At 48.5% G+C, this 71,830-nt stretch overlaps 1 protein-coding gene across 1 annotated transcript; it reads right to left on the minus strand.

The window, feature by feature from the left end:
* Positions 1–3,032: 3,032 nt before the first annotated feature.
* SNX19 (sorting nexin 19) lies at positions 3,033–54,935 on the minus strand. The gene is made up of 11 exons (XM_054005445.1): positions 52,617–54,935; positions 51,248–51,386; positions 49,861–49,961; positions 49,188–49,307; positions 46,499–46,629; positions 41,951–42,047; positions 40,782–40,932; positions 36,692–36,821; positions 9,305–9,489; positions 7,915–8,002; positions 3,033–6,843 (listed from the first exon to the last, which is right to left on the minus strand). The coding sequence occupies exons 1-11, from the start codon at positions 54,267–54,269 to the stop codon at positions 6,708–6,710; spliced, it is 2,931 nt and encodes a 976-aa protein (XP_053861420.1). The 5' UTR covers positions 54,270–54,935; the 3' UTR covers positions 3,033–6,707.
* Positions 54,936–71,830: the final 16,895 nt, after the last annotated feature.

Below are 71,830 nucleotides of genomic sequence, written 5' to 3' on the forward strand. Positions count from 1 at the left end.
TGTTCCCCCATGTACCACCTATACATTCAGGTTCAGGGTTTTGGGTTGGTTCTCGGTAAAGAGACAGCCATTTACCAAGTTTGCTCCAGCTCTGGGTTCAGTTTCCAAACACACCAGAGGCTGGCTCCCAGGGTTTTGCTTTGGATCAATCTAATTCCCATCACTTTTCTCCTTCCCCTTTTTACTTGTTAATTTCCATCTGGGTCTTAATTTTCCTCACCCTGAGACCTGCACAGATTGGCCTCTGCCTACGTGTGATCACACATTATAGTCCTTTCCTCTTCAGGGAAAGGTCAGCCATGGCGTTTTAGTGTTCCGAGAAGAAAGGCAGGAGCAGAAAGACAGAGAGTGCTCACAAGGTTCTGGCTGTGAGCCTCTCTGAGAAAATGTCAGGTTGGGGAGGCTATAATAGCCTTAATCTGCAGTACAAGGGGATTAAAAAGCCCATTCTCACAGGAGCAGAAAGAAAAGAAAGGAGCAGAAGCGGAAGAGGAGGGGGAGGTAAGGGGCAGGTTAAAAACCCAGAAATAAAGAGCATCAGGATTTAAGGAGCTCTGTCCCCTGGCATAATAAATGTGAAGTGGCCTGCACGGAAAAGGGGCCTTAGCAAATGGCTTTGCTTTTGGTTTTCACACTAAGCACACGCACTTCAGCTGTCTTCAATCAAGACAGCCTGTTTTGTTTGGCTCTGTTGATTTCCAACGGCAAAGGAGTGGGAGGGGGAAACAGATCGTTAATGAGTTTCTGCCAGACTCAGCACTCGAGAGAATTGGTGGGTATTATTTTTAAAGATTGATTTATGGTCTTTGATCCTCACCACTTTTGTCCCTCCTCGGGAATGGCAGTCAAATGCGCCCCACACTTGAGGACATTAGGGGAAGAAAGGGGTCTGGGAACAGGAAGGGAATGTGCTGCATTCTGGGAGGATTCGGTCAAGGGATGCTTGAGCAGCCTTTTGAGCGGCTCGACGAGGTGAAGCGAGTGGAATGAAAAGGTTAAAGGAAGGAAGAAGACTTTAACTACATTTGAAAAAAACAGTTCCTTGATGAAGATGTAAAGGCCTGAGACGCAGGGCAGCACGGACCACAAAGACTGTAAGCAAGCTGCATCTAAAAGGGAGCATGGGTGCTCAGAGCTGGCCACAAAACTTACCTTATTATTTGTACTCCAGTTTACTGACCTGTATTCCTACGAGGGAGACCCCTTTGTGCTAGGGGCTGGATGCTCATAGTAAGGGACAGTGCTTGCTGCCAAAGGCACACAGTCTACTCCTGATCTTGCAAAGGCTTATTGTAGGCACTGTCAGTCGTCCCATTAAAGGCACGGGGACTATTCACACTGCATCAAGTGAAGCATGCACTTAAGTCTTCAAAGGGGAAATGGAGGCACAGCAAGGTGAAGTGACAGCACACAGCAGGTCAGAGGTGGAAAGAGACTCCCCGTGTATTGCCCCATCCACTAGACAACACTACCTCTCAGCAAGCAGCTTTCCTATGCCCTTCCGCCGATTGTAGAAGCAGAAGTGAGTTAATACAAGATAGTATAAATCAGATTCTGTTTAAAGAGCTAATCACAGTGCACAGTTATGGCCGACATTTGTTTTCTGCCCGGCTTTGAATGAGACAACTTCCTTATCTATAGCCTGCTGCCATCCCCATCCCTAGAGCTATGATCTCATCAACTTTCCTTAGTTAAGCAGGGTTGATAATTGCAGGAGACTCCTAAAGAAATTCCAGGGGGCTGCAGAAAGTGATGTAGACAGTTCGGTAGGCAGAGGTTTCTGTATGATCCAATACCGCAGAATGGTGTAAGTAGGTGCTGGAGGTGGTAGAGAGGCTGGAGAAGTTGTACTAAAATGTAACAGTATGGGCAAAGTTCAGACATGAACTAACATATCCAGCTGAGATTGGAAGATGGCGTGGCATTAAGGTAAGAAGAATTTAATTACCTGAGTTGGATTTTGTCCAGGATAACAGTATTATTAAATAAGATAAATAAATAAATACACTATTAAATCTTTCCCGGCCAGAAGTGGTAAAGGCCTGGGTTTCACATCTCACCCCACAGATGGCAAATCAATACTCGCACCCACGAGCACCATCATTCCAGTACTCAGGTGGAGGGAAAGACCTCCTAATAAGTCATCATCATCCCCATGTCTTGCAGCCCTAGGTGATGACTGCAGTGCTCTGACACTATCCCAGCACAAAGTGGTGCAGCTGCTGGTTATTCACCCTAGCAGGCAGGTACATCACTTGTCTATTCCAGCAAGGCCATGCCTGCACATCTGGTGCAGTGAGAAACCTCGCCCCACTGTGCATAGTCCTTCGGGTGCGTTAGATTAACATTCAGCCAGGGATATAGTTCCAAGCAGGTTCTGTGGAGTGTAGCCCCCAGTTGGATCTGGTATTAATTATCCAGTGTTCTGCAGAGAGATAAGTACTTAATCCTCGAGCTGTTGACACTGGAAATGGACCAATCTACCCTGGGGTGGATATTATGGAAGGGAACTTGGCTCCAGCAGCTCTCCCTGCCACATGTGCTGTGCAAATGTTCTCTTACTCATAGGTAATGGGATTTCATAGAGCATATGGGATCTTTCTGTGGCAAAGCTAATCTGCAATAATATATGACCCAAGCGCTTAGTTGTATACAATTTCTCCCCTTTTTTCAACCAAATATTTTAATTCTTAGTTGGAATTTTTCTTTTCTAGCGCTCTCCTCCTTTTTGCTTTTAATTATCAATCACCATCACATAAAGGCATGTGAGCTGGTGAAAACGGCAGCATTCTTCTCTCTAGTCAAACTGGCCAATGTTTGCACAGCAAAAGCTGGTGGTTCTTTACAATTCCAAACTTCTGCTCTCTCTTCTATGCAAGAATTTGCCTCCTACATTCTGGGACACGCTATTAACCCACTCTCCCATCTCTCCTCAGCCTTTGCTTGTCATCCTCTCTGCTTTATTCTCTTCTTTCTTCATAGTGTGTGGTTTATAGGGATATTTCCCAATAAATACACATTTTAAATCCACAAGCAGGTATGCATTTTTAGGTAGGGTAGTATTATATACAGATTACAATAAGAGCACAGGTCACATGGTACAATATTTGTCTACATTGATATATACAGGTTCTTGGGACAGTACTGATATACACAAGTATGCGTTGCAATATTATCATACACTAGTAAGTCCACATATAGTTGGTGGTCAGTTTTTGTACCCAGGTGAAGACATGGGGATTTGGTGCAGAATTACAATTCTTGGTTAAGTATGCCGCTGTTATTTTTGCTGTATATAAATGAGAGGTTGTTACCTTCCTAGGTATAATAGTTATTTATATTATGGTACAGTCTAGAAGCCCCAACGAAGATTAGGGCCCTGTTGTGCTAGGTACTGTACATACACATAGTGAGAGACAGTCCCTGCCCCAAAGGCAAATGGTAGGTGTGGAAAGAGGCTCGGAGATCCGCGGACAAAGGGGTAGCACGGCACAAGCACAAAGCATTACAACTGCAACTCATTGACATGTGTCTCCCACCAAAGTTCCCCGTCTCTGGCAGGGATGTCCTTAACAGTCTGCAAGAGGAACTCACCCCATATGCCCCATATGGTGAATGGTAACAGATATAGCAACAGATTTTTGGGGAGGGATAGCTCAGTGGCTTGAGCGTAGGCCTCCTAAACCCCAGGGTTGTGAGTTCAATCCTTGAAGGGGCCATTTAGGGATCTGGGGAGTGGTCCTGCTTTGAGCAGGGGTTGGACAAGATAAGGTCCCTTCCAACCCTGATATTCTCTATATTCATGAAAAGCTGCCCTCAAGTGAGTTCAAGACAGGATATTCAAACCCTCTTGACAGGAGAGAACCCTAGGCTCACTGTCTCTACTGCCCAATCCTATATTCCATGGCTTTAAGAATTGCAAATTTCCTCCCCTCTGACACTGCAGGATCTGATTTATAGGTGAGGGACTTTCCCACCAACCAGTCTTTTATTTTGTCCTCTCTGGTTTACATTGGGTATGACCTGAGACATCCAAAACTTGAGGTTATGGCCATGCAGCAGACCAAAAAAAAACCCCAAACAAACAAACAGGGAAGCCCCTAGCCAGACCTGCAACAGGGCTCAATAATGTTATATCAGATTGTGGCTGATGGCCTCTTCTCTTAGGGCCTCTTCTAGACTCCTTTAGGTCAAGGCAGGTCAGGATATGCTGTAAACCAAAATTATGGGACAGAGGAGCAAAATAGCAAGCCAAGGAGTGAGGAGGAAGAAGTGAAATGGGATGCTGAAGGGCAATCTGTGGCCTAAGAATAACAAAGAGAAATTGGAGATGGAAAAACCTATTGGGTCCCACCTTCTATTCCACACTTTCTGCCATCGTGGGATGGATTGTCCCCTATGGTATGTTCTCCAATTCTTTACCCAAATTCAGTCTTAAATGACTCAAACAAGGACTTTCTTCCTTTCCACTTGCGAGGCTATTCCTTCCCCTAAGAGATCATGGCATTGTTAGGAAGTTTTCGCTCATAGGCAGCCTAACATTTCCTTTTGCTCAATTTCATCTGAGTCCTCCTTATCTTTTGGGCTCCCTCAGACCATCCTAAATGACCCCCCTCCCTTAGTGTCTCCCTATGGAAAGAGCAGGGTCTGTGTCTTCAAGGCTACCTGCACTAGTGCTACTCATCCCTCCGGCTAAATGTCCTCTACAGTGAAAATGATGCACACCCAAATCCAGCACAATGATTGGGGACTAGTGGGCTCGTGTGATAGGCTAATGCTCTTCCCTTTCAGTTCGTGGGTAATTGAGTATAACCCTTGTAAGGGAGGACAAGCACATTGGGATGTAGTGTAGAATGGAAATGATCGCCATGACTTTGCAGGCCTCTCTCATGCCAGCTCTCCCCCATTATCCATTTTAAACTGTTGAGAATCACAGGAGGCAGGGTCCTCTTGGATGAAAAAGTCCAATGCCAGCCAGACAGTGGCTCGGGACCTGGTGAAATGTGGCCCATGTGCTGGAGAAAATGCAAATACTTTTGTTGATGCTCATGCGCCCTGTTGACCTGCTTTAACATTAATTCAACAGAGGGGCACCATTAGCCCATGATGCCACTTGAAGCCTTTGGTATGCTGTAGAGATTGTGACCCAGGGGCATCGTACAGTGATGGGCAATAGATATAGAATACCACCATGTGCTGCTTCTACAACATACCTGGTCTCTAAAGCACTGTGCAAACAACAGGTCAACCCTAACAACACCCCTCCCGATTTTACACCTAGGGAAACTGAGGCACAACAAGGTTAAAGTGACATGCTCATGGTCACACAGTAAGCCAGGGCAGAGCTGGGGATGGAACCCTGGAGTCCGGACACCCACTGCCTGCTTTAACCATCCTCCCACTTAGCTACCAATGAGAGCTGTATGATAAACTCCTTTGAGCACCAGTGCGGTGATGGACCTCCAAGAACTTGCTGCAAGAGGCAGTCTATGGTTATAGAAACTATTTTATTGCCCATGTGCCTCATATGAGTCAGTTCCTTTCCTCCACAGAGTAGCCCGGCCACGAATCAATGGTAGAGATCCTCCGGTGAAGCTGAGATCAGGGACAGTCTCACATTCCAAACAGCACCCGGCCTTCACGCTAAAGAAGCTGCTGCTCGACTGTGGTGCGGTGCCTGCATCATAACCCCGGGACCCTTAACAATCCCCACTTACAAGACAACATGGGGTGGGAGAGCCATTGCCCCATAATCTTCAATTTTCCCTGCACAGGCAGATGACTTGGGGATGGATGTGGTGCCCTCCAGTTCTGTTTCACCCCAGATCCCTCTCCTCAGCCTGGACAATGAGGGATCTTGAAACAAGATGATCTTGGAGTTGCAATGGTGTGAGGCACCTTCCCCTGCCCCTAAGGCAAGGCAGGAGCTTTCCGCTAGTTACCCATCACTCCGGAGTTCCGACACATTTGGATGGACAGCACCAAAGGCAGGAACTCCCCCTGGGGATGTCTTCTTGTCTCCATCTCATCTTTTCGGGGAGGAACAAGGGTGGGATGAGGATTTCTCCACGCACAGACATCTGCCCTGAACGGGAGAAGGTCAGGCAGGAATCTCAGCACTGTCAGCCTTCATTCAATGAGGAGCTAAGTGGTGAATTCATTTACTAGGGATAAGAGCTAATCCTTCTTCTCTTTGCCTTATATGGCATGCGAGTCAATGGGAGTTCAGATGATGGGACGTCCTGGGGTCATGTCTCTGCACATCAGTGCCAGGGCCCGAAGGCCTCGAACCAACCCTGATGTGCCACCGACCATTCTGGGTCAGGACTACTCAGATTCAAGAGACATGCAGGGCATGAAATTACATCCAAGTAGGATTTGTGCCTGGCCTGGCCTCACTTAGCAGCCTGCTTGCCCCAAGAGAGATCAGGTGCTTTCCCGCCATGAGCTCCTTGCTCTCCATCACGTGAGCTATGGAATGGACACTAATGTTACACACAAACATCTCCATCTGCTCACATTGGGCATAGTCAGTCACCCCGCCAACAAGGAGAAGCCTGAAAGAAGCCTCATGTCGGACCGGCTGGGGTAGTTAATTAAGAAACTTCCAGCCCTGTCCAGCAAACACTGAACGCCAGTCACCTGATGCCTATGAATTCTTTTCTCTGCTGCTCATTCTTCTTTGCTGCTGGCAACAGCAGCCCTGGTTAATGTGGGGAAATTCTTGCTGTCTCGAGGCTGTTAGAGACAGATGAAGTTACAGTTGTTGTTTTGGGATCATCACTGGGGTTATTAAGTATCAAAAACTCCAGCAGAACGTCCGAGAGGCGGTAAACCAAGTGCCTGAAAGAGACAGAGGAGAAAACATAGGCTTGTCAGTGCAAAGAGACAGAAGTCTGACATGTCTGCTAATGGTGGGAAGTCTGCACTCACTCAAGCAGGGTGTGCACCTGTGTACAAGGCAGCCATTAGAGGAGAAATTCACTGCCGAGCCCCAGGTTGGGGTGCGGGAGAGGCGGGAAATCCCACACATTAGAAGAGGAGGAAATGCTTCAATGGGTGGGTGATTTTTTTCCCCGAACATTGGTTGCCTGATGTTGCTGAGACGTTTGGAAGGTTAGAATCAGTCCCAGGAAGAAGGATTACTACGCAGAATGCAACGGAGGGGTTCAGAGATGCATAATATATTTTTACATAATGCTCAGTGGCGTGCCATCTGTGTATGCAACACATCCACTGCATGCCCACAAAAGCCCTGAATATGACTTCCTGACCGGCTCTGCCCAGGGGAACGATTTTGATTCTGATCAAGCTATAAAGTATAAAGAGCAGTGTAGCTGTGGCAACATAGCCAGCGGTAGCAGACGTATTCTGAGCCATCCAGAGCGCAAACCTGACAGAAACTGGTGGGTATGTACCTGGCACAGTTCAGCCGTGCCTCCGCTACTATGACCCGTGCTACTGCGGCCACACGATTGTTTATATTCACGTTAGCTTGATGAGAGCTAGTGTAAGCATGTGTACACAAGCAGGGGAAAATCACACCTGTAGTGTAGACACAGCCAAACTTAAAGCCTTTCCAAACAATGGGACAACCCCGGATTGGATCTGCCTTCATCTCCTGCCGCACTATTTGTATCAATGAAATCAGCAGATCGGCTGAGATAATTCATAGCATGTTTAGGTTGATATTTTCTAATCGTCACCTCATGTCAAAGCCTCAGGAGATGAATTTTTGCAGTGAGCCCCCTTGGTCTGAAAAAGTCTACTCATTCCACTGAGATTTTTCATCATTGGAAATTTTCTAACCAGTGGGGTTTTTCAAGGGAGTCCAGTGTGCGATGCACTACTTGGTTATTGCATAGCAATGACCGTGGCTTATGGAGGCTAAGAAGGCCCTGTTATCAAGGCTACCTGTTTATGATGGGTTGCCGTAGTGACTCAAGGACCAGGTTCCAGCTCAGTCGACATCTGCTTGTCCCAAGGATTTCCAGAATTAAGTCTGTTAACATCAGAGAGACACTTTGTCTTTAAAAACCCACGTCTACATTACAATACAGGGCACATTGCACTTGTTCAGGAACTCAGTGGATGTTAAAGGGCTCTTCTATCTGATTAGATGTCCCAAAAAGTAATGCTCCCCTTCCCCCCACTTGGAGAAATACCAGGAAAACACACATCTTAAAGCCCAATCTTAATACCAGACATAACGTACAGCTCTAGAACCAAATGTAGAAGAGAGCTTCCGGACCAAAGAGACAATCTCCGGCTAATTATAATAAACAGCAGATGGAAAAGAATCTTAACATGCTTTACAAATTATCCACAGATGGATTACTTCACCCACTTCTGAAATGCAGCCACCTCTGGGGTGGACCACACAGCAGCTGTTTTAAAACAGAGGGAAATGTAAATGAACACCATCTGGCCAGCATATCAGGGCTAATGATTGTAGTCGTGTGGAAAAGCGCCCCAATTTTTTTTAAATGATAGCAGAAAGAATTCTGTTTTATACCTCCTCTGAAAGATAGCACTTTCAGCGGAACAGCACCTTCTTGCTGTGCTGGAGCGCTGGCTCCCTAGCGAGTGGCTCTGAAGGAAAAGCATCACCTACTGAGTGACCAGTGCTAAAGGCGGGAGATGAGGCGGCCTGTATTTAGAAGTCACCAAATGGCAGGCCCTCTCTCCCTCAGAGCCCTGGACTTTGCTGAGACAACTGTGTGAATTATCTCAAGTAACTCTGGGGCAGCATGGTGGCTGTTCACTTGGAAGCAGTGGGAGCCTTATTGATGGGTCATTAACTCCTGAGGTGATGTGAATTTGCCAGGTCTTGGATCTTGCCGCGGCTGAAAATGGGGTCAAAACTGCACAGAGTTTAGAGAGCGAGAATTGCTATTTTCCAAAGTGTTTCACACTAAACACAACAAAGGGGGGCAAAGAAGGGACGGCTTCAAGTCCATGCCTCCGATATCACGTGTGGGTAAACACAAGCAGGCTCTCTCATGCTCTGAAACCAGATCTCTAGAGGTGACAATGCAATGCGTTCACTTGTGGGGCTCCCCAGCTCTCTGCCTTACCCTGTTCTCAGGGGTGGCCAATGAGCCTATGACAAACTCCCGTTCGTTTGCAGTGCTCGCAGCCCATGGTGCTCAGCACCTGAGGCACATTAAGCACTGGTTCCAGGTGTCACTATCGCACGTGCGCGGTGAAATGGATTTCAGAGCCTGATCCCTAAAGAGCCAAGGCCCGTTAGCCGGATACCACAGCTAGAGGCCGTTGGGTGTTTATCGCATGGCAAACTCACCAGGAAGGAGTCCCATCAGGCTCTGCAAGGCCTGCTGTGCCGTCGCCTCCTTCTGCTCCTGCGTCCTGAAAGGTTTAGGCACCGCTGGTAAGACTCCCCCGGGCCATATGGATTCCTGCAGCAATCGGAGGTACTGGACCCAGCGCTGAGTGCAGGTCAGGTTAGTCACCTGCACTTCCAGCCATCTGCAGACAGACAGGGGGAGAGAGAGAGAGAAAGGTGAGACGGCTACAGTGGGAATTAGCTCGTGAGCCTCCCACTGATCTGGGTCTCCTGGAGAAGGGCTGATGGGCTTTATAAAATGCTACCCCCTTCACAGCAATGGCCCACAGGGTATTGCAGCCACTTCACAGCCATTAATTAGCTGCTCCTCCTCACTCACCTGTGAGGCAGGTAGAGATGGATACCCCCATTCTACAGATGGGAAAACGCAGGCACAGAGCCCAAGGGCCAGATTAGGGACGCTCTTGCTTCCACTGCGGAGGAGTTACTCACATGATGTCAATAGAGCTACTCATGGAACTGGCCCCCGATGGGACCCTGGCCTGTGCTGTACAGGTCAGACTAGCCCTTGAAGCCTGTGGATTGCTCTAGCTCTTAACGAATGGCTTGAGGGCAGATTACGGCACAGATGAGAGTAGAGCCCAGGGCTCTTTGCTCCACGTCTGGTGCCTTATCGCCAAGAGCATCTTTAACGCTTTTGGTTTCAGAATCAACCCAGCTCAGAGACCCCCCCCTCAGCCAAAGCCAAAAACAGGCATTCTTGATGCTTCACTGTAAAGAGAAGACAGCTCCCTGGGGATTTGGAAGCCCCCAAGCAGCAGCATCCCCTAAGCTGTGGTAGCAGAGGGGAGTATGTTGTATTACCAGTTTTCCTCCCCTCCCTGATCCCATTGCCAGCACAGCCTGGCGAGGGAATCTGGTCTGGTGTTGAGTGCCTTCCTCGTCCCACTGCTAGTAGAGAAAGTCAACACAGGACCCCATGTGGTGCTTTGCCATTGCTTGTGCCAAAAGCCAGCCCCCATTTGGGTTGGGGGAGAGTTAGTAAAGGCTAAGTGGAGATGCTTGGGAATAGAAGGGGCTGGAGGACTCTAAGGAGACAACTGAAGGTCTTTTGTAATGCTAGTTCTTAAGACCAAAGCTATAACTTCCTAGGGCAGGGAGGTGAAACTGTCCTTGTGTTTTGTACTCCTCTCCTTTACTGGCTTTCCCTCCCCTCCTCTTCAGTTCTGCTCCTCTCCATCACTGGAGGGCAGTGAAATCATTGCAACTTGCATCCAAAAATCTATATCGTACATCTATTAAAAGGAAAGTTATGTACCCTCCAAAAAAACTTCGCACTGGACCTCCTGCTGGGACAGGACTGTGCCCTTTATATGGTAACAACCTGCAAATCCTGAGGCTACAGCCACGGGAATGTCATTCCGGATAGGAGCCGGGAGGCATGTGCAGCCAGTGCAGGAAAGGTTCATTGACACCACCCATGCTAGCCAGAAAATGTTACTAAATCAAGTTTGGATCCCCAGACTCCAAGACATTACAGCATTCTCCCAAGTACCAGAAAAATGCCTCTGCAGTCAGTCAGCCATCAGCTTCGGAGCTCTCCCTGCCCGCAAAAATCAGCCATGCAGAGTGGAACTCTTTAGGCCTCCTGGGAAGCATGATCTTAATCCTGATGCTGCTCATGTCAATGCTATGACTCCCACTGACTTCAGCAGAACCAGGACACAGCTCCAAGGCACTGAAAAGACCAGTGCAATACTGCCGGCTGTGGGAAACTTGCAGCCCCTCTCTCCTCAGTCTGTGCCAGCAGAGGGCTCTACAGGAAACAGTGGAGTGTTGACTATGGGGAAAGCTTGCAATTTCTCCAGGCCTTCAGTTTCCTACCTCCTATGGTTCTAGAGTCTGGGATTCAGCCCGAGCCTGGAAGTCTACACAGCAATGAAACAGCCCAGCAGCCCAAGCCTTGCAAGCCCGAGTTGACTGGCATGGGAAGCTGTGGGTGTCTAGTTGCTGTGTAGACGTACCCACAGAGTCCCAGCAGATAGCAGCCCATGAGCAGCGTCGGGAGACCTGTCCCATTTGGCAGTCTGTGCTGGTGTTCGTAATTCCATCATCACTATGCTCCAGTGGCTTGTAGTACATCCAAGAGCTGGGCCCTGCCAAGACAAACTTTATTTAACCTGCGCTCTGCCAGACTGTCTGCATTCTTCTCAGCCTGGACATGCTGGCCAAGGGCTTCTTTCCCGGCTTCCAAATGCAAGTGGACAGAACAAGAGCGGCACTAAGAATAGAAACACCCGAAGGTAACTGAGGGAGAAAACTCTGGGTAGTACCAATGGTTGTCAAGGGGCAGGGCTACAGTGATATCATTCCTCATGTGCCCCTGCCTTATGCCCTAAGAAATACATCTCTCTACCAACCGGCTTCCAGGCACCCATGCGCACACGTATACATATGTGCATGTGCGCGCCAGTTAATAACTACGAATAAAAGTAAAGAAGACAAGAAAATAAAACCAGTCATGGTTCCACAGAGCTGTAAGGTCTTTGTAATCCCACTCAAAACAGCCCTGTTCCTGGCACTCCTCTGGGGCAGCTGGATGGTTATCCCAGAGACTTGGGGCAGCTGGGGAAAAGATACCATCAGCAGTGCTTCTGTGCGTATTGCCACAGTACCCCGTGATTTCAACCGGGATCAGAGCCTTCTTATGCTATCCGAGCATGCCCTTGGGATCAATAGGCTAGTTTGTGCCAGCCTGAGAGAGCAAGGTAACAAGAGCATCGTCTAGGGCAACAGCACCATTTGAAAGTGCGTTGGCTTAAACCCAACTTTGCCCCCAGTATCAGCACACTTTAACATCTTTAAAACCTTGCTAGCCATGCTTAGTTGGTAATGGTACACTGTAGGGTCAACCACAACCAACACACACGGTTTTCAAGGCGTGGAACTGCGCCTACTTTAGGGGCAATGCCATGCTTAAAATCAAGTTAATTAATAGATTTCCAGTGTCTGAGAGGGTCGCAGAACTTCAGGGATGTCGGGTTAAAGCTCAGGATTCAGGCCAAGGATCTTTCCGGGGATGTTAGATCAAATTTTTCATTGGATTAATCTCCACTACATTCAATAACCTTTATGTGCTTGCTTCCTACACAGAGCAAACATGTTTCCTGGCTGGAACATCATCGAAAGGAAAATTTTAAAGCAAATGTTGCAGAAAGTTATTTTTGAATGTGGGATCGTCAGTATCAGCAGCATAAGCCTGACTCTGAAGACTTACTCTCATCCAGTTAGGGGACAGGATGTACAAATGGTTACAGGCCATAGATCTTGTGATATAAAGCCCAGGATGGGGAGGGGGTTATTTTGTACACACTTTGATTTTCTCTTTTCAGTCTAGCTCCGTGCTTCCCAAATTGGGGACTGGGTGCAGGAACAGAGGAGAGGGCTGATCCAGATTCGCTCCCCGTGTGCTGCTGCTGCAGTGGGCAAAGCAGCAAATAGCTCTTCAAAAGGTGCCCAAGTTTCCACCCTGCTCCTAAGGCAGCCCCTAATGCAGCCAGTTTCAGGAGCAGCTCATATGGGTAGGGATGCAGCCTGCTGTCCCAGTCATGCTCAGCGGCAAGAGCACACATGTCTTGGCTCCTTTTGATCCTCAATTGTTCCAAACAATCTGTCGGCTCCGGTGGGCTGGGGACCAGAAAGATGGGGAAGCCCCACAGAGAGAGAACTGAAAAGAATCAACATTAGAAAGCGAGATGAGAAAAAGAAAGAAAGGAGACACACAAGTTGAGGAGAAAAAGAAAATGAAGGGACAATTGTGGCACAGCCAATGGGGGCTCCCTTATACCATCCCATTCAAGGGTGGATCTATCAAAAAAAGGCTGGGAAGGTAGGAATTGCTAGACAAAATTGGACATGGGTTCCATCTAACCCAGCGCATTCCTTCCCTGAGAGTGGCTGTCATGGGATAAGAGGGAAGGGGCTCTCATGGATCAGTAACTGGTTAAAAGATAGGAAACAAAGGGAAGGAATAAATGGTCAGTTTTTAGATTGCAGAGAGGTAAATAGTGGAGTCCCCCAGGGGTCTGTACTGGGACCAGTCCTGTTCAACATATTCATAAATGATCTGGAAAAAGGGGTAAACAGTGAGGTGGCAAAATTTGCAGATGATACAAAACTACTCAAGATAGTTAAGTCCCAAGCAGACTGCAAAGAGCTATAAAAGGATCTCACAAAACTAGGTGACTGATCGACAAAATGGCAGATGAAATTCAATGTTGATAAATGCAAAATAATGCACATTGGAAAACATAATCCCAATTATACATATAAAATGATGGGGTCTAAATTAGCTGTTACCAGTCAAGAAAGAGATCTTGGAGTCCTTGTGGATAGTTCTCTGAAAACATCCACTCAATTTGCAGTGGCAGTCAAAAAAGCAAACAGAATGTTGGGAATCATTAGGAAAGGGATAGATAATAAGACAGAAAATATCATATTGCCTCTATATAAATCCATGGTACGCTCACATCTTGAACACTGTGTGCAGATCTGGTTGCCTCATCTCAAAAAAGATATATTGGAATTGGAAAAGGTACAGAAAAGGGCAACAAAAATGATTAGTGGGATGGAACAGCTTCTGTATGAAGAGAGATTAATAATACAGACTTTTTACCTTGGAAAAGACATGACTAAGAGGGTATATGATAGAGGTCTATAAAATCATGACTAGTGTGGAGAAAGTAAATAAGGAAGTGTTATTTACTCCTTCTCATAATATAAGAACTAGGAGTCACCAAATGATATTAAACAAAAGGAAGTATTTCTTCACACAATGCACAGTCAACCTGTGGAACTCATTGCCAGAGGATATTGTGAAGGCCAAGAGTATAACACGGTTTAAAAAAGAACTAGATAAGTTCATGGAGGATAGGTCTATTAATGGCTATTAGCCAAGATAGGCAGGGATGGTGTCCCTAGCCTCTGTTTGCCAGAAGCTGGGAATGGGCGACAGGCGATGGATCACTTGATGATTATCTGTTCTGTTCATTCCCTCTGAGGCACCTGGCATTGGCCACTGTCGGAAGACAGGATACTGGGCTAGATGGACCTTTGGTCTGACCCAGTATGGCCGTTCTTATGGGCAGATGGGAGCAATATTTTAGATCATTAAAGGATCATGAGCAAAAATGCCTCTGCTTTAGCCATTTTATTTGCTGCATGAGGCAGATTGGATCAATTAATGGAAAAGCCCAGATGACTCAAACCCAAACTGCTGTGGCAAGCTGACATTACCATCAAGCAGACCTATTGCGCTAAAATCCAGTCCGCAGAGATACACCAAGGCCACACACTAATTAAGGGTTAATATTTCTCATGCATGAACTTAAATGTGTAAAGCTGCCAATCTGGCACCTTTCACCAGCGCTAAATTCACAAGTAATTTTTTTGTGCTATTAAAGCACTAATATTTTGAGGTAGACACCCAGACGAGACACACACAGAGGAAATCAGGTAGAAATAAACCCGCTGACAAACACAAATAGAGCTGGCTTTATTTTGGATGGCTGATAAGTTGCTATTTCCAGTCTGGTATTTTACACAGAAATAGGGCCCCAAAAGAAATTAAAACAAACCCATCACTGAACCATCTCCTTGTGTTGCAGAGGAGACCTGAAATAGACAGCAAGTGACCTCTGAGCATCAGACACCAAAAAGCTCTGAAAATGCCCAGTGTCAAGAGACAGAATGCAGAGGCAATGGGTCGTGGCCTCTTGTCTGGAGGCACATAACTTGCCCATGCTGTAAGGATCCTCTGTTTGAAATAGCTTCCGCTGGAGGAATGAAGTGGCTGCTAAAAAAGAGCTGGTTTAATACCAGGGCTTAGGATGGAACTCCAAGGTCAACTGAAGGGGCCCCATCAAGACAGGATAAACATGAAAGCCCCATAGGTGGGGAACATGGGCTTGGGGATGAGCATATACAGTGGCCCTATTCCCAAGCAAAAGGCAATGGGTGCTGCTGAGATGGGAAGGTCTTGTGGTGAAGGCACCGCCCTGGGAGTCAGCAGACGGGGGTAAGTAGCTGTGTGTGGACTGAAATCTTGTTTGACTCTTGAATGCAAGATGGGCTGCCGTGCCTCGGAGGGAGCGTGGCTGACCACCCGCTGGATTCCTTGCAGATGGAAAAGGCTGAGTACGGTGAATCAGACAAGCTTCCCTGCAGGCTCAAAGGGGAGTCACCCAGGCTTTGTCTACACACAGGAGTTGTGCCAGTTTAACTTAAACCTGTTTTTAAAACAATTTAGCTAACGCACTGCAAACCCTTGTGGGGACACACTTATTTTAATTTACAAGTGGCTTAAACCTGTTCCTAATGGAGGTAAACTAAACTGAAGTAAACCTGGTTTAAACCGAAATACAAGTGCCCGTGCCGTTTTTTGCACCAAGTTAGCTAAATCAGTTCAATATCCCTTAAGGTAAACCATTGAAGCCCCTCACCTAGACAAGCCCTGAGGCCACAATCTCCAGCAGGATTCAAACCCATGTTTGCAAAAGGTGAAAGGAGAGTGTATTAATCCCAGAGCAGCATCTTGCCCCCTCCTCCCATGATCAGTGACTGAATAGCTGCTCAGGAACAGAGACTTTAATTCCTTGAGACCAATTAATGCACCTCCCAGGCAACAGGAAGGTAAAAAGCAAGGCACACAAGACCAAGGGCCATTACACAAAGTAAAACTATTTCCCCATGCTTATTTCCCTCCCCCTACAGTTCCTCATATCTCCTTGTCAATTGCTGGAAATGGGCCATTTTCATTACCACTACAAACAGTTCTTTTTCTCTCCTGCTGATAATAGCTCACCTTAACTGATCACTCTCCTTATAGTGTGTATGGTAACACTATGTTACCATACCATGTTCTCTGTGTATATATATATATATATCTTCCTACTGTATTTTGCACTACATGCATCCGATGAAGTGGGCTGTAGCCCACAAAAGCTTATGCTCAAATAAATTTGTTAGTCTCTAAGGTGCCACAAGTACTTCTGTTCTTAAGACCAAGGTAGTACAATATGCCAAAGAGAATGGTGACACATGGAGACGCACGAGGAGAGACGCAAATATATCCATGCCGCCTGGCAAAAGGTTCTGAGAATTCTGTAGGAACAAAAACAGCTCATTTGCAGGGCCAGGATGGAATCCCTGTCCCATGTACAGCATCACTGCAAGAGCCCTTAGGTGTTCAACATTAACACTCTACAACAGCTTGAGACAGGAAGTGAGGGAATACTACCTCCATCTGAAACTCCAGAGGGAAATGAGAGTGCATTGTTACTCCAAACTCAGCATGACAAATGTATTGCCAGGGTTATTTTGACTAGGCAAAAAATTAATTCTTTGCATTGGTTTTCACAGTTGAGGATGTGAGGGAGATTCCCAAACCTGAGCCATTTTTTTAGGTGACAAATCTGAGGAACTGTCCCAGATTGAGGTGTCATTAGAGGAGGTTTTGGAACAAACTGATAAACTAAACAGTAATAAGTCACCAGGACCAGATGGTATTCACCCAAGAGTTCTGAAGGAACTAAAATGGGAAACTGCAGGACTACTAACTGTAGTCTGTAACCTATCATTTAAATCAGCTTCTGTACCAAATGACTGGAGGACAGGTAATGTGATGCCAATTTTTAAAAAGGGCTCCAGAGGTGACCCCAGCAATTACAGACCAGTAAGCCTGACTTCAGTACCTGGCAAACTGGTTGAAACTATAGTAAAGAACGAAATTGTCAGACACATAGATGAACATAATTTGTTGGGGACTAGTCAACATGTTTTTTGTAAAGGGAAATCATACCCCACCAATCTACTAGAATTCTTTGAGGGGGTCAACAAGCATGTGCACAAGGGGGATCCAGTGGATATAGTGTATTTAGATTTCAGAAAGCTTTTGACATGGTCCCTCACCAAAGGCTCTTAAGCAAAGTAAGCAGTCATGGGATAAGAGGGAAGATTCTCTCATGGATTGGTAACTGGTTAAAAGATAGGAAACAAAGGGTAGGAATAAATGGTCAGTTTTCAGAAAGGAGAGAAGTAAATAGTGGTGTCCCCCAGGGGTCTGTATTGGGCCCAGTCCATTTAACATATTCATAAATAATCTGGGAAAAGAGGTAAACAGGGAGGTGGCAAAATTTGCAGATGATACAAAACTACTCAGGATAGTTAAGTCCCAGGAAGACTGCGAAGAGCTACAAAAGGATCTCTCAAAACCGGGTGACTGGACAACAAAATGGCAGATGAAATTCAATGTTGATAAATGCAAAGTAATGCACATTGGAAAACATAATCTCAACCACACCTATAAAATTATGGGATCTAAATTAGCTGTTACCACTCAAGAAAGAGATCTTGGAGTCATTGTGGAAAGTTCTCTGAAAACAACCACTCAATGTGCAGTGGTAGTCAAAAAAGAAAACAGAATGTTGGGAATAATTAAGAAAGGGATAAATAATAAAACAGAAAATATCACATTACTGCTATATAAATCCATGGTACGCCCACATCTTGGATACTGCGTGCAGATGTGGTCGCCCCATCTCAAAAAAGATATATTGGAATTGGAAAAGGTTCAGAAAAGGGCAACAAAGATAATTAGGGGTATGGAATGGCTGCCATATGAGGAGAGATTAATAAGACTGGGACTTTTCAGCTTGGAAAAGAGACGACCAAGTGGGATATGACAGAGGTCTATAAAATCATGACTGGTGTGGAGTAAGTAAATAAGGACGTTTTATTTATTCCTTCTCATAACACAAGAACTAGGGGCCACCAAATGAAATTAATAGGCAGCAGGTTTAAAACAAACAAAAGGAAGTATTTTTTCACACAATGCACAGTCAACCTGTGGAACTCCTTGCCAGAGGATGTTGTGAAGGCCAAGACTATAACAGGATCAAAAAAGAACTAGATAAGTTCATGGAAGATAGGTCCATCAATGGCTATTAGCCAGGATGGGCAGGGATGGTGTCTCTAGCCTCTGTTTGCCAGAAGCTGGGAATGGGCAACAGGGGATGGATCACTTGATGATTACCTGTTCTGTTCATTTCTTCTGGAGTTTATGGCATTGGCCACTGTCAGAAGACAGGATACTGGGCTGGATGGACCTTTGATCTGACCCAGTATGGCTGTTCTTATGGTCTTAGACCTCTCTGTCTCATGTTTTATCTAGCATCCTCTCTTCCTTTGTAGCACTAAGTATGTAGATTCCCTTTTTAAAAATATACACACTCCTCCTCAGTAAGAGAGAGGCGCCTGGACAATTCTATTCTATTTCTTACACCAGTGCACTACCACTGGGTCTCCGTACCTACAACAGTATTCTTCATCTATATGCTCCAGGTTATTTAAATCCAGGTGCACGCCATGACAGCGAGGGACATATGATTGATCACACCTGTGCCTCATGGGTACCCTAACAGCCCTCACTAACCCCCCAAAATCCTGCCTGAGCTTGCCCTAGCTCAAAGAAAAGCCTCAGAAGGCCTCTTTGGAGTAGAGACTTCCTTTGTTGACCCAATTTCCTAGTCAGGAGGGGACACCTGTGTCTACATACTTCACCATAGTATATGTGAGCATCTCACAACCATTAAGACATTTACCCTGACACTTCACCCAAGGCCACAGAAGGCAGCAGTATTGAACTTGTCCATCTAGATAGTATCAGGGGGTAGCCGTGTTAGTCTGTATCTACAAAAACAACAAAGAGTCTGGTGGCACCTTAAAGACTAACAGATTTATTTGGGCATAAGCTTTCGTGAGTAAAAACCTCACTTGTTGTTTTTGTCCATCTAGATAAGCATCTTATGATAGTATTATTGTTCTTTGTATTACCATAGCCCCTAGGATCTGAGCATCTCACAATCTTTAACATGTTAATCCTAACATCAGCCCTGTGAGGCTGGACAGGGCTGTTACTCCCATTTCGCAGGTGGGGAACTGAGACACAGACATGAGAGATTAAGTGACTTGCCCAAGGTCATGCAAGAAGCCTGTGGAGGACAGGAAATTGATGCCAGGTCTCCTAAGTACTAGGCTAGTGTCATAAGCACGGGACAATCCTTCCTCTCTCAATGTCTATCTCCCAAATGCCAGTCCAGTACCTTAAACCACAAGCCCATCCTTAACTCAAGGTATCCAAATGGAACAATGGCCCAAAATGTAAGCACAAAGCTGCAGAACGTTGTAGCATTCATGACTTTGCAGAATTTTTTTAATGAGAATTTTTGGTTTGTGTGTGTTTGGGCAGGGTGGGGGGAGGGGTAATCCTGCCTCGCTGCTCTCTGGGGTGCACCTGATATGCAGCCAGGGGGATTCATTCCTCCAGGGCCTAGATCCTTCCCCAGGAATAAGTTCACTCACAATAAAAATGATTTTTTAAAAAACGACTAAAGTCACCAAAGCCGCAACTGAATCACTCCCAAAGCCACTGGGGGCGGGAGTGGGGGAAAGAAATGAGGATGCATAGCCAAGGAAACAATTGCTTCAGGAACAGTTAGAGGAATGGAAAATAAAGAAGGAAGATATTCCACACACACCCCTCCCGCCAGCCTCCACTTTCAGCACCTGCCGATGCTGCAATCACCAGAATTTATGTGTTTGCTTCTCCCTCATGCTGTCAAAAGAAACGCACGGAGCTCAGCGCTGGAAAACTTGGATCCGACGCCTGCAGAGCAAACCAGCCTTCGTCCAGTTTGCTGAATTGTTTGCAGAGGACAGACAGAAAAAAAAGAGCCCTCCATAAATCAAAGAACATGAAGCACCCTGAGCCCTTTTAAAGAGCTGGCCAAGAATAGAGGAAAAGAAGTAAACCATCTCCTTGAATTACTGGAAACGTTCGTCTCTCGCTGCCCCGTAAAAAGTTTACAGTGGTTTAAACTGCGAACAATGTGTTCCATACCCCCAGCCCGAGGACAATATGATGAAGTGTTTGTTCAGCAGCGCAGCAGCCTCCATCCTTCAGGGCTCAGCGCTTTCCTGTTGAACAGACTGTCTTGCCAATTTCACACCTGCTAAGCCCACAGCGCACACGCCGCTCTCCCTCGTGCCGTGGTGCAAACCTGGAGCAGCTCCGCTGAAGGCGGCAGCGGAGAGCTATGCCCAGAGTGAATCGAGCCTTGTGAGTTTATCCAAATACAGCAGTGTCTTTTACACCAGGTGAGTCAGAATGGTAACGCTTTACACACACTGGTGTAAACCACTCTACACGTTGCAGGGCAATGGGGCATCAGGCCTTTTCTTTCCCCCCTCTGACCCCACCAGGAGCAGCCTTTGATCACAGGTTTGAGACATTGGGGGCAGTGTGTGTATGAGGGGGCAATACTGCCCCGCTGCTCTCTGGGGTGCACCCGATATGCAGCCAGAAGTATTCATTCCTCTAGGGCTCTCAATCTTTCCCCAGGAATAAAAGCACCAAAGCTACAACTGAATCACTCCCCAAGCCACGGGAGGCGGGAGAAGGGGAAAGAAACCCGAGGATAAAAAAAAAAGGCCCAGGCCCTTCATTTTTAATGACGTCAGACAGTTCCCCTGCTTTCGATAAGGTCTTCATCAAGTGTTTATTGAGCCAATGAAGCTCTTAACAGCGCCCCAGGGAGAGGCTGGTCTCTGTGAGCCATGGATTGCTTCATTAGCCCAGTTCAGAAATAAACTACAGAAAAGCACTGTTAACCCTTCGCAAGCCAATGAAGAAAAAAAGAAATGAAATACTCTTTTCCACAAGAGAGAAGCATTGTTCCCCCAAAACCCTTTTCTTCTCTATCTTCCCAAATGATAGCTGATCTCCCACCCCATGCAGAAGGGAGAAATCAGCCCTTACTAAGGTGCTGATTCTTGAAGCGTCAAACCAAGGACAAAGGATATGGTTAAAACAATCCAGTAACTACTATCAAAGCACAGAGTTTGCTTGTTTCTAGCGGCTGAATTTGGAAGAACAGTTTCTGAAGGAAAAGTTGTTTGAGGCAGAGACACAAAGAGTGGATCCAAAATTCCTGGGTTTTGGGAAGGACTGAATTATGTCAATATCCAATGTGATTTCTGTGTTTGTCTCTCTCTCTCTCTCTCTCTCTCTCACACACACACACACACACACATTGTCATACAGAGCTCATCCTGGGAAACAGAAATATGTACCTGGGCCAAATTGAGAGGGAAGATGGTGTAAGGTAGACTCCCTTACACACAGATTCCACCACAAGCCCCCAGTCTGCACAAAAGTCTAAGATCGTGTAATTTACAAGCCATACCAATGTGGCTGTGCCTGTGTTTCCGCCCCTGTGCAGATGCACTGTACCAGTGTGGCTGACCCCAGTTTCAAGCCAGTGCAAGCCCCATATTACATTGGCGCAGCACATCTGCACGGGTATAAGCAATCTAGACTCTTTCCAGCCTTTCTCAGACTCCTCTCTGAATTCAGAATCCTGGACTCATTGGGTTAATGTGCAAGAACAAGAGACTTGAGGCCCAGAACCCAGCCTCCATCCAGTCAGACGCAGGCACTTCTGCACCATTCATGGACAGCAAGTGATTTGACACGAGAGAGGGTTCAGTGATGGAGTTCCGCATCCAAATTCCTTGGAGTTTGGGCAGGAGGGAAAGGTTGGCGGGTTCTCAGTTTAGCTCTTTGTGGAGAGATGGCCACATCACAATGAAAACTCCAGCATCCTGATGATCAGATGGCCTCTGGGCTATTATTGCAGAGCCCTTCCCAGAGGTTAAAGTCAATTGGAAATGAAGCTTGGCACCAGTTGGGTTGAAGGTTCACATGTTGGGACCGCTGCACGGCTTAGTTGCTTTCTCTCCATGTTTTGTGGGACAGGAAGGAAGTGAAACAGTCACATTTCCCATTCACAGCTATTCAAGACCAGCACAAAACCTCTCCCTGCTTCCTCGAATTCAATTTGATGGGATCTCAACACACTTTATGGAGCGAGAGACAAAACTAGGAGACAGGCCTCTGCGGAGCTGTTGTCTGGAGTCCTCCTCAGCACTCTCCCCTCCACGCCACACCGTCCTTCCACAAACAGGCTGCAGTAGCATCGATTGCTTATGTGGGCATGGATAAATGCCTCTAGCTCCTACCCGCTGCTGAACGGCCAGCGGGAGTAATCAAGTCAGATTGTCACACCAGTCAACTGGGCCCTATTTGCATCCCTCCCGGCTGGGGAAGGATGGCGAGGGAGCTGTTTTCATGCTAAGTAGAATCATAGACTATCAGGGTTGGAAGGGACCTCAGGAGGTCATCTAGTCCAATCCCCTGCTCAGAGCAGGACCACTTCCCAACTAAATCAAAAGAGTTATCACTGCTGAACTAGAGGTGAGAGCCTGGAAGTGATAAGCAGCCACTGACTGGGAGCTAGCGTCCTGTTGGGTCCTCCCAAAGCAATTACAGAGCCAGCACTGTCTTAGGGAGATGGTTGCTCTCAGAACAGGGAGGAGCCAATTGAATCTATTCAGGGCACCCAGCGCTGTGGCATCCTGGGCCAAGCACACGAGTTAGGAAGAGCAACATGGGCACAAGTAGTTGTGCAGCTTTTGAAGCAGGGAAGTTCTTGCTTCTTTTGTGGGGAAAGAGTGGCCAGTCGTGCTGCAGGTGTCCTCATTGTGAAAAGAATTGTGCAGTCGCTTGCGTTACATCCTAAAGGCAGCAAGACTCAGGTTCATCCCAGTCTCTGGTGGTGGGAGGAGATGCCATAGCCAGCAGCCTGCTACTGGCACTGCTCAGTGCCTCAGTCCCACCCGTTCCAACCTCGATCCAGGTTTCCCAGTGGCTTTGCTTTGCAGGAATGGCATCAGTCTGAATCAAGGCTTTCACCTGATTAGTTTTCATGGGTTTCAGCCACTAGCAATCAGCAGCCTTCACCTTGCGGGGGTGGGAATTACAGCTTGTTTTCTGACTCATGACAGTGTCTTGTCCCAGGCTGCAGAACAGAAGCAGGAAGAGAACCCAAGAGCCCGTGTTCCCAGTCTCCTCACCAGAAGGGAGGCAATTATAATAGAGGCAATGCCTTCCCCTAGCAGCTCTTGTGTGTGGTGCAAGGGAAGGGGGAAAAAATCACTCGCCCACCATCACACAGGCCTCTCCGCGGTGGGACACGGAAGCTATTCTGTGCCAGCAGAGCAAACATCATTGTTTTTTAGGTCAGGCAGTGACAAACGTCTCCAGTCGCTTCAACAGGGGGAGGAATGTTACTTACCCATTTAGCAATCTGGGCAGGACGCAAGCCAGGACAAAACCCTCTAAAAATGCCACAGGGTCTGAAATGGTCATAAGAGGGAAGCACCTTGGTTTTGTGTCTCATCTGAGGAGGGCAGGCAGGGATCCTTGGGGAGGCCTACACTGCAGTCTCCTCAGCTGGATATTCGCTTCCGCTGTCTTTCCCTGTGTTCCAGATGGCTCTGGCAGACAAGCTGCTGAATCACCTGCCTCAGGCCATCTGTTCCCAGCCTTCAAGGAACTACAAAGTGCAGGTGCTCCAAGAATTTAGGCCCATCCAAAAAGCCTGGCAGTGTGAGCAAGCCAGTTTGCGCCGGGTGTTTGAGAGGGTCAGGCAGTGCTGTGCATCTGTGGTCCTGTATAAAGTCAAGGGGAGCAAGGAGGCTGCCAAGTGTTTTGTTTTCACCAGCTGTGCTGGCAGAAAGAGCTAGCGAGAGAGACTGAAAAACAAAACAAACCCCCAAAGTTATGAGCTCCTTGAATCACACTCATATTTTCAGAGGTGCCCAGGATGGCTAGACTGATATCAACCCATTCCAGCCCCAGTTCCCAAAGCCAAGGGGGCAGGGAGAAGGTATAGCAGCCCCTGTCAGCACACCAAGTCAAGAGAGCCCAAGCGGCTGTCCAAGGGACAGCCAGTCCCTAATCACTGCGGGAGATCATCACAGCTGCATGTCGTGTTCCCCACCGAACGAGGGGAGGACGATCAGCAAAGAGGCTTTGATATCAGAATAAGCGATGGGGTCCTTTCGATTGCAGCGGCTTGAAGTTGAATGGCTCTAGTTCTGCGGGCCACCTCACAGCTCTGGCCACTGGCCTCAACTCTTACCAGTGGTACCCTTTGCTGGTCCAGTCCTGAACCCACTCACAGCTCTGCTGATGCACCTCACTCCTGACCTGCAGCATTCTCCCCTGGGACAAGTTGGGGCTGGGATTTTCATTTCCAGCAGCATGCAGCAATCCTTTCCGGCCCCAAAGGTTTGAGAGATCTCACACCTTAGATCCACCTATGTCCCTAAGCCAGAAGAGCTATTATAATACTGTACTCAGGATGTTATGCAGCCATAGTGATGTCTGAGCTCTCAGTGGGTCATGTAAAAGGAGGCAGCATTTCTAGTGGTTAGAGCAGGACACTGGGAAAGTCCCAAGGTTTTGGCACAAGACCACAGGCTGACCCCAAGTTGGCTCAAAACGAGTCTGGGGTCTGACTGAGAAGCTCAGACATGGCACAGTGAAGCTGAATGGCGCTTTGACTTAGACGGACTGAGGCTGGGTCCTATCCCAGTTGCAGGGAGATGGGTGTGGACAGTCACTGAGCCAACCCAGAACAGCCTGACTTGCTCACAAAAAGCCTTCGCATGGCCTCCGGTGTCAGAAGGCTCAATCGCCAGCCCACACAGGAGAGGAGAAAGCCTCCCACTGAGCCCAGATACTGCAGCACTTCCTCTCCCAGGCTGTGGGTGCTGGACACAGCAGAGACAATCCAGCACTGCTCTCCTCTATCTAGATAGATTACTTACATTACCACCCCCCTCCATCACTACAGTATCTGAGTGCCTCTCCGTCTTTAATGTACCTACCCTCACAACCCCTCAGGGAGACAGCCCAGTGCTATTATCCCCATCCCCGTACAGCTGGGGAGCTGTGGCACAGAGAGGCTAAGTACCTTGCCCAAGGTCATGCAGGAAGTCTTGTTGGGGAGAGCAGGGAATTGAAGTCCCAGGTCAGTGCACTAACTACTGGTCGCCAAGATGAGAAGAGGGAATGGGATGAGGAAGAAGCTCAAAGGAGATGAGATGGAGGATACAGCCCTCTCCTATCCCACCTCCTTTGGCACTCTGTGAAACCCTCCCTTTATTTCAGGGTGCGACTGGCAGATATCTGTCACCCCAACAGCTCTGAGCAAGTTTCTCCCCTCCACCTGGTCCACACAGGGATGGTATCTGCACTAAGTCCTGTCTTCTGAGGGCTTGTCTTCCCTGCAGAGGTACTTGAGTTCCCTGTGCGAATAAAACCCCTTCCCTCCAGCGCGCTGGTGCTTTTCACTCATGTTGGCTGGCCTGAGGAAGGAGACAGGGAACAGTTCGAGTTAGCACAACTCAGCAGCTGCTACGGCCGGTGTTCTGCGCAGCTCTATTTTGCAGCATGGCCGCTCACCCTCGTCAGCAGCCCATCCTGGCACAGGGTTGTTGTCCAGTAACACACACGGGCTGGTTTGCAGTGTCGATGGGCTCCCCTAACTGTGTAACCAGTTTGTCTTCCTCCCAGCTCCGTGAGTAGTGGGACATCCGAGGATGCACTGCCCTCCTGGGGCACTCGCTGTGGCTCTGTGCATGCACCCTTCAGGCTCTATCCCCTGCTGAGGCACTGTGGGATAGCCGTCCAGATTTTCCCAGAATGCACCAGTACAGAGGGAGGTGTGGACATGCACGCTTGACAGGCACCTGGTTATGATGGGAACAAAGCTGCTGTGTGGATACAACTCCCTGGTGCTTTGCCTGGCCTATTTTAGTGGTGCATCCTCTCCTCCCCTCCCACCAGGTTTACCCACTCTCGTGTGAACAGCTGCCTGGCCCCGTTCTCATTCGACCAGTACCGGGGTGCTGGCTTTCCCAATGCAGAGCCCCCGGGGGGAGGGCTAATTAAACCGGCCACCCAGCTGAGCTAAAAACCCAATCTGAGATGAGGCACGGAGGTGAAGTCTGATGGGGTAGACGGGCCAGGGAGGTGATGGCAATTTAATGGTTGTCTTGGCAACCAGGGGCCTCATTGTTCACGGTGACTTTACCTCAGTGGGGAGCGACCTCCATCGTGGTCAGCTCCAAGGCTGATCGGAGGGCCAGGAAGAGAATGGAACAGAGCCTGGGTGGGAATGGACAGCCCCAGGGCAAGGCCTCTGTGCAGGTTGGGGAGGAGGGGGGAATTCCTACTCCCCCCCCCGGCCACATATTCATCCCAGGCTGCAGGTATAATGAGCCCTCGGGCCATCGTTTGAAAGGAGAATAATAAAAGTTGGAATAACCTGGAACCAGGCAGGGTCCCAAGACACTGCAGCTACCACTGGCAGCCCAAAGGAACCCACCTCAGTTAGGAGGAAGAACCATGTGAGGCAGGTAACGTGTGAGTGTGTGTTTGGGGGGGGGGGTTTGACATTAAAGTTGCCCTAAGAGACCCTTGCCTAGAAAAAACAGATATCCAATAGATTCAGGAGATGGGGAGTGGGGGGGGGGCAGCAATGGAGCACTAGAGCATAGGACGCTTTGTGACAGGGAGGGAGATTTCCCCAAAGCAAATTATTTTAAGGGCATTGCTAGGAAGAAAAACAACTGAAGGACAAAAGCTTCATCCTTGGTTGCATCCACTGTGACAGCTTCAGGGCCATCTGCAGGGACAGAGCTCAGGACCACCTGCTCCAGAGCCGCATGCCTTCACCGTCTGACCTAAGGGAGCGTTTTCATGAGCAGCACTAAAGGTCGGGTTTTTAACCTCTCCGGGCCTCATACCATTGGAAGGGGATGTGGCCATGTGCACATACAAGACTTCTAGCCAGCAGAGGGCAGTGGTGACTCACAGGTGGGGCCTGGTTCCCTGCACTCACACCCCACTGAGATCAGCAAGAGGAAGGGCAGAATTTGGCCCAGGGTGCATAACACAAGAAAGATCTTGGACTCAAAGCACAAGTCTCTACAGCTTGAGCTAAAGAGTCAGGCTTTGTGTCTGGGTACCCCTATCGCGCCTCTGGATTGGTGAGGACATGCTAGTGGGTGTCACTAGCACTAAGGAGCGAGGGGACTGGTCTAGGGTGGCCCAACGGGGTAAAATTAGGAGTCATAAGGGGAGACTCAACCAGTGAACAGCAGGTGAGGTTTCTGGACATGGGGATGGAGGAAGACTCTGATTAGTTTCCCCGACAGGAAGCAGGATCCATCCCATTATTTGGGAGATTTAGCACTGAACAAAATGCTAGAGAATAGAGTATAAGGTATAATGTGGACCTGGCCAAAGAGAATGGCTAAGATGGCCGACAGCAATAGGCTGGATTCCCTCTCTAACTTCCATGGGTGAAATAAGGAGATTTAAGGGTAGAATGGTGTTAGGTTAAACTTCTTCCAGCTCACAGGAGGGTAGAGATAGAGACACGACAGCATCATCAAAGCAGCGCTTCATCTGTTACCAGCCACACGCCCTCAGATTGTTCATCCACCCCCAAATAACCACAGGCCCCATCTTGGTGCTACATCCAACAGCCCGGGTATCTCTAGCAGATCTGTCACTCCAAAGATCAGGGATCCAGGTGTGCGTGTGTCTCTCGCTCCAGCTCTTTATTTAATTCTGTTCCTATCTTCCACACACAAACGTCTGACCCCACACATTGATTCAGCCCCCGCCCCTCCACCCATCCACATGGACAATTAAAGGCGAGGATGGTGACTTTAAATCACTGGTCACTTGTGATATCCCAGGCTACAGCAGACAGAAAGCAGCAGGCCAGTGAGACAAGAGCAAGACTAACTCTCTAGATAGGTCTTGTTTAATACCCATTGGGGCCAGTAGGCATCGTACGCCTGGGTCAAGAGAATGTTTTTCTAGGCGAGTGTTGTGTGGCTCTTTTGAACCTGAAGCAGTGTAGTTCCCAGAATCCATTATATCAATAGGGAACTGGCCCAAATTACAAAGAAGGTCTGCGGTGTTGGGATCTGGAGCCCCATTAGTGTGAATCTAACCACCCCTTTGCTCAGTGTGTCCACGCACCCCCGTTCTCTTCTTATTCCATCCATTCTCAGCTGTCACCTCTATGTACCCACCCAGCCTTGATCACCACGGGGCATGCTCCCTCAGCGCCATCCCAGCTACAGCCCCTTTTAGTGACAAGAGCCCCTCAGCTGCACAGCTGCCAGATCCTTCCGAATTTTAACTGTCCAGAGAGAATCGCAAGTTGGCCGGCAGCTCCCCCTTGTGCCCACAGTGAGAAATGCAAAGCCAGTGACCCCTCTTCACCCTGCCAAGGCGAGAGAGATGGCATCGAGAGAGCAAACCTGAAGCCAAGAAACAAACCTATAACTGGGCAAACTAGAAATTGTCACCCCCATCCAGGAAAATAAAAGGGATAAATATTGCGACAGGATTACAGCACACACATGTGTGTGCACATGTCCTGGGGGTTTCTCTCTTGCACTTTTCACTAGCAAAAAAAAAAAAACAACAACCAGTTTTGTGCCAGTGCCCTCCATCTATCCATACAACAGTACCACACAGGCAGCAGCAGAACGATCTTCCTCTATCCTTCACCAATGCCCCTTGGCTCCGACTACCTCCCGGGGTAAGAGGGGCCATTCAACTCTCTCACCCCTCTACTGAGATGGCTGAGATCTAGACTGAGACCCATCAAACTCGTTTCATAAAAGTTTATCCAAAAAGCCATCAGATGGCAACAGCTTTTTGTCACCATCAGCCTGGCCTGGACTCAAACGAGTGAACGGCTTTGTAGTTTTCTGAGCCACTCCACAATGGGTAAAAATCATAATGCCTCTCAATTCAAACATGGTGGGCAAGATGTAGTCCCAGCGGACAGTGCACTAGACTGGGACTCAGGAGACCAAAGTTCTATTCCTTGCTTGGCCACTGATCATGGGCATCCTACTTACTCTCTCTGTGCCCATTTTCCCTCCTGCCCTTTGTCTGACTTCTGCACACAGACTAAGCTCCTTGGGGCAGTGGCAGCCTCATTCGATGTTTCTGTTCAACACCTCGTACAGTGGGGCCTCAACTTCAGTTGGGGCCTCTTTATGCTGCTGGAATATAATTATAAAAGCTGCCTACCGCCCACCTGGGGGGTGGACACCCCTCACTCAAAATTCCAGGATCTGCAGGGAACTTTTCAGTCAAAGTACGTGAGGTTGCAATTTTGTGGCAGGTGAAATAACTAGAGGGCTGCACACTTCATTGCTTCTGTAGGCTCACACCAGGGGCTCCTTGTATTCCTTGATTCCACCCCTTTCCCACCCAATGCTGTGTATCACTCTCCCTTCTCCCTCTATTTCAGGGCCTCCCTGAGACACCTCCAGCTCCTCCCTCATGCCAGGGGCTTTGTGTGACCCCTCATTCCCCCCTTCCCCACAATGCCAGGGTCCCCCAACTCAGAACCCCAGATTTCTCAGAGGCTCAGAGAAGCAGCCCTGGGATCTCAGTCTCCCTTAAAGATCTAGGATGGATCCATCCCCACAAGGACCCTGTTTCCCAATCCTGGCTCAGAGGCCAGCTGGAATTTTGGGAGAACCAGCAATGGATAGAATCCATACCAGAATAACCGAGCCCACGAGGCTGCCAATATCCAAAATGGTGGAAAGTTGGCAAGGGCAGCGATCTCATGAGATTCCTGCCACACGGAGCCTAAACATCACTGGGGCAGCTCGGAAGATTTCAGTGCTGGTGAACCCAGATCCTTGCCCTGGGTCAGCCTCTAGCTTGAACCTCGATTCCCAGTCTAAACCTCATGCAGACCTGAAGACCACCTGGCTGGTCCCACTCATCAACTATCTAGCTAGGCTAACTCCTACCACAGCTCATTTTTCACTCGCTCTGCTCCTCCGCTATGGACAAACAGGGGATGTTGATCCCCAGGGATGACAAGGTGGTCCCTTTGCATCCAGTGCTCACTATAAAGGTGCCGAAGGAGGGGAACAAAGGCCAGGGGAGAGATCTGGAAGAACCATGCGAGCATATGACCAAGGGAGCCTCAGGACAGGAGATGCTAATCGGTCATCCAAGCCAGGGATGCTTTTCATTTATTTTAACTCCTGCTCCGTGCCCCCTATAAAGCCACGTGGAACCTGACACCATCAAAGCTGACTGCATATGCCCACGCTTCCCTTATATACACATGCGTTTCCGAGCCTCAGCACGGCAGCCCCGCTCGGGTTACCAAGTACAGACAGCCAGGATGTGATGAGACACAATCTCTTTTATCTTTGGATTAATGGGTCGTATAAAATGCACGCCTCTCTTGTGATGTTCAGGAAGGGGTGGGGGACGACTTACTAGAACAGCTTATTGCAAAAAACGTGATAGAGATAGAAGGCAGTGGGGAATGTTCAGACCTGGATCCAGAATTCTCCCCAAACTGGGGGTGTTTAGATCCAGAGTCTTAGAACATAAGAATGGCCAGACTGGGTCAGACCAATGGTCCATCTAGCCCAGCACCCCGTCTCCAACAGTGGCCAGTACCAGAGCTTCAGGTGGAGTGTACAGAACAGGGCAATTACGGAGCGATTGACCCGTCTTCCCCTCCCAGCTTCTGGCAGTCAGAGGTTTACGCTCGCCTTGAGAATGGAGTTGAATCCTTCCAGATTTGGCTTCGTCTCTAGATTCCCCTCCTCACCCAGAGTCATCTACTTGGAAGTAGACATGCTCTGCAAGAGAAAGCGAGCACTTCTCTCGCTCGGGCTGAAAGGAGCAAACCCACCAGAGAGGGAAAAAATCAGAGCAAAAAACCCCAGATGGTTAAAATGATCACGGCAGCAGGAGCGCTTGTGGCCACCAGACTCCCTGTGGTATCATCAAGAGAGACCCCGGGAAGCTCACTGACCCGATACAAAGGGTTGCAGTGGTGGCTGGCGAGGAGCTGAGCAGGTTGACCAAGGAACTGGCCATGGGACACATGACACAGAACAGCCAGCGAGTACCAACTTATTGATCCAGTCATCAGGGCTTCCTGACACCTGTGCTATTGGCAATGGGACATAGCTCACGGGCCATCAGAATTCAGGCAGTCTTGGCTCCATTAGAACCTACCCTAGGTGGCCACCAGATTTCGGGATTCTCTAGCTTCATCAGCAGGGTTTCAGGGCATTGCTCTAGGGTTTCTGCTCCCTCCACCCGTAGCCCTTTTGCCATCGCAGTAACACACAGAGACAGTCTGCACACTACAGATACAGCGGTACAATCGGCACACATGAACTCTGCATGCTGGGAGCACACGGCACAGGCCTGCTGCACCAATCACGTCCACCCCAATAACCATGCTGCAGCTCTATTTGTCCTGGACCACAGGCTACAACACCTTTTACTGGTCCTGCAGCACCCATGCTAGGAGCCCATTACTCCTGCATCCCAAACCCGCTGCTCTGATCACACACGCTTGTTGCACCCACGCCGGCAGCCCCTGCCACACCCACGCTGCGTGATCTCTTGCGCAGCCGCGCGACACACCTCTTCCACGCGAGCACCAGGCTCTTGTTGCGGCTATTTGCCACACGTTTTATACTTGGGCCGCCTTCACCGCCATCGAGAATCTTTCAGCCTCCCCTGATCATCACAGCACCGCGGAGCCTGGGAAACACAAGAGGCGATGCCAGGAAATTCCACAGGCAGAGAGCACGAGCGTTTTTAGAGGCAAAGCAGAGACATTATCACAAAGAGGAATCAGAGGGAGGTGAGGAGAGTCAGGTTTGCGGTGACTGGAGCTCACTCCCAGTGGCTGTTCTGTAGGACATGACATGGTAGATCTCCAACATTCATGGCCACTAGCCAGTGCCCTGGGGCAGATGTCCACAGCCCAGAATCTACCACTACTAGCACCGAGTGCCCCTCATTGAGGCCTAAGCATAAATGAACCAGGAAATCTATTTAAGTGGCTCATTTGCAGGAACCACCACTGCCTCAGCAAGGGGCTTGTGCCAGGTTAGGCCTTGATGGTGGCCAGCTCAGGCCAGGCCAAGCCAAGCTCCCACCTCGCCTTGGTCTTCAAAAGGTTCCACAAACACCGCCCCCCCCCTCACGCTTTGCCTGTTTGATTCATTTGTTTTAATCTTCTGGCACCCAAAGGTGGCTCCATTCCTGGATGCCCTGTGGAGCTGGCTCTCGAGCCCAGGGCACATGGATGGGCACTTGATTCTGAGAGACCCGAAACCAGGCTCCCCCATCTCTTCTCCCATTGGCTAAGATCCTAAAATGGAACCCTGAGTGCGCCCCGGATCTAGGCTGTCTCGCTGTGCCCATCACTGTGGCACCGGGGTGCCTGTCCCTTTGACACAGTAGCAACCGCTGCCAAAGGGGACAGCTTGAGGGCAGGATGCGGGGATGCAGCCACTGGGTGTTCGGCCTGTATTTATATCACTGCACTGACTCACCCATTCAAAAAGGGACTTGGACTGTCTAAATGCTTCTAGTTCCTGCAGCAATACCCCAGAAACCAAGAATAGCCCCATCTCCGTTTGCAGACAGGCCCCTATGCAAACTCTGAATTCACTCCGACAGGGAGGACCACAGCCCTGTTTCCTCCCCTAGGGCTAGGAACATTTTTTGCTGACCCAAGGGAGGAAAGAGACAGTTTAATAAATGAGGGGCACAGATTTGGAGCGGGGCTGAGAGTTTGTTTACAGACGCAAGCTGAGCGAGCAGAGAGGGTTGTACAAACTGGAATCTTTTCTTGGCTCGGGGTCGTCTCAACTCCCAGCTGCCCCTCACCCCCACCCCGCTTCTCCCTGCGGCTCCAAAAAAGGACCACTCCATGTTACACAATTGGATGTGCTCGGCACCACTGCAGACATGCACGCCTGTGCTCCCTTTTACTTAACAATACCTTTTTCGGTCATCCAGCTTTTCTCCTCCAGCCTCCTGTTGCCATGAAACTGACAGTCTGGGGAGATTTATAGCCCCTGGCTCCAGCTGCAACTATTCCAGCCAGGGAGAGGAGGGAAAGAAGGGTGGGGTGGGATATTTTGGTGAGGGAAGGAGGGGACTCGTTACTAGTTAGCAACGGCATCTGGCAGAGGACACTTGTAATTTCAGGTGTAAACTGAAGGATGCTATGGCAATTGGTGCCAGGGAACAGACCGAGAGAGAGAGAGGGAACCGGTGAGGAATGAGAAACCGCTGCAAGTCACTAAAGGATGGAAGAATGTGGGTATAAAGGGGGGGCAAAGGCATCCCTAGTGCAATTCCACTGATTTCAATACTATTGCACCAGGCAGGGGGATCTGGCCCATTGCATCTGGATCATTCAGCTGCACAGGAGGAATTCTAGTACTTGCTGGAGAGAAACTGGAATGCCCATGTGGGTATTTGCATCAAAACACCAGGAACAGCATGTTCCTCGCCATTCAAGAGGAGTGTACAGCAGTGGGAGGCAGTTCTGAAGCAGCAGCGCCCGCCAACACCCTCTCAAGCGCTAAGACCCCAATGGGGAATCTTGTGAAGCAGGAAAGGAACCCTCTGGGGGCATCAGAAGCAGCACAACAGGCTATACATCTGACTCTATGTAAACCTTCATGCTTCAGGGCATAAACCAACTAATAGGGGTCAGGAAGGAAGATCTCCCACCCCCCGCCCAATGGACAGGTTATTCCATAACTGCCTAGAAAAAGGTACTTGCACCTTCCTCTCGAGTAGCTCATACTGGCCGCTGTTGGAAACAGGATGCCAGACTAGATGGAGCATTAATTTGCTAATGCTATTCCTGTGCTTGGTCTACACTAGCAGAGAAAAGGGGCTGCCAAGGATCGAATAGTTCATGCCACAGAAACAGCATCTAACATCTGCTCCTCCCTCTTAGGGCTACCCAGCAGCAGTCGGCACCAGAGTCAGGGTGCCAGGGCTGCGGCTGTATTTAGGTTTGACCTGTTCAATCAGGAGTACAAGAATGGCGAAATGCCTCCAACCCAAGTCTGTGTAATGCAAAGCTCCTGAATCATCGTCATCAGGGACCCAACCCGGGTCTTAAAGCCTGAGCTTCTACGGCCCGAGAGACAAGACCCACATTGGTTAGCCAAAGCGCTATATGTGGCCCAGCCACCACTAGAGGGGGACAGAGTGCCATACTGAGTGGGCGTGGCTAGCACCTGTTCTTATCACTCCTCTAACGAGGGTACGTCTACACTGCAATTGAACGATGCAGCTCGCGTCTGCATACCCACACTAGCTTCACTCTAGCGAACGTGGATAAAAATAGCAGTGAAGATGCAACCGCATGGACACCGATGCGAGTCAGCAATACCAGGACATACCCAGGTTTCTGGGAGGGCTTGTACAGCCCATGCCAGGGTCTGCGCCATCACGTCTTCACCACTATTTTGAGCTATGCTAGCTAGATGAGAGCTAATGCAGGTATACCTGGGCAGATCACGCTACCGTCCGCAGGAGAGATGTACCCCGAGGCAAACACAGGCTGCTCTCAGCTCTGCGGCAGGTAGCAATGCCAAGAACACAGAGAAATGGAGATTCCCACCGTAGCGCTCCGTCACAGTCAGAGCCACCAAGCGACTTGTGCTGCTCCCGCAGAAACACCAGCGCTGACCTCCCAGAGCAGAACATCCACGCGCCTTCTCTGACTCTACCCCAGCTCTCATCCCACACTGGAGCTGAATGGCGCTGAGAGGCCCAACCCCCATCCTATTGCTCGTGCTGCCCATTACGTCAACCAGAACAGCAAAGGAGAGAGAAGTCCGAGCAATTAATCTATAGCACCAGTATCCTGGTAACAGATCAGCTGACCTTGCAAAACAACCCCCCTCACCCCAGCCTTCTGGGTCGCATCAGACATAGATTGGAAGTATAGGCCCCTTCCAGTTTTGGATCTGATCCAGACACAAACTGCAGAGGGTGGAGGTTCGGCTCTGTGGGTTTTAATTCAAAAACCTCCTTCCTCACCCTACAATTCAAGGGTGCTGAGCACTGGACTGGAAGCTCTGCTTTAGTTCTATTTCCAGGGGAAAACAGTGCAGAACACTCTGATCTGGGCACTAAAACAGGTCCCTGGCACTAGGCAAAGGCCCATGGAGACATTAGGTTTGTCTGACCCTGAATCTCTAACACAGACTGCATGGAGGGGCGACACACCCAGCCTTCCGAACACAGTTCTGCTCGGGATCCCCAGTTTCGGCACGAGTCACAGAGCCAGTCAGGTGCTTAGCGTGTGAACACTTCTCTAGTAGAAAAGGAGTCGGCGTTGCAGGCTCCCTGGATAACGGGGACGCAGTGTAGTAGGAGGTGATAACCTGCAGTGTCAGGACCTGGTGCCTCTGTGCTCACACACACAGGGATCAGGTTCCAACTCATTACTCAGCTAGAAAAGCCGACTGTGGAGAAGCTGTAGCATTTCTCCCCTTTCCCCCCAGAGGAGCCAACTTTCTAGTGGCTGCTAGAAGCCCCAGCCTGAAAGGGCTTTGACAAACTCCCCTGACACAGTCCTTGGGGAACATCTGTTGCACGAGAGGAAATGCTTTCGGGCTCTGAGCTCTGGCTCTTTAGAAAAGCTTTGCCGTTTACCTCCAAAGACCAGATCCTCAGCTGGTGTAAACCAGTGCAGCTGCGTTAACTGATTGACATCAGCTGAGGATTTGGCCCTAGGCATCCCTCCTGGGAAAGGGAGATGGTACGAGAAGAGCCACTCCATATAACCAAGCTAATAGCCAAGCAAATGACCCCCTTTTTCCCAGCTCACACAGCAGGAGCCATATTTTTAAGGACACAAGGTTGCAGGACGTGCGGCAGGTCCAGCCAAGCTGTTACCACTGCACAAGAAAAGTGAGCCCTCGCTCAATGCATACGCCAGCCAAGGACGGGGCTCTGAGCCAGCCAGACTAGGGAAGGTTTGGCACATCCCGAACCAGCCACGCACACGTGGCATTGCAGGAGGGAGGTTTACAAACACACCCTGCTCAGGGACAGTGCGTGCATTTCTTTTTGGAACATCAGACAAGGCACAGCTGTGACCTGCCCCTTACTGAGAGGGAGCCCGTGTCAGTGGAGGCTGGGAGTCCTACTTCCCTGGGGTATTGGGAGACTAAATTCATTAATGCTTGAGGAGATTAGTAGCGACTATCCTCCACTAACGTAACTTCCCTCGTATTCCTACTGGGGTGGCTGTTGCTTTTACCAACCCAGATGGATCCATGACCCTTTGAGAGCACACACTGGACAGCCAGGAAGCAGCCTTCACTGGACATGCTGCCCTTCCCGCCAGGGACAAAACCTCCCACTCCAAGAGCCGGGCACCTGGTGCTATGGATCAGTCCTTCCTGTCTCTAAAGGGAAACGACCCAGGGCTGCATTGCCAGCGGAGACCGGCTCAGCTCTCTCCTCCCTGGGGATGTGAAGTGCTGCAGAGATCTTACCTTTGAATCAGGGACCCAAAGAGCAGGTGCAGCACCTTCTGCATGTTCTCAGTGCAGAGCCAGCTCCAGTGATCCATCAGCAGCAGATGCAGCAGGTCCAGAGCCATGTCTGCCAGGGGTGTCTCAGAACCTGCCGGGAGGTAGGGGGGGCATGTGAGAAAGCTGGCTCGCACCCACGTCGCTTGCTGCATCAGAGTGACACCACAGCTCTGCAGTCACAGCAGGAACACTGCACTCCTGAGGCACAGATTCCCTTCCTTACAGGACCCCAGTTACCAGCTCTCTAGACTCCGGCACATGCCGAATGCTGCTCCTTGCCTAGGGACATGCCACAACACCCCCACCCACAGCCAGTTCCCCTGACATCTGCATTTAGTCCCAGCTCCAGCCCGGACACAAGAGCGCTCTCCTCTGCAGCACCTGCCTTCCAAAACACCCCTCGGCCTCTCTCACCTCCAATCCAACCCCAAACAGCCCCCTTCTCCTTCCCGCATCCCCCATAATACAGAGTAGACCAGATCTCCAGCTGCTGTCACTCGCTGCCCCACCGACTGCACCCCCAGCTGCGGGTGTGAGGCCGGGGGTGTCGTTTACAATACATGGGTATAGCACCTGGCACAATCGGTGTGGTTTGTAGGAAAGGCCTGGTGACAAATAAAGCCACATCGTATGGTGCATATGGCCAATTCCTTAGTCACGCATTCCCATTCCGAGCGTGAGGAGGCGTTGGCTAAGTGGCTGGGCATCCCCAGTTCCTCCCCAGTGAGGAGAGTGGCAGAACACGAACGTATGATAGGATTAAGGCTCCCAGTCGGTGCCCTCATTGCCCGTCTCCATACAGCCCCTAAGCGGACATGGCACTTTACAAATGCAGAGGAGACACGGACCGTGCAAAGAGCTTGCAAGCAGAATAAGACAAGATCAAAGGGGAGACAAGACATGGGGCAGAGGTTTCCAGGGGAGGGAACCTGGGACGAGGAGAAGAGATTGCTTGGAGGGGTGGGTGCTGAAGGAGGGATTGGAAGGATCTCAGACTCGGAGACAGCCAATAGGACAAAAAAAGCATGAAGACGAGAATGGGGAAAGGAGGCAGAAGGAGAGGTATGGGGATCAGGAGAGGAAACAAAAACAAAGACGTAGGCAGGGGATACCACCGGGTGGGTACTGGTGGGGGTTACAGGGAGGAATCAATGGGGGGAATTCAGGGATGGCAGCATGATTGGAACAGGTGGGGAGGAAACCAATTTCAGCAGCTAGAGTTTGGACTGATTGAGTGTGGAGAGAAGGTGGATGTAGGGGGAGGTTAGCTGGGCTTTTCCTAGGCATGCCCCTCTCTGCTCCCAACCTGAGGTTTCCCGGTGGTTTGGCTTTCTGGTTAGCACTGCTGGGCTGCCATCTTGTGGCAGGCTCTGGTCCCAGCATCGACGGTATCCCAGCACAGAATGGAACGGTTCAAAACACGAACACATCAGCAGGGATGTGCCACTGTCAGACCTCGACAGGGTAACCGGGTCTGTTCCTCAGGGTCCTTGGACTCTCTAACCAAATTGTGCAAGCTTCAGATCTTAATTGCAGTTAGCCCGTCTAGAGAACTTTCGCACCCCTAGATCGCAGGGTACGCGACACAGGTGGGAGGCGTTACTTTCCCCATATTACGGGTGGCCAAACTGAAGCACAGGTTCCATGTGCTGACCTCCTGTTCCCCTCACTGTCCCAGTCACAGACCCTTCATCCTCTCCTGAAGCTGGAGCACCTTTCAGAGTCCTCCTGCTCCTGCTCAAGTTACTGCACAAAAGGAGAGTGGACAGGGGTTTTGCTTTCATTCCTCGCTGTCAGTGAGCTGACCCCTTGCTCCCATCAGACTGGACGCTAATTGTTTTCACATGACCGTCTAGTAAGATCGGCGGCTCACATTTGGCCGCCAGGTCCTTCTGGGAATCATTTCCTCTCATGCATTACATTCCTCTGGGGCTTGGATTTGCTCTAGAAGGGCCAAAGCTGGTTGTCACCACGCGCAAAAACCAAGGCAGCGCTACACGACAGATCATGAATTAACCTTGTTTACTCCCTTCATGTCCATTCCCCCAAGCCTAGGTCACTGGCTGGCCAACCTCACTGTGCCCCCCTCTTCTGACAGGTCACTTACTCAACAAATATGGACTCTGGTTGTCCTTGGCAAGCCATTTCGCAGACATTCCCCTTCTCCTCCCAGACCATTCCGTCCCTTCGCTGCTTCCAGGTCTGGTGATGGCTCAGATAAGTCAGCATCATTTACGCAAGACTTCCACGAGAGTTCAGCTAAACACGACTCCTTCGCGTCTCACTTGTTCTGTACAGACCAGTGACCTCAGACCTGACAGCCCTGCGGTGCTATGTATTCACATTCATTAGAGGCAGGGCAGGCACCGCTACCTATACATAAGGATGCCCCACACTTCCTATTATGAGACCGTGTTTGCAATTGATTATAACTTAACCAGCCTTTAACCATTTGGTCTGTAATCTTCCAGGCTGGGTGTCTGCCTCAAGATGAATTTTTTTGGAAAGTTTCAGCTTAAACAGTTCAGCCGCATCCAAGAACAGACTAGGGAAAAATACATCGTTTTGCCCATGTTAAAAATATTCTTGCAACTGTCTTGTTGAGAAGCTCTAGTGTCCCCATGCTTGGAGCAGGGACTTGAAATTTGGCAGAGGTCACCCTAGTGTCACAGATGTGCCTTTTGCTGGTCCCATTAAAGCCATCCAAATTTGGCCAAGTTACAAACCTCTGAAAGACTGTGTAGTATATCACATAAACGCAAGGGGACTGAATGACAGCTGCACAGGCAACCTTAATTCTGGCATTTCCTAACTTTTGAGTTCTTGACTTTGCAACTTTAATGTTCTTTTAATGGAGGGTTTTTTTTAATGCAATATTGAAACTAAAATGTATTAAATGTCTCCCTCTCCCGCTTCTAGGAAATGCATCTCTATAGTAACGTTCAGCAGAGGAACTCCAAGCTCTCCATAAACATTTTTCACATCTCAACCTGTAGGGTACAGAAGTGTCATTCCCTCCCTGGTTGCCTGGAAAACAGGGAACAAGGGCCACACAGGTGGAATAACTTGCCCAGGGTCCATCAGGGAAAAACCAAGCAAACGGGAGTCCAGACTCATACTCCCAAAGTATTAGACAACCCTGTTCTCTGCAAACTGCCTTTGTTACTTTCTCTTGGATATGTTCTGTCATGCAAAGCAGCAGCACGTATCTGCCCAGGTGGGAATTTTCAAGGGTGCGGCCTCATAAAGATCATTGTGGTGCTAATGTTGAGAGTCATTCAGATTTTTTATTGTAGACGGGGTGTAAAAGAGATATAGATATACGAACAAGTGAGTCATCAGCTCCTGCACCGTACCGCCAATAGGTTATTTTAGAGAAACGCAAATGAGACAATGCTGGGCATGGTGGGGGGACAAAGCGTGAGACTGGATCACTCCCTTTCAGCATGTAAAACTAAAAATATTACTGTGTGCAAGACTGTTCAGGCCCTTTTCACACCATGCAATGGCTTTCTCTCTCCAGCTCCTGGGTAGCAAATTCCCAAAGCCTGTTCTATGCTGGGTGGAGCAGTGTTTGTTTTCGTTGGTTTGCAGACTGTTGGCCACTAGCTATTAATTATCACTGGTATCGCAGTGGTGCCTGGAGACCTCAACCTGGGAGTGGGGCCCCATTGTGATGGGTGCTGGACATGCTCGGAAACCCAAAGAGGTTACATCTAAGTAGCTTGGAGCGAGTGAGGAGTTTTGAGAGAGCCCTTGCTCTCTTGCCACAGGACAGCGTCAAAGAGATGACTGAGCCATGCACTCCACACCCACATGGCTCTGATTCTTCCCTTTGCTTCCAACGACAATCCAGCACACAGCTGCTTCCCAGCATGGCGCTAGAGAGGTCTGGTTGTTTCAATCATTAATCAGAGTGCCAAAAGCATGACAGGCAAGGAGACCCCAAAGGCCTTATGAGATAAACAGACTGACGAAGATGGGGGAGGCATGTAACATAAAAGCCAAGTGATGGGGTGGGGTGGAGGGGCATTGGCAGGCAGGAGCTTACCAGGGTCATCCTTCTGGCGCACCGTCTGCTGCAGAATGTACGTGGGGCCTGACCCCTCAGTTTCCGGGGCCTCGCTGGACATCGCCTCCAGCAACTTCTCCTGCTTCTGAATGAAGGACTCCATCCCGGCCAGGGACAAGGCGTCAGAGACCTGAGGAAACAGCCATGTGTCAGGGCCACAGCACTGGGAAGCAGGTGGCTAAAACGGGCAGCCCATCCCATCCAACTACTCTGCATCATACGAACAGCTAGCCACTGCCCTGAACCATAGCCTCTCCCGGCTTCCGCTCTGCGTAGCCCTGCTGAATCCAGTGGCTCCCATCAGGGCACACTGGCTTGTCCATTAGCACCGCAAGCATAAAAATTAGATCACAGGGAGTCACTGTTGCTGCCATTCATTTTCTATTTCAACCTGCAACATCAGTTCCTGCTTCTGGGCTCCAGAACCATGCCCCAGCTGTGCCAATGCATCTCATTCCTGTCTTGCAACATCCTTTGTTATTTCAGCCCTAGATGCCCAACCCACCTGCCTTCATCTCCAACAACCCTCCTACCCCAACCAGCTCTGCCCTTTATACCAATCTCATAGAACTGGAAGGGACCTTGAAAGGTCATCAAGTCCAGCCCCCTGCCTTCACTAGCAGGACCAAGTACTGATTTTGCCCCAGATCTCTAAGGGGCCCCCTCAAGGACTGAACTCACAACCCTGGGTTTAGCAGGCCAATGCTCAAACCACTGAGCTATTATTTGGACTGCGGTAGTGCCCAGAGTCCAGGGCCCTGTGTACTAGGCGCTGCACAAAGATACAACAAAGAGATGGTTCCTGCCACCAAGGCCTTTCCTCACCTGCAGCCCCCCTTTACTACTGCAGCCCTGGTCTCCCCAATAGCTCTGTGAATGCTCTTCCTGCTTGGCTGGTAAGAATCCTGCTAGGCACTGGGCCCCTCTTGAACTAGCCATGCAACTAGCTTCATGTTGGCTCAGACTACCAAACTAGTTGCACTGGTGACCGTCTCCAGCAGCAGCAAGCAGTGAATACGCTACATGGGGTCCCCACTGCACCACATCCCTTGTACACCTAGATTTTTCCAGTTCGGCCATCAAACAGTCTCCCAAAGACCCATGGTCCTGGCCACCTGACCAGCATCCTCGTCAGGATCCGCACTCACAGTGCTGCCCTCCCTCAGGCCGTACAGGATCCTCTCATGTGCTTCGGCCACGCTCAGCACGGGAGCAATTTTACTGGACGGGAACCTCAGCCTGGTCCTGGGGAAGAGAGACAGACCGGAGTTTAATGCCTTGTCCTTAATCTGATGTGAGGAGTTGCTAAAGCTTCAGCTAAGAACACAGAAAGCCACCCTGCTGTGAAAGGAAACCAGCTCTGATCTATCCTGTAACCAGGGCCAGATAAAGGGGCAGGCGACTGCCTGGGGTGCCAAGCTTGGGAGGCACTGGGCTTGGGGTGTTGTTTTTGTTGTTAGTGACAAAAGGGAAAGTAGAACATTTGAAGTGACATGTTTCAAGCATTCCGTATGCAGATTCATTTTTCACTAGCCTCCTAGAACATTCTGGACCTTTGTAGAATCTCGTGGAACCTTCCAGACTTTCTGAGAACTGTATTTTCCTCGAACCTTCTAGAATGTTGTCAGCCAGGCCCTCGCTGGGTAGGACGTCGCAAGTCAGTCAGTGAGGTATAAGAACGGAGTGAAGTGAAGTAAGAGCCCAGCTGCGATATTGTGAACCTTGTTCACATGGCTGACAACATTCTGGGAAATGTTGTTCTCAGAAAGTCTGGAAGGTTCCACGAGATTCTACCAAGGTCCAGAACATTCTAGGAGGTTAGTGAAAAATGAATGAATTACAAATGCAATAAAAAAATAAGGTAACAAATGGGAGGGGGGGCACCAAAGATGCTCCTTGCCTGGGGCGCCATTTGGTCTAGGGCCGGCCTTGCCTGTAACCCCCAGTGGCCCTAGGCAAACCACTCGGTAGGTATAATTTCCAAAGGTCCTAGGCAATTTTTGAATGTATAGCAGCATCGGATACATACCATGAATGGCCCTGTACATGCCACGATAAGCCCTGTCAAAGAAGCGCTTGTATCATGCTATAAAAGGGGGGGGTCCTGCAAAGGGAGTCGCCATAAGGGCTTACAGACCACGTGGGTACCCAGAATACACACTCCAGGTGTCTGCAACACAGTGATGGTCTAGTGGTTAGCAGCAGCAGCCAGGGCTCCTGGGTTCTATTCCCAGCAATTCCATTGACCTACGTGCAACATTGGGCAACTCACTTCGCTTCTCTGTGCCTCTGTTTCCCCATGCCAAGGGTTTGGGCCGGGGGTTTGGGCCGGGGGTGCCTGAGATATTGATGGAGGAGCTCAGCTTCTGAAGCTGGAATTTCTGACCCAGAACAGGGATATTTCAGGGTGAGCACAGCATGCAGGAGTCAGTGATAGCCATGGGCCCTGCAAGCACCATGCTGCCTCGCCCACCTCCTGAGGAGACTGCAGCCCTGGCTGGTGCTTTGGGCCCAGGGAAGCACTGACAGGATGTTGCACAACAGTGACAGTGCAGCTCTGGCTACCATATATATATATATATATATATATATATATATATATATATATACACACACACGGTCTAGGGTTGACTTAATCTTGCCTTTACATGGGGAGCATGGACTAGATAACCTGTTAAGGTCCATTGCAGCCTTATATTACTGTGGTTGTGGTTCTAGATACATAGAATCATAGAATATCAGGGTTGGAAGGGACCTCAGGAGGTCATTTAGTCCTACCCGCTTCTCAAAGCGGTAACAATCCCCAGACAGATTTTTGCCACAGATCCCTAAATTACTCCCTCAATGATTGAACTCACAACCCTGGGTTTAGCAGACCAATGCTCAAACCACTGAGCTATCCTTCCCCCCGTATACATGTATACGCCCACTTCTTACACACTGGTTACCATTTTTTCTAAATTCAGATTTAAAATAATAATAAAAAGAACTCAACATGCCAATTCAAAGCTCTGGGTGCCCTAATCAACCACCATGACTTGGATAACGGAGTGGAGATGATGCTTATAAAATGTGCGGATGGCACCAAGCTGGGAGGGATTACAAGCATTTTGGAGGGCAGGATTAGAATTCAAAGTGACCTTGACAAATTGGAGAATTTCTCTGAATCCAACAAGATGAAATTTAATAAAGACAAGTGCAAAGTTTTACACTTAGGAAGGATGAAAAATCAAATGTAAAACTACAAAATGAGGCTATCGGCTAGGCAGTAGTAGTGCTGAAAAGGAATTAGGGGTTATGGTGGATCATGAACTGAATATAAGCCAACAAAGTGATGCAGTTGCCAAAAAAAAAAAAAAAAAACACCAATATCATTTTGGGGTGTGTTGTATGTAAGACACTGGAGGTAATTGTCCCTTTCTACTTGGCACTCGTGAGGCTCCAGCAGGAGTACTGTGTCAACTTGTGGGCACCACAATTTAGGAAAGATGTGGACAAATTGGAAAGAGTCCAGAGAAGAGCAACACGAATGATAAAAGGTTTAGAAAACCTGACCTATGAGGAAAGTTAAAAGAACTGACCATACTTTAGTCTTGAGGAAAGAAGACTGAGAGGGGACCTGATAACAGGCTTCCAATGTTTTAAGGGCTGTTATAAAGAGGATGGTGATCAATTGTTCTCTGAAGGCAAGACAAGAAGAATGGACTTAATCTGCAGCAAGGAAGATTTAGGTTAGATATTAGGAAAAACTGTCTAACAATAAGGGTAGTTAAGCTCTGGAATAGGCTTCCAAGGGAGGTTGTTGGTCTAGGGTTACTTGGTCCTGCCACAGCAGGGGGCTGGACTTGATGACTTAGAATCATAGACTATCAGGGTTGGAAGGGACCTCAGGAGGTCATCTAGTCCAACCCCCTGCTCAAAGCAGGACCAGACAGATTTTTGCCCCAGATCCCTAAACAGCCCCCTTGAGGATTGAACTCATAACCCTGGGTTTAGCAGGCCAATACTCAAACCACTGAGCTATCCCTCCCCCACGAAGAGCCACTTGTTTTGGGTCCTAGGCCCGCTTGGCCCGCCTCCCTGCCTCCCATGCAGTGCTGGTCCCAATCCAGGCACACTGGGACGGAAAGCGTCTGGCGGTAACGGGGAGAGACCGGCTCCTCCAGGCCTTTCAATCTAACCGAGAGGCTTCCCCAGCCTACCAGGGCTGTTCTCAAACCCAAGCAACATAAACAATGGCTTGGAGCCGCAGGTGGAATTGGCAATTTACAGGCCTAGCAGGCCAGGTGGGGGGATAATTCATCACTGGATCAGCTGTCCCCTCTGACAACAAGGCCACAAGGAAAGGCAGCTCCTGGCTAGATATTCCCTCCTGTGCCTTCCCCAGCAGCTGGGCTGATTTTGGGAGGGGCGGGACACAGGAGCACAAGGCCCAAACCGCTCTCTAGACTTCTCGAGGTCCCTTCCAGCCCCAGATTTCTATGATTAACAATACAATAAATAGAATGGAATTCCCACCGTATATATCCATGTGTATAGCTCTTCTCTTATCCACTGGCTAACACACACACACAGGCCCTCCTACACCGGTCAATATTTCTTTTTTAAATAGAGATTTCTGTTCAGTGAGCGGTAGTCACTTATACACAAGCATATACAATAACATAACACATGTTCATAAAACCTTTTGCTATCAAACGCCCTAAGTAGGATTGTGTAACCCAACTATTAAATGTGCAGACACAGAGAGGTCTGAAGGATCTGGAAGGGCTGTTTGCTTTTTGGATCAATTAAAAAGTCTGTTTATAGCTAAGGAATGTTCTTTCCAGCCAAGATTGCCCCAAATCTGATTTAAAAAAAAAAAAAAACTGTTCAGAGCAGCTTTTTGAAGCAAAACATCCCCTTTCAGGAAAACACATATGTATACACACACATGCATTCCAACCAAGTTGACCAGCGGCTTCTGTTGATTTTAGCAACAGCAGATAGTAAACACTTATGTAGCAAAGTACATGCAGTATCCTCGGCTTATGCCACAGGATAAACACTCCAGCATTCACTGGCCTTCCATTGGCCACCGCAAAGAGCTTGTGGAACTTTTGGTAAGGGGAGTGGGGGTTAACCCCCAAGTCTGGACCAAATCAAAACTCAGGTATTGAAATTACATTCTTCCTCCCCCAAACTCCCTTGCAGTTTCAGCTGGATTTGGGATTGTGTCCTAAAGTATTGTGGATGGTTGCCACTATTGCTGTTTAAACATCAGCTGCGCTCCACCCCAGAGGAAGCCGCATTTCACTGGTACAGCTTGTGCATTGGTTTAAAGATTATAATGCAATCCTTCAATAACATAAGCATGTCCTCCAATGCACTGCACCTCTAACAGCACAAAATACAATGTTTCAGTGCGGATCCCATGGGAAGAGTGCCACCTATCATCAGCCAGCACCAATTCCTGGAATATCTGAGTGTTCCCCTTGGGGTCTCCTCTTCACATACTGACCCAAGTTGACCCTGCTTGATTTGTAAAATGTAATGGAGTCACAGCACAAGGTAGGACGGCTGCATATTACTCACCATTTCAAAGCACCCAACATCAAGCCTGGTATTTGGTGCTGCCTTGAAGCACTAATTATCCTATGTTCAGTCCACTGATACTGTCAACATGCTACGCATAACCTGAAAAAAAGAGTCCTTACTTATTAGCCTTCTTCCCATCCGTCTGGGATTTCCCATCCACCTCTGCCTCGCTGAGCTCTTCCGTTGGGCTCTGAGGTTCCGACCTGGGAAACGCCGTCTTCAAAGTGTCCACAATGGCATTGAGCACAATCTGCCAGGGGTGGGAAAAGCAAGGTGGTTAGCTCCTCGTGAAAGAGGAAGATACCATGTTCCAGAAAGAGGTGTCCTCTGGCTTCCAACTCAGCCAGTAACTGCCTATCGACTGCTACTAAGGAGGAAGAAGAATGTGGCATGGCCAGAACAACCTTCACTTTGGGATTAAAAGAGCTCAATGCTGCACCAAAAAATGTCATCCATGCTCCTTTAGGGTAAGGTCCTGCTGTCAGCAGAGTCAATGGGGAAGCCAGTGGGACAAGGCATGGGCCCATAATGCCCTTTAACAGATTTTTTTTTTTTTTTTTTTTAATATGGAGATATACCTATCTCATAGAACTAGAAAGGACCTTGAAAGGTCATCTGAGTCCAATCCCCTGCCTTCACAACAGGACCAAGTACTATCCCTGACAGATTTTTTTTTTTTTTTTGGCCCCAGATCCCTAAATGGCCCCTTCAAGGATTGAACTCACAACCCTAAGTTTAGCAGGTCAATTCTCAAACCACTGAGCTATCCCTTGCTATTAGGGGCAAAGGGGTAGCCAAGATGCCCAGAGAAATGGACAAGAACTGATGGGCAGCTCAAACCTCCACTTAGCTTCAGTCTCTCCTTCTCGTCTCTGCTCCCATGGCTGACAGGTGCTCCCCTTTAGACCAGGCCTACACTGCAATCGTGGGCAGGTGATCACAGCTTGTGGAGACAGACTCAATGCTAGGGTTGATCTAGCTAGCTGGAATAACAATAGCAGTGAAGCCGTGGCAAGTACATACCCAGGTGCTGGGTGGGCTTGTACAGTCCGTGCTGCTGCTAGCAATCATTATTCGAGCTAGCTAAATCAAAGTTAGCTCAGGGATGCCTACATGCACTGCAGTCACACCTCTGACCGCAGGGTAGACATAACCTGAGAGTCACAGGGTCTCTCCAGGTAACATTTTAGATGGAGGCCTGCTAAACCCTCTGAACCGCACATATGCTTGTAAAGGACACTTCTTAAAGTGCCCCTACTGGAGCTGCCGAGGGTTCAGTGGAGTGGCAGGCACTGAAAGTGATCCATCTGTAGATAGAGCCCTCGCTTGGGGTGTTCAGGGCATGGGAGCAGCTACTGCTCTGGCAAGATTCCACCTGGGAGAGGCATATGGTAGAATTTTAATGCAACAGCAAAAGGAAGAGAGACTGATTTCACTTTGATTTTGTTTATGGGCACCAGGTGCACCACGAGAGGAAGTGTTGGCTGGCATGTCAAGTGTGTTTAAATTAGATTGCAATATCTTCAATGCAGGGACGCTGTCTGAACCATTTTCCCAAGGGCAGGACAGCCTGGATTGTGTGAACATCACAGGGGACAGAGTAAATTTGGAAAATTGAGACTTTGGATAAATCAAGGGAACTTTCAGTGTGACTGTTGTAGAGGGAGGAGGGGCAGGACCCTGTTTGGGGGGGGATGGCTGTTGCGCTGGGCTGTGTATATTTCAGCACTCTGGAAACTGGAAGAACGAAGAAGGGAAAGCTATAAAAAGCATCACTCTCATTCATTCAGAGCCAAATACACTGCGCATGCAGGCATTCAGTTAAGCCTTAACCCAAGTGGTTTTAACAAGCAGTCGTGCACCCAGGTGCCCAAGCAGAAACCGATCTGTAAAGGACAGGTTTGAAAACTTTGTATTGCTCTCATTAAATAAATAAATAATTAAATAAAAAACTGCCCATTAACAATCAGGGATTGGCCAGCTGATGTAAATACAGTAACCCATGAGTACCAATCCCCAATTCTAACTACTAGACTATGCATCTTTATCTAATTATTAAAATATCTATGCAGCAAGGTTTCCTAGGAAAAACACAATGGGTAGGTTGTAGGTATCTTACACCCCTCCTATAACCTGAGATCAGGTAACACATGTTACCACTCAGGAGATTTGTTCCGAGAGCTCACAATCCAGGAGGAGATCTGGGGAAGAGTACCCAAAGGTGCACCAGGCACATAAGAGTTAGTATGTTTCCGAATCACCAACACTTGAGCTCATCAACTGAGCTGGGCACTTGCAAGATGGGGTGGGAAAAGTGGTCATTGAAATGAATGAACCATCCCTCTGTCTCCTCTTCTTTCCCCTTCTGTTACCTACAACGTCCTAGGCTTTTGATGGGAAGGGTAGCAATTTGGGTCACAGACGCCATTTGCACAAAGCAAGCAAGGGTGGTCTTATGGTTAAAGCAGGGGACTGTGACTCCAGTGACCCAGACTCCCTAGGCAAGTCATTCGATATTTCTATGCCTTGGTTTACCCCGCTGTGACAGGGGGATTAGAATACTTCATTTCTCCACTTCTGTGGCCATGCAGATTGCAAGCTCTCTGGGGCAGGGACTGTCTGTAACCAGGGGTATGTACAGCACCTAGCACAGTGGGGTCCCAGAGCTCAGCTGGGGCCTCTAGATGCTAATAAATAACAACAGGCAGACAAAAGCCTAGGAGGAGAAAGTATTTTAATGCGTTAGGATGAGAGCGTTCACACAAATGGAGCTCAGCAGATGGCAGATACATAGGGGCATTAAGGTACCTTGTCTATTCTGGAGACCACGAAGGGTTTCTTGACAAACGCGATCCTGGCGTCCGTGTTCAGGGCGAGGAACTCCTGCACCTGCTCACTATTGGCAATCTCGGGAATGCTGCACAGTTGCTGCAAAGGAAAACACAGGGTTGGGTCCTCAGAGACAGATGAGTCCTGGTAAAGCCTGTTGTCCATCTCTCCTGGTGATCAGTACCAGATTGTCTTTTATGCTCTAGTCTCCAGATGTTCCAAGAGACTGCATGACCACCACTCCCCAGGGAAAATTCTCCCACACTCCGACAGGGTATTTGTTGAGCTATCCACCCTGAATTTCTTCCCTCCTCCATAAAATGCAAGAGGGCAAAGTCATGCCTTGTATGGATGATTTGGAGTCAGTAGGGGGAAAAAGCAGACCAAGGCTTCTCTTGTTGCCTCCTCCCCCCCGAAAAAAAAAGTTAGAGGCCATTTCTGAAAGTTTGACTTGCCCAAGGTCACATACACATGTGGCAAAGCCAGGATAAAAGCCCAGGAAGTGTGTTCCCAGTCCCCTGCTCTAACCAGTCCCTCACTACTCTGCTCTGTTCAGTCACACAGATGGATCCTGCCCAAACAGATCACAGTCATAAGGAAGAGAGAGGCGGCTGAGTCTGTTTAATGATAGGGACCTGAGAGAACATCTCACCTTCAAGAACGATTCCAGGAGACTTTTTCTGGCTTCCACCTTGTCACTGTCCATGTTTCCGAACGGAAGATCAGGAAAAAGTTTCTTTGGACCTTTGACATCTTCAAAATAAAACACATGCATAAGTAAAAATAAGACGCATCAGTAATGTTAATAAAGGGTTAAATCCCGACTCTTGCTGAGGAGTAACTTACTACACCCATAGGCCAATGGCAGAGTAGGTTAATTCTCTGCATGAACTAGGGTGAAAGGATCTGGCCTCAAATATATACAGAGCTTTCATCCCAAGTCTTTTAAGACACAGGACTCTGCAATGCCAAAGGACTGGAGGTGTTGGTTAAGAGATAATAGACAACCCGAGAGAATTTATTATCTGTAATAAGTTGTTATATTACAATGTTTCAACATTATCCAAACAATGGACTTTCCAGTGGGCTGGAGATTTCAAAACCCCAACTTTTCATTCCAAAATCAGAATGAAAATAATTCTCAAAACCAGAGGCTCCTATGGTATGGAAATTCTGCTGTCTGACCAGCTCTCCACTGCTTAGTCAAGGGCCCCCCATTACGTTAGGAAAGGGACATCCTAACCTGGGCTGCAGCAAGGGCTATGTTAAGACCTTAGGAGGAATCTAGCAGCCAGCCCTGCTCTGCACTTTGATGTGCACCCATTACCAGACATGGACACTCCTCCCCGGCATCCTCTCTTCTAACTAGCTTGGCAGAGGAACGGGAATTGCTTGTCGTTTGAGTCCCCCAGCAGTTAACGCCTGCAGTGATTTGGATTAGGGAAGCCACGAGCTACACTCGGTTGAGCCATATTTGGTGCTTGCGCTACATGTTGGTCACCTCTACCACAGGGCTTGCTCCTGGAACCTACAGTGATGCTCCTTGAAGCACCCACCCATCAGCAATCAGGAAGAGGTGACCAGCTCCCGCCCACCACTCTGAGAGCCCTGTTCCCGTCACGGGGGAGCTAGCTCAGTGTTGCTGGCTGACCCACACCCCTCTCTGCTGTTGTGGATCACAGTGCACAACAGGCAGGGCTATCAGGAAGAGGATGGACTGGGCAGTGTTGCAGAGGCTCCTACAGCAGGGAGAATGGCTGATATGCATTGGGGGAGGTGTGGGGCAGGATATATCTCACTGTGGCCAGAAGAGGGCACTTGGGAACTCAGATGAAGTTCAGAGAGAGGCAGGGGGAATACTGAGGTCATCCTAGCCTCCTGTTAGCCCAGCGTATGCTGGCCTATGGACGCTCACCGGGCCGTCTCAATGGGGCACCCATTATATTTAGCCAAGCAGTGCCATGCAGAGGTGGCAAGGAGGGGCAGGGAGGTGGGGAAGGAAGCTAGGGCTTTTACAGGGAACCAGCTTGAGTGCTGACTTTTAACGAATTTCCGCAGCTCGGGTTTCTCCTCCAGCCTGGTCTGCAGGTTCAGGAACTCGCGATAGCGCCGGTTCACCGTGTGGTAGGCCACTTGCTGGAGGCTGTTGGCATTCTCACTCTCCAGCGCGGTCTCATACTGCGGAGGAAGAGGGCAGGCCATTAGTCAGTCGTTAACTTGTGGAGACCAGACACACCTCAGGGACAAAGATCCCTCCCTGGGCCAGGGGATGAGACCCAGGAATCCCCACTCTCAATCTCTCGCTCTAACCACTGGGCCCACACTACCCCCCGGGGTGGATAAAAGTGGAGGAATTTTTTTTTTTAAATAATTTAAACGGGATTTGATTTTTGTTATTTACAATTCGAATTCATTTTTTGTTTTTAAAAATAAACCGATTTAAAATGAAATCTGAATTTAATACAAAGTATGTTAAGACCTAAACTTATTATAATCTCTTAAAACATTTGAACAAACAATAAATATGCTGAATCCATGAGCCTCTATCAAAACCTTTGAGTTAAAGGCTGCTTTTCTATAAAAAGAAAGAATCGGGGGAAAACATCTACCTTGTGAGGTGAAGCTTAATAAATATGGCACAATAGTGGTAAATAAGCAATAGATCAGGGGTCGGCAACCTTTCAGAAGTGGTGTGCCGAGTCTTCATTTATTCACTCTAATTTACGGTTTCGCGTGCTGCTAATACATTTTAACGTTTTTAGAAGGTCTCTTTCTATAAGTCTATAATATATAACTAAACTATTATTGTATGTAAAGTAAATAAGGTTTTTAAAATGTTTAAGAAGATTCATTTAAAATTAAATTAAAATGCAGAGCCCCCCAGACCAATGACCAGTGAGAGTGCCACTGAAAATCAGCTCGCGTGCCACCTTCGGCATGCGTGCCATAGGTTGTCTGCAATAGATCATTCACCATTTTCTTCCATACTACAAAAAAAAAATATGTACAATTAATAAAAGTCTGAAAATATTAAGCTATACAGTTGCTTAAATAAATATAGCTAGTTATAGTGTACGTTCCTAGGTACCAAATCTCATGTGAAGGCTTTCTTTAGTTGTAAATCAACATGATTTTTATGATCATCTCAGCCAAGGAGAATACATCTTTCTTTAGAAAAGAACTGAAGTACAAATGGAAAAGTTGATTGAAATTGAGGATTTCGAATCAAGGTTTTCCACTTGGTCATTGAAATCACAGATTTAAATCAACCTGCCCTGCTATGGCCAAAGCTCCCAGCGGAGGGGGCATTTAGCTTGGCCTAAAACAGCTTGCTGATCTTCTCTTCCAGAGCATTGGCCTTCCTGCAATGCCCCCCCTCCAACAAGAACAGAGGAGTGACTGTATCACCTTGACCGTGTAGAGTGTGTAGGGATGGAACCCTGTCCCGCTGTGTTCCCGGGCAGTGATGGTTCCGGTTATCCGCAGGTTCTGGATGATGACTGGGCTGTCAGGGCTACTGAGTGGCTCAAAGCTGAAGGTATGGGAGGAGTAAAGTGGGAGAGGCGGCTGGCTGGGGTCCAGGGGACTCTTCGCTGGATTCTCCAGAAAGGACGGTCGCCTCAAGAAAGGCTTCTCTGGATCAGCCAGCAGGGCGGTGACAGAGCCCAAGCTTTCTTCCCTCTCCACTGCGGGGTCGATTTGTATGTCAGGGCACCGGCCCAGCGCAGAGGGGAGGACGCTCGTTTCAGAGCTAGAGGCGGTGCTCTCCTCCAGATACCCATCCTTAGCAACCACACCGTCCTCTTGGTCCAGGCCGTTCGGCCCCTCCAGCACCCCAAAGGAATCCTGGAATGTGTCAGTGAGGAATTCCTCCGTGGACAACAGCACCACGGAATCAGAGTCCTTGCCGAGGTCAGACATAGGGGACTCCAGCTCTGAGTCCTCACCCAGGAAGAGGGAGCCCAGAGTATCTGGCTGGGGGTAGTGCACGGGCGTGCTCCCGGCTTTCCTACCGTCAGCATCAGCACCAGGCTCTCCGCTTGTCACGTCCTTCCCCTCTTCCGCTTCCTGGGGGTTGCACTCCAGACTGTCCACCACGTCGTAACTGGGGAGCTCTGAAGGCCTTGGAGATGGTGCCACAACTTTCAGTGGCAAAGAATTCGGCACTGTGGGCTGGCAGGGGGAGGCGGCCAATGGAGGCTCCTCCCCCTTTCCCCTTCTCACCCCTTTGCTGCCCATCTTGGAGAAAATCCCAATTAGCAACAGGTTGATCCAGTCAGGATCAGACATCTTCTTGATCATAGGCAGAAGAACATTGCAGGTGATCAGCTCCACCACCACGAAGCGCCCGGTCCTAGTTTCCAGGTGAGGTTTGGGCACCAGCACCTGGAGCAACAGGTCCACAATGCTCCGGGCATAGTTCACTTCCATGGCTGGGCTCTGGACGGCTGGGTGCGGGGCAGAGAGCTCGCTGTACACTCGCCAGAGCTGGTCTGCCAGCTGAGCTGGTCCTGCCGGGCTCCTTGCAGCCTCCATGCTCTCCCTTGCTTTCATATAGCTTTGCAGGTGGCAACCACAAAGCAAGAGAATCTTACGGGTCAAGGCTTGCTTGTCCACCAGTGCCATCCTCCTTTTGAGCTCTAGGGCCAGGCCTGTCATGGCCTTCCTCACCTCGTCCTCAAAACCCTGCTCACTGCTGACCGTCCGGTACCACGAGGACACAAAGTCCCGGATGATCTTCTGGATCATGCGGTCAATCTCCTCGTCCAGCTGTCTCTCCGCCTCGGGGCTCTGCGGGCAGCTCTCCAGCAGGACGAACCGTTCCAAGTGGAGCCGGCTGCGGGTGCCGATGACGGCCTGGGACCCCAGCCATCCCCCCAACACTGCCAGCAAGCCGGAGAGGAGACAAAGCAGCCAGACGTTAACCAGCAAGTGGATGACTAATAACCAGGCTAACAGGGCCCCGAAAACCATCAACTTCCTGTTGCCTACCAGGTCGCTCAGCCCGCTGCCTAGGCTAGCGCAGGACTCCTGCGTCTTTAGCATCCTCTGGTTTTCCATAGAAAGAACCAGGGAGCTTGGTGCTGGGCTTGCAAGTCTGAAAGCCGATTTCCCCAGCCCAGGAAGATCAGCACCTTGTAAACATCACATCCAACCAGCTGGGACACAGGAGAGGCAAACGCAAACTACTCTCTGCTGACTGCCAAACCCCAGCACCCAGACAGCCCCACCGAGCCACGGATTACAAGCCAGGAGGTGCTTTGCAAAGGCACCTTTGCCTCTCTCTTTGTCACAGCCCCAGGTAAGACCAAACCAGCCAGGCCAACCAGCCCCCTTTAAAACCACTGGCTCCTGGAACGACATGAGTTGCTTTAAAAACTACAGCTGGGTGAAAAACTTCCAGCTTTTCAGATCACAGGGGCAGAGCGACCCTAGCCTCTCCTCCCCCACATCTGCACCCCAACTTTCCCTATAACCCCCCTGCCAAGCCAGTGGGCTCTCAAATCCTGCTGCCACCCACAGGGCCTTAACTGGGTGCTCGCTGGAATACGTCACGGGTTTGTCTAAGTGCTGCATTGCCAGGCATTGCTGGTGCTTGGCTCCTTTGCTCTCTCCCAGCTCTGCTTGGCATCTGTGGCTGGCTCAGCAGCTGCTCCCCTGCCTGCTGCTGGCCCCTCTCCTGCCAGGAAATGGACCTGGGGCTGGTGGCTCAGGGCTGTTGTCTGAGAGCTGCCGGATCTCCCTCTGCCAAGGAGATGCCAGCGAAAGGGGAAAGGGAAAGGCCCAAAGCAGCACAGAGAGGCGTTTCTCAGTGCCATCTAGTGAAAGGGAAGCAGCAGCACAGAAAATACTGCAGCAGTTCAAAACATGGTCTCTGCTCATGCAGCCACTAGCACATCCTGGGGACTTGAGGTGGCGTTTACTAGCAAATAATAAGAACAGGAGTACTCGTGGCACCTTAGAGACTAACAAATTTATTAGAGCATAAGCTTTCGTGGACTACAGCCCACTTCTTCGGATGCATATAGAATGGAATAAATATTGAGGAGATATATATACACACATACAGAGAGCATATACATATCTCCTCAATATTTATGCTCTAATAAATTTGTTAGTCTCTAAGGCTTGGTCTACACTAAACCCCCAAATCGAACTAAGGTACGCAACTTCAGCTACGTGAATAACGTAGCTGAAGTCGACGTACCTTAGTTCGAACTTACCGCGGTCCAGACCCGGCAGGCAGGCTCCCCCGTCGACTCCGCGTACTCCTCGCGGCGAGCAGGATTACCGGAGTCGACGGGGAGCACTTCTGAGTTCGATTTATCGCGTCCAGATTAGACGCGATAAATCGAACCCAGAAGTTCGATTGCCTGCCGCCGAACCAGCGCGTAAGTATAGACAAGCCCTAAGGTGCCACAAGTACTCCTGTTCTTTTTGCGGATACAGACTAACACGGCTGCTACTCTGAAACCTAGCAAATAATAATCAACAGTGTAACATCTGGGGCAGCCAAAGGAAAGACACGAGCCCACGTGGTGTAAAAATCCCACAAACACTGAAGTAGCTAGAGCCGTATCTGCCCTCCCAACTAGGGTGACCAGATGTCCTGATTTTATAGGGACAGTCCCGATTTTGGGGTCTTTTTCTTATATAGGCTCCTATTACCCCCCACCCCTGTTCTGATTTTGTCTCACTTGCTGTCTGGTCACCCTACTCCCAGCCAGCGCTGGCCACAAACCTCTCAAGCACCCCTTGTTTCAATTCTCATTCCCCTACCGGATCTCTCTCAAACCAAGCCCACCTGCAACCCAGAAACCCATTCCAGTGGTTTCAAGTTACAGCCTGAAGTGCATTAGGGAATTACGCCTCACCTCCCTGCTGCCTGCTGGCAGATGGGGAAACTGAGGCACAGTGAAGTGACTTCCCATAAAGAGTCGGTAATAGAACCGAGGTGTTCCCTAGCTCACAGTCCCTTATTCTAAACATGAGATTGCTCTCTTCCTGATTTTATACCATCATGGAAGAGGCTGGGTGCTCCTGAGAACTTGCATCCTCGATCAGCAAGGCAGGAACGAGATGTTAGAAATGCAGTGTTACAAAAGCATCCGGCTACAATTACCTAACCACGTAACTATCATGGCTGACTCAGGTAATTACAGTGAAACCTGACTGACATGGAGATGAGTGAATGGGATTTCCCAATCGGACATTCCCCAGGAAAGCTCATAACTGGAAGCAGATCTGGTCTCTGTAATCCGCTTGAATCAGAGCATCAGAACCAAACACCGCTGAGCTTTGGGAAATTCAGATTTGGATCCAGGTGAGGTCCAAACTTTACAGCAGGGGTCGGCAACGTTCGGCACGCGGCTCGCCAGGGTAAGCACCCTAGCGGGCCGGGCCAGTTTATTTACCTGCTGACACAGCAGGTTCGGCCGATCGCTGTCCCCACTCACCACGGTTCGCCGTCCCGGGCCAATGGGGGTGGCGGGAAGCGGCGCGGGCCAAGGGATGTGCTGGCCGCGGCTTCCCGCCACCCCCATTGGCCTGGGACGGCGAACCGCGGCAAGTGGGGGCCGCAATCGGCTGAACCTGCTGTGTCAGCAGGTAAATAAACTGGCCCGGCCCTCTAGGGTGCTTACCCTGGCGAGCCGCGTGCCGAACATTGCCGACCCCTGCTTTACAGTGTGATCCTGACTCTAGTATTAAACAACCAAGCTTCATTAGCAGTTATCATTTTTAGGTATCACTTGTTAAGTGCTCAAAGACTGAGAAAATAGAAAAATAGACCATCTCTACCTTACAGCCCTTGCCTCTCACTTGATCCTGTGGTTAAAGATACTGGGCTGTGACTCAGGAGATCTACCTGTCTTAGGCTAGGTATACACTACCCGCCTGAATCGGCGGGTAGAAATCGACCTCTCGGGGATCAATTTATCGCGTCCCGTCAGGACGCGACAATCGATCCCCGAATCGACACTCTTACTCCACCAGGGGAGGTGGGAGTAAGCGCCGTCGACAGGAATCCGCAGAAGTCGATTTTGCCGCCATCCTCACAGCGGGGTAAGTCGGCTGCGATACGTCGAATTCAGCTACGCTATTCATGTAGCTGAATTTGCGTATCTTAAATCGACTCCCCCCTGTAGTGTAGATGTACCCTTAGGGCCTGACTTCACATGGAGTTATTCCTGATTTACTCTATGTGTGGACACTCTTACTCTGGAATAAGAGTGCAGTGTTCCTGTTTAGCTTAATCCTCTCCACTTATTCTGGCATAAAAGATCCACACATGGAGTTAATCAGGAACAACTTGATGTGCATTTAGGTTCTTACATAGCCTTAGGTACTTATATTGCTCCCATTCCTGTAGCACAGAGAGACTAAGGCTCAGATCCTTGAAAGTATTTAGGTGCTTAATTCCCATTTCTATTGTACCTGGTATTTAGGAGCCTAAGTAACTTTGAGGCTCTGGGCTTAGGTGACTTGCCCAAGGTCACACAGAAAGTCTGTAGCAGAGCAGGGAATGAAACCAAGATCTCCTGAGTCTAGATTAGCACTCTAACCACTACCCCATACTTCCTCTGGGGTCAGTGCCTCCCTCTCCCACAGGCTCCCTGTGGGTGTGTCTATACTGCAGCTGGGAGCAAGCCTCCCAATATGGGATGGACACACTTGTGCTAGCAGGTCTCCAGATAGGAACAGCCACACTGCTGTTTGCTGCTTTGGGCTCTCAAGCCTGAGGGGTTAGGCCTTTAATAAAGCAGGTCCTAGAGCAGGGTTGTAGCTTTCCCCAGCAAGTGTAAGGAGTGCTAGACGGCAGGGGGTTCTCAACCTCTTTCCTTTCTGAGCCCCCACAACATGCTATAAAAATTCCACAGCCCACCTGTGCCACAAAAGCCGTTTTTCTGCATATAAAAGCCGAGGCCAGCATTAGAGGATAGCAAGCAGGGCAGTTGCCAAGGGCCCCACTCTACAGGGGGCTCTATGAAGCTAAGTTGCTCAGGCTTCGGCTTCAGCCCCAGGCAGTGGGCTTGGGCTTTGGCTTTCTGCCCTGGGTCCCAGCAAGTCTAATGCTGGCCCTGTTTGGTGGACCTCCTGAAACCTGCTCGTGGCCCCCAGGCCCCTGGTTGAGAACCACTGCTGTACAACATGTTCCCTGCAGTACACAGAGCCCCACAGCTCTGCACCCCCTACCCACTTTGGAGAGGAACAAGGGAGTCCTAGATACAAGTTGCCATAGCAGGGCAAAAAACTTGATTCTCCCCTGCCTTGCACAGCTGTAAGCGATGAGCCAAGCTGCACAGCAGGCCTGACGTGTTCATCAGAGACCAGTTAGCTCAGGCATGGCTCTAGCATGCTGCAGACAGGCACCAGCACTACAGCTGGCCAGGGGGAAGCCTGACTGGATCCCTGGTCTGCTGGGGGTTTCTGGGCACGAGGAGAATGGTGGAGCTCCACAGCTGAGAGCAGAACGCAGGGCCTCAGGACAGCAGTGCAGAGTGTGAGCAATTAGCAAAGGTGCCTTGAGTGAGCTTAGTTATTGTGAGGGTGAAGAGGGGGTGAGAGAGGGATCCTGACCATGTCATATCCTCATTTATTCAGTGCTCAGGATGGCTTGACCTCACTAGCAGACTAAAACCCACCCCTGTGATGGCAGCTAGGCACAGATAGGCAGCCCGGGTGGTGCACGGAGCAGCATGAAGTGCTTATGCTGTGCCAAGCTTGCAGCAGCCTGCCCAAGTGGGTTTCCTGAGTAACCCCAAGTAGAATGTGCTACGTGATATGATGTGGAACCCTGCTTGTCTTAGCCCCCACCTGTGCTTTCTGAGGGGGGCATCAGACTGAAAGCAAAGGTCAGAAAACATGACAGATCAAAAAGGCAACTGTATCCCCCAGAGGATGGCCAAATCCCCCGTCGGGCCCTGTGGTCTCTGAGAAGACATCTCCAGGGACAGCCACCTCCCATGGAGTGGGGGAAACCATGAGGGACTTTTGCTGCTCAGGGAAATGAAAGGACTTTCCATGGGATTTTTTTTTTTTTAAATTGGTTTCTTCAGAATAAATCTCTCCTGAAGTTCCCGGATCCCCACCTCAGAAGAGCCAGGTCTTAAATGAGCTGCTGAGACTCTCACTCAAAGCAAGCACTTCCAGCAAGGTAGATGTGTCCGACGGGATTCATGGGGAGCGGAAGGAAACAAGGAGAGATCATTCCCTCAGTGACAAGGTAATGCTGGCTTTTAAAGGGACACTGACGGAGGTGTGCATTCCTGCGTGGTGCTCCATGCCATGGGTCCCACACAGCCCTGTCTAGATTCTGATTAGGTCGCATGGGAGGATCAGTCTGTGCAAGGTAGTGTAACATACTGTGATCCACAGAGCTGTTGCTCCTGACTAGTGGAGTTAGCGGAGGTCGCTGCTGGGCTCAGACCCTGCTTTGGTCTGTGACTGGGGGTCAGATTTGTCCTCACCTAGAGACTTCCAGTCATGCAGCCTGTTGCACTGAGGCTTAGAAACCAGAGTAGTGAGGGAGGCTTGGGGGTCAGGCTGCAGGCCCAACTAAAAGGATTAAATCTACTAACCCCACGTTACTTGCTCTGTGTCAAGTCTTCTTCTAAATGACAGCTGAGCGACACAAGGGCTGCTGATCACATGGCAGCGTGACAGGCAAGGCCATGGCAGTATTCTCTGTGGTCCTTTGTTTTACATGAATTGCAGTAGTGACATGCAAGCATTAAATGCTCTCTCCCCTAGGAGCACTATACAAAAGAGATCTTTGTATTACTAACGTTTCTTATGCTAAGCAGCCTCCAAGAAACTTGTGTGAGTAGACCTTGCCTCAACCTGGGGGCGACTCCAATTTCTGGTTATTCCCCCCCTTGGGAGCATTCACCTTTTGAGGATTGCTGGAGCACAGTGTGTTTTGTCCATATTTCCTCCCCAGCTCACCCTGATGTGACCCCTAAACCATGCCCTGCAGCGGGTGGTATGTGGAAGCCATGAGGCTCCGCACCCACTGAGGAGCTGCAGCAGGGAAGATGCTCAGGTTCCTTCCCTTTGGGCCATAGAGTAGGCCAGGGGATCTGACCCACTACTGTTTGTATGCTAGACAGAGCCCTAGGGCCAAAGTCTGATCTGAACTACACCGGTGTAAAGCTGGTGTAACTCCGTTGACATGAACGGCGTTACTCCAGAGTTAAATGGTTGTGGGAGAGAGAGATCTGGCTTGTCGCTCTGTAACATGATCATTTTGGATGGCTGCAAAACGATCTCTTAATATGGTTGTCAGGCCTAAAGAGCCTATGAGAACTGAATAGAAACTGACCGTGAAGCCAGAGGGGTGACTGTGAAGCAAGGGGTGACGATGGGGAGGAAAACTAAACCCAGTGAGCAGCAGAATTTCAGGTTCCAAGGTGTGGTTGGGGACCCCCCTGCCCTTTACCATTAACTTTAAATATGCAAAAACCTGTATTGGTGCAAAATTGGAGCTGTGGATTTAAACTCCCTGAAGTCAGAAAGCCAGATCCCCAGCTGGTGTAAATCCGCATGGCTCCGGGAATAGAGCCAGGCTGATTTGCATTAGCTGAGGATCTGAACTGCAGCGTGCCTGTAGCAATCCAGATATCACACTTAGATAAGAAGGTAATGTTTTTTTCACTCTCAACATATGCTGTACTTGAGGTCACTGCTTCTCTTGCGAAGTGAGTTGGAAAAGGCCAGTGAGGGGGCGTGGTACAGGGCAGGGTGCGAGAAAGGGATCTAGTGTCCCAAACTTCAATCTCTCTTACAGCTTTAGGAATAAAAGAGCTCCACAGACCTGTGTCTGTTAGCTCTATCTGGGCCAGACATGCTGAAGATTCTTTCCTCTTGCCAGAAAGTGTTAATGCTACTCATGTTAGGGGTGTGAAATGAAGTAGCTCCTTGCCTGGTAGCATTGGCCCTTACTGAGAAACAAGCCCCGTTGCTCTCGTTCTGACCAGTCACTGCAACTTGCAGGAGACCAGTGCAGCTGAGGGGAAAACAAAAGGTAAGAAACACAGGTGGGTGTAAGTTTGTGTGTAGGTGTGATGGCTGCCACCCAGGCTAGCAAACCCGGGTTCGAACTGGGGACCTCTAGAGCTAAAAGCATGAGTAGCTGCAGCTGGAACTCAAGTGCCAACTTTCCATAGGCTGGGACTTTAAAAGATTCATGTTCTGTGCAAAGGGGGCACAGGGAGATCTGTCCACTCGACAGTGGATTACAGATGCACGTATATTTCTATTTGCGCAGGTGTAGACTGTGATTGTGTAAACCTATTTGTATTTGTGTGTGTGTGTGTTTCTAGATATGCATATCTGTGTCTTTGCTGAGGAATTAGCATCTGGGAGAAGACTTATTAAAATTTGCATTTAGTTCTTTTTGAACGTAGGTGCGAAGTCCCCCAGGTAATCACTAAAGCTTGTTGGAAAACGTTTGGGGGTTTTCTTCCCTCTTCTGTGCAAAATTTTGATTCTTCATCAAAAAACAAAATGTTCCACTTTTACTCAAAGTTTTTGGTATTAAACTGAAATGGGGGGTTTTGTGGGGGGGAAAGGGGAGGTTTGACAAAAAAGTAAAAATTTTCCATAGAAAATAGACCCTTCCTTAAACTTTTTGTCTATAAAAAAATCCACCTTTCTATCAAACTTCAGGAGTGAACTTTTGACCAGTCCTAATAGCACCAGACAGAGATGCAGCCCCACAAACTAGCAAAATATCCTGGTAAGATTTGGCATTTAGAATTCTACGACAATCACCACATAGAGAGCACCTTTTATTTGGATAGATCCCAAGGGATTTTCAGAACATGGACCTGATACTTCTTGCGTTTATGCTGATGTAAATCCAGAGTAACCTCACAAAGGTAACCTTGGGAGTGCAGTGACAAGCCCATTGGTCCTGATACTAATTTCACACCAGTTCTACATCCATATAACCCCAATGACTTCAGCAGGTCACTCCTGATTCTCACTAGTGTAAGTGAGAACGGAGTTGGGACCATAGCTTGTTAAGTATGGAAACACCTGCCTGCAGCTGTAGCTAGGGTACATCATGTGGTTGACACTGCTTGACATGCTTATGGAGTGTGTCTATTAGGACATGAAGTGAAAGTCCTGAGTAGAACAGGGTGAATATCTGTTTTTTCCATTCGGGCAACAGACTGAACAATTGGGGGGAGAGGGGAGAAACCAAAATTGGTTTGGATTGACCCAAAACAAAACTTTTTTTTACATTTTTCCAAATGAAGACGTCAACAATACTTTGTTTTGGGTGGTTTTGTTTTGAAGGTTTTAAAATATATATATTTTTAAAATAAAATCTAGTTGAAATTCTGAAATAAAACACCTTTCTGAAATGAAAAGTCAAAGCTTTGGTTTGGAAATGCCGAAATGAACTACTTCAACACTTCGGAAATATTTATTATTCAATGAAAAAAACTGGCCAAAATTGATGTGAATTCTCAAATTGTTTTGGATGACCCCAAATCTGTGTCTTTTTTTCAATGAAAGAATTATTTTTTCCATGAAATATTTTACTCCGCTACAGTCCCGGTTCTGCTCCCAGTTTACATGGTAACTGTACTGCAGCAGACAGTGCTACATCATTGTAAGGGTGAGGACAATCCGGCCTGAAATCTGTTTTTATTGGCACAAAATGGTGATCGAGTTCTACCCCAGAACTGACTGCTTTTCAGAGGTAGTTGCCTGAATCCTGTCTATAAGGACAAACAGATTGTACTCACTTACAATAAAGCAAACCAGAGTTAACTTCATTAATTCTAGCAGTGTTTAGTGCCAGATTCTGGGATTGGTTACGCCACTATAAACCTGAAATAATGTTAGTGGGGGTTACTGTGCTGGTCAAATAACATCATAAAAAGTTGTTGAATAACTTATCTAAAAACTGACTATGAAATTCGTCAGTTCAATTATTCAGTGAATGGTTTTATAGCCAGCTCTTCTGCCGATTTACCGTGATCCAGGCAAGGCGGTCTCATGTGACAGCTTCCTCTTTGTAACCATTCTAACGGTGATAATTCGGGACCTCAGGGGTTAAGTGCCTTCAGAACAGGCAATCGTACATAAGCTAAATCTCAGATTTTTATAAGAGACAGAGGCGTGGTCCCTGCAGTGGTCTGATTGGCTAGCCAGCAGTCAGAGGAAGGATGCCTTTGTGACAGGGACTCGGGAGATGCACGTTCAATTCCTCGCTTTGCCAGAGACTTCATGTGTGACCTTGGCCAAGTTGAGGCTGGGCTCTTTCAAGCACTCAGCAGCCAGGGTTGGAGCCAGTTCAGCTCCCATTTTGGTGTCTAAAAGAAGTGACCAGTCCTCAACAATTCCCACTGCTCTTCTGAAAGCCTGGGAATCGTTGCATTTGAAGCAATTTTACAAATCTGTCCCTCAATCTCTCCATGTCTCAGTTTCCCCACATATAAAATGGGGAAGATAATCCTTAAGGACCTCACACAGGGGTGTTGTCAGGACAAATTCTTTATGGTGTGAGACTGGGGCCATAACAGTCCCTGAATAGGCAGGTACTTTGTGAACATACCTGAGAACATCTCTTCTTCCCCCACCCCACCCCCCAAAAAATCCAGTGAAATAACTCCAAAGCACTGAACCATTAATGGGAGTGAGTCTTGATGTGGCCACCTGTCCTCTAAGAACAAGAATTACAGGCTGCAGCTGTCTCTAATCTGAATTTTTTCCTTCTGGGGTAGAAATCCTGTCATTAGTCTTAATTTCTCCTGATGTCTCATCCTGTAAAGGGATTTAAATGCAAGGCTACTGCTGCCACTAAAGCCTCCGACTTAAGGTGGAAAGATGATGAAGCTTTGGAGCCCAATGCTGATCTAGCTTTTACCCATGTCGATTGGGAGTAACTCCCCAGAATCCAATGGAGTTGTCTGGGGTGGAAGGATGATGTGAGTGAGAGAAGAATCTGAGGTTGTTTACAGAGAAACTACAGTGATTAGAGTAATGATAATGGATAGAGCTGAGGGGGAACAAGGGGACTACGGCGCTGGAGTTATCCATCTCGCAGAGAGATTCTGACTGCGTCAGAAACTGCTCAAGTGGATTAGCATCCCACCAGAGACTTGAGATGGATTGACTGTCTGAGCCATAAACCCCTCCGGATCCATTATTATTATTTTGTTTTAAAAAAATAAATCTTGCAGAGACTGGAGTTCCTGCAAGTTTTACATTGAATGAGCAGCCATTTCTTATGTTAAGTTATTTCAGTTGACGAATGAAGAGCTGTTGAAGTAAATGACAGGAGAGCTGGAAATACATTTTGATCTTGACACCAGACCTGACAAATGACTTCATGCCCATGCGGAGAATGGAATTTTTATCGCTAGATAGGCAGAGGGTGTGCAGGGGGAAGAGGGTGGCGTGTTTTATCAGACTGTAACTCTTCAGTATTCTATAACAAAGTGGTGTAAAAGAGCCATTGTTCCTACATTGCAATTGTTGGCCTGGAAAGCAGGCCAATTAAAAGGGATTAATTTATAACCAGTACAAAACATGAATCTGACAGTTGTATAAATGCAGGCTGTTTGGAAGAGCGTAAAGCGTGTTAGGAGCAAAGCATCATGTTGATCTGAGCAGGAGGGACTGTGTGTATGAACTAGCTACTTACTGCTATTTAGATCCTGGGCACTTCCAAATTAGGGCTGATTTGATTTCTAAAGCTGGTTTATAAATTGAGATGACAGGCCCCTTCCTGAAGCCCTTGGATCACCGACACGCAATTTTTTTCCTCAGCAGGAACTATGCTTTTTATTTTCCTTTTGAAATGAGGCAATAAGTTTGGGTATGAATGAAAACAGAAGCTCCTTGATGTAACATTGTAGGGACCGCTGAAAACAGCTAGTGGGAATCCAAAGCCAAGATGCATCAACTCAGCAGAAGATAAAAAGCAACCTGATGAGTCCCCGGATCAGACAACCCGCCTCCGTCGGGGGAATTGCCAGGGTTCTTAAGTGCTTACACCCGTCTTAGCACTGCTTTGTTTGGAGGGCTGTGGGGTTTTCTTTGCAAAGGGTTGTCATCTCTGCGAAGGTTTGGGGAAATACTTTGGGAGGTACAGTGGTCTGGAAGCTTTGTGGTGGTAGAATGTAGGTACTGAACTGACTCTTGCATGCTATCTCCAGGAACTCCCACGCCTGAGCAGTAAAACGTTGCCTCATCACCCCTCATTTTGTCAATGGCTTGTATGCCACAGTCTTTCCTGTCAGAGAGGAAGGATGATCTAATGGTTAGGGCACTAACCTGGGATACCAGATACCTGGCTTCAATTCCCTGCTCTGCCATAGACTCCCTGTGTGACCTTTGGCAAGTCACTTAGTCTCGCTGTGCTTCACTTCCCCATCTGTAAAACGGGACGAATGCCTACCTCACGGGGGCCTGGTGGGAATAAATACATGGACGGTTTTGAGGTGCTCAGATACTATAGTAATGGGGCCATGTTAGTATCATAGGTCAGCTCCTTTCCAAGTGGGAACGATGGGAGATGTTCGGCTGCCGGTACTCCCAGGATTCCCCAGTGCTTTCCCTTGGGCTCGGTGGCTCCAGAGCAGGCATGTTGGCAGTGCTGAGGCAGGATGATCGTGTGGCTAAGGCACTGAGCTGGGTTCAAGTCCCTGCATTGCCACAGGTTCCCTTGGGCAACTCCCTGCGGGACAGATTTGTAAAGGCATTTAAGCACCTAAAGATGCTGATATGAGAATCCCACTGGGCACCCAAGCACCTAACTCCCACAGATCTCAGGAGATGTTAGGTGCCCAGGTAAATCCAGTTAGGCTCCTCTGTGCCGACTAAGGAGCCTAAATATCTTAAAGATCTGACCCTTAGTCTCTCTGGGCCTCACTTCCCTCTCTATTAAAGGGAGGAAGGGGTTACAGTACCAATTTTCTCCTGGCCTTTTCCTGGGCTGTTTTAGATGATAAACTCATCAGTGCAGGGGCTGTCCCTGGCTGTACAGCACCGAGCGCAGTGTGGTCCTCGCCCAGCTGGAGCCTCTAGGGGCCACAATAACACTATTAATAAGAAGTGAGCTAGTTGCCAGGGTGGTGGCGATCAGCCCAGGCCCCACCTGAACCATGTGGTGAGTAAATAGTGTTGTAGCACTGTCGATGAGGGGTCCCTGTGCGTGGGTTTGAGGCTTTCTTGTTCCACTCTGGTCAGCATCATGTTTTTTAATAAATAGACACTTGGGCACTTTAATATCCACCTCACCCAGAGCTGTGGCTTCTTCCTGCCTGGGGTGGGCATCAGGCTCTGTAGATCAGGGTTGTGCTTGTCTGGACCAATGTAAGCACAATGCATGGCCATCCAGGGGAGTTAAAGTCTTAGGCTCGTAGCCTATGAGGGCTTGGACCTGCATGGTGTTGACGGCCTTCAATTCCCAAGGGTTCCAATGGCCATTGTTGCCCAGCCTCTCCCAGGACTGGGTCTCTACTACCCAGTGGAAGGGGTCAGGAAGGTCACAGGTTATGCTTGTATCCACTGGGGAGGCTTTGCCTTGCTACACTAGCGCCTCTTGTTGATTCCATCAGGACAGGGGCTGAAGCTAACTGAAGAGCTCTGCTGTATCCCTGGCAAGCAGTTCAGGAGTCCTAGGGGGTCTCTGGTGATGCAAACTGGGCAGTTGCTATAGGCAGCAGGAAGAACAGCATGGCTCCCTGCCAGGCCAGAGTGGGATTTAAAGAGTGAAACTGGAGACCAGCTCTCTTCATTAAAATCCACGTGGACAGCTCCTCACCGAGTCACCTCAAGGTGTGAACCAGGTGAAAACCAAGGTGAGGCCAGTGCTCCCTGTCTCCCCGGTTCCTGTGCAGCCAGACAGATACAGTCGTTCTGATTTACCACGCCACTACATTCCGGTGCATCATCCTGGTATAACCCACTGTAGCATGGGAGCTCTCCTTGGTGCTGAAATAGTTCTTTACCAGGTTTGCAAGGAGGCACCAATGCAGCCAAGCATTTGCACCCGCTTAACTTTAAGAAGAACAGGAGTACTTGTGGCACCTTAGAGACTAACAAATTTATTAGAGCATAAGCTTTCGTGGACTACAGCCCACTTCTTCGGATGCATATAGAATGGAACATATATTGAGGAGATATATATACACACATACAGAGAGCATAAACAGGTGGGAGTTGTCTTACCAACTCTGAGAGGCCAATTAATTAACTTTAAGCGCATGTCCAGTCCCACTGGAGACGGTGGCTCTTAAACACATGCTGATAGCTAAATATATGGCTGAAGAGGAATGGAATTACACGTGCCTACAGTTAAATATATGCTTAACTTCTTTCTTTAGACCCCCATTCAGCCAATTTCTTATCAGTCATAACCCTCCGTATTGATGCAGTAAGTTTCCTTTGGGCATTCCTAGTGCTTTACAGGTATTTGTCGATGAAGACTCACAAAACTTCAGCAAGCATTACCCCCATTTTACAAATGTGTAAACTGACCCACTCCAAAGTCCAGGGGCTTGTCCAAAATCACAAAGCAGAACCCAGGAATCCCAGTTTATATTCTCTTACTCCAAGCTCTGATCCACATTTGTCTAGTTAGGCATGCTGTTAATTGTTCCCTAAAGGAGTACCATGTCTAGCTGGAAGAAAAGATCCTAGGTAAATTTTTGTGCAATGGTTTATTAACGCATTCCTAGCACATAAATCGAGCACAGTGGAATTGAGAGAGAACTTTCCTTCCTTTGGCAAAACTTACCTCTAAATGATTTAACAAGTTTCTTAAGAAACCCAGCCATTTTGCACTGAATTTGTTAGGACTACATCAGCTAAATCCTGTGCAATATGACATTCATTCTTTTATTATAACTAGTGTATTAATCTTGGAATGAAGCAATTTGTTTTCCTTCCCTGCTTTTATGGTGCTTAAATGCAGGTATCTTTTCTCTCCCCCCAAATCAATGACTAAAATGATGAATAATAAAAACCACTGCAGAGAATGGTTCATAGAGATCTGAAGGATGTAAGTTCGCCAGCAATGACTGTTTGTTATCCATTAACTCTGTGAACTAAGAAGAATTATGCAGATTTTAATTGCTGTATCAACATTAGAACGTCTTGCTGATAGACCTTTCTGATTGGATCCACAGGCTATCATACTGCTAATCCCATTTACAGAGGAGCTGATTATATTAGAGTGCATTGCAGATCTGGAGATACAAAGTTAAGGACTGATATTTTTATTATTTTAAGATGGGATTTTCAAAAGCACTCTCGCAGTTCCTTAACTCTTCTCCTATTGAAGTCGGTGAGATTTTTACCATTGACTTCAGTGGGACTCATTAGACCAACTCTGAGCACTTTAGAAAGCCCGGTCCACAATTTTTTATGCACGAGTGGAATTCATCCCTTTGCAGGGGGGCGGCACGGTGCTTTTTGCATCACAAAACCCTCAAGAAATAATCAGGACATAAGTATCTTAGTGCTGGTTCTGTGCATTGGGATGAATTTCATGCCATGATCACACAACTGATTGTGAGCCTAATTTGTGTGAGCAATCACTGCAGTTGTGGGCATAGCTTTGGTAACTGTTCAGGCAAATGCTGAATGATGTTCATTTGTGCATGTTATATAGTTTGCAGGCATAATTGTGGTAATTACACTCAATGTTCAGCGGCAGTCAAAAAGCTAACAATGTTGGGAATCATTAGGAAAGGGAGAGATAATAAGACAGAAAATATCATATTGCCTCTATATAAATCCATGGTACACCCACACCTTGAATACTGTGTGCAGCTATGGTTGCCCCATATCAAAAAAGATACAGTGGAATTGGAAAAAGTACAGAAAAGGGCAACAAAAATGATTGGGGTATGGAACAGCTTCCATATGAGGCAAGATTAATGAGACTGGGATGTTGCAGCTTGGAAAAGAGATGACTAATGGGGGGTATGACATAAAATCATGACTGATGTGAAGCAAGGAAATAAGGAAGTGTTGTTTACTCCTGATAACAGAAGAACTAGGCATCACCAAATGAAATTAATAGGCAACAGGTTTAAAACAAACAAAAGGAAGTATTTCTTCTCACAACACACAGTCAACCTGTGGAACTCCTTGCCAGAGGATATTGTGAAGGCCAATACTACAACAGGGCTCAAAATAGAACTAGATAAATTCATAGAGGATAGATTGAATGTCAATGGCTATTAGCCAGGATGGACAGGGGTGGTGTCCCTAGCCTCTGTTTGTCAGAAGCAGGGAATGGGTGACAGGGGATGGATCACTTGATGATTACCTGTTCTGTTCATTCCCTCTGGGGCACCTGGCATTGGCCATTGTCGGAAGACAGGCTACTGGGCTAGATGGACCTTTGGTCTGATCCAATATGGCCGTTGTTCTTATGTTAATTTCACATGAAAATTAGGTGCGCGCCCACTTTAAAAAAATCAGACTTTTAAAGTACCTTGTTGTCTGAAATCAGTGATGGGAAAGGCAACAGTAATAATACCCAGCTCTTATATAGAGCTTTTCAGCAGTCGATGTGAAAGTACTTTGCAAAGGAGGTCAGTGTCATTATCACCATTTTACACATGGGGAAACTGAGGTACAGAGGAGTGATGTGCCTTGCCCAAGGTCCCCACCAGGCCAGTGACTGAGCCAGAAGTAGAGCCCAGTCCTATTCATAGGCTGTCTGGAGCATTCTCAGGAAGGCTCACCAGGTGGGGGATAAGCTTCTCCTAAGGCCTGTTGTTTTCCCTAATGGCCCATTACCCTGAATAGGCCCTTCCCAACCAGCTGCCTAGGCTGGAACCCTTTGGCCTAGTGGGTATCACCCAGGTGTAACCACATTTGAAATACAGATACATAGTCAATATTCATAACTTCATATACAAAAATGATCCATGCTCACAACTAGGATAAGCATATTCAGCAAATCATAACTTTTTCAATTACACCTTACATGACACATCTAATACAAAATGCATCATAATTATGCCATAATCATATTCTAATAATAAGACTATGAAAAATATGGGGTGCAGTGTCACAGTCCTTTATGGGGAAGATGTTCTCAGTCCAGATTCTGGGGCCAGGTGTCCCTGTCGCAAAACCTACCACAGTGGCTGACACTTACTCGTTCTCTTAACAGGGAGGTTGAGGGCTAAATGGGCTGTGGAGACTGAAGGCTTATGCCATGGGTCATACTGGCGTGAGGGAAGCCTGCATATGCTCTGTGATTTGAAGGAGGGATTCACTCTCCAGAGAGACTGATCTGTCAGGAAGAAATATGCAGAGAATTGCTTAACATCTCCCCCTCCTTGGAGGACAGAAATGAGGGAAGGGGCCAGAATTGCTCCCTTTGCAATCGCTGGACTTCAATACTGTTGTCTGTTACTGCAGCTCTTGGTTCCTCTAACCCAGCTAGCAACTCATTAGCAAATAAATTTGTTCTTTTCAGGGTAATGCTGAGAGCTAATATGATGTGCAGATAGCAAAGGCCTGAACGTACTAGAATCGGAATAGCTGCAGTGATGAACATGTCATGAAAAAATCCAAAGCACTAATTGAAGGTGGTTTCAATTAATGTTCTCTTTGTTTGCAGATGGTCTGAAAAGGGGCTGTTGTCCCCTGAGGATCTGTGTTACTGTGAAACAAATAGATGAAAATGAACTGTTTAAAATCCCTCTAATTTAAAGTTGATTCATCATCTTTATTAAAATCTTCATCGTGGGGAAGACGACAAAGTAATGGAATTAAGAATTTCCCTCTTCTATCACCAGCCTGCAACCAGTCCAAGATGGTAGAGGCTGGAAGGTGACCTCTAAGGATTCTTCGGTGGCCTATATGGAATTAGTTCGTGATCTCAGCCCGGTTTTTGGTGCACAGGTGTCTATTTCGTCAACCAGATGAAACTTTGTTGGCATTCTTGTCAGAGAGGCCAAGGAGTGACTGCTCCATGGAAAAGGGAAAGATGGTCCCTCCAGGGCAGAGCAGAAGAAGGGAAAGCTTGCAACGCCACTGACCTTGCTCTGCCTGTTTTGTGACCAGAGTTTTTCACTCCACAGCTATCAAACTGGAAATTCACCAGCAAAAATATCCACGCAAGTATCTTCAAAACCAGGTCTGAGATGTGTAGAATTTCTGTAGGGTTTCACCATCTTCCTTTGTGACAGCATGCCATGTTCTGTGCTGGAGAACCAAAGTCATTGGTTTGCTTTGTGGGGGCAGGGGTGGGACATGTGTACTCTGATCTTCTCCAGCTCTGTCAGAGCCTCAAAGTGGTTTCCATGTAACACTTGGGTATGAATGCTCTCAAGGGATCTCAGCAAGGTTTGTAGGCATGAATCTGAAAAACCAAGGGAAGCTGCATTCTTCTTGTTTTTCCAAAGCAGACTAGACCACAATCTCACTTTCCCTGCTACTCTCCATTCCTCACGTGCTCAAGAAGTGCATGTTGATAGACAGCCAACCTATTGATAGACAGCCAACCCTCTAAGCCAGTTTATCTTCGGCGCTGGCAGTGTGGGCCAGTAGATGGGCTATAGCCTTGGGGATGAAAAGACCTGAGTTTTGTTCTCAATGTGGCCACTAACCTATTTTGGGAAAGTTACCCC

This window comes from Malaclemys terrapin, chromosome 15 (genome assembly GCF_027887155.1).
Source record: "Malaclemys terrapin pileata isolate rMalTer1 chromosome 15, rMalTer1.hap1, whole genome shotgun sequence".
Classification (NCBI taxonomy): domain Eukaryota; kingdom Metazoa; phylum Chordata; order Testudines; family Emydidae; genus Malaclemys; species Malaclemys terrapin.

Excerpts from the sequence above, each read along its gene's own strand:
- SNX19 (XM_054005445.1), bottom strand. The coding sequence starts at position 54,269 with ATGGAAAACCAGAGGATGCTAAAGACGCAGGAGTCCTGCGCTAGCCTA. Across the intron at positions 49,308-49,860 it reads TCCTGGAATCGTTCTTGAAG|CAACTGTGCAGCATTCCCGA; the intron begins GTGAGATGTTCT and ends TTTCCTTTGCAG. Across the intron at positions 36,822-40,781 it reads GCGCCAGAAGGATGACCCTG|GTTCTGAGACACCCCTGGCA; the intron begins GTAAGCTCCTGC and ends ACCTCCCGGCAG.